General features: G+C 33.6%; 1 long non-coding RNA gene across 1 annotated transcript; it reads left to right on the plus strand.

The window, feature by feature from the left end:
* The first annotated feature begins 21984 nt into the window (after positions 1–21984).
* Positions 21985–51990, plus strand: LOC136035422 (uncharacterized). Its single transcript, XR_010619419.1, has 2 exons — positions 21985–22094; positions 49950–51990. It is a non-coding gene; the product is annotated as an uncharacterized LOC136035422 (long non-coding RNA).
* Positions 51991–72089: the final 20099 nt, after the last annotated feature.

A 72089-nucleotide genomic window follows, 5' to 3' on the forward strand; every position in this document is an offset into this window, starting at 1 on the left:
TAGAATTGAGATTGTCCATTGCCAAGCTGCTACTAAGAATAAGAAGCACAAAGAACTCAGAATAGAAAGCTGTTTTTTTGTAGGCATTGATTATTTAGACCAATAAGATCTGTCATATATTTCACCATCTTTTAGCTGAATTCTTATGTTTTGCATTTGCTCTGCTAAAAGTTGTCTTAAAAAGGGCCAAGTTTAGAGAGTTATGTTAATATTTTTCTTGCTGATCAGAACCATTGTCTTTACAATTCTTTCTGTTAAAAGCACTTCAGAGAGTTTATAAGTGCACCATGGGCATATTGCAGTCTCAAATGAGCTTGTGGAAAACAAATAGGAAATATAATTTTTCTTATTTTGCATTACTTCAAGACTAGAATATCACAAAACTTAACTTTCATATTGCTTATTGTATCTTAAGTAAATACAATTCCTGATGGAGTTTTATTGATACATATCTTAAATTTACTTTGTCTAAATAAAATGCATATTGTTTATGGACAGCAACTATGACTTGAGTTTTTTTTCAATATTTTCTTTTTTCAAACAATAGTTGTTCTGTAGTCACATTTGTGTTCTTTCCTAAGTGGCTGGCTCTCTAGCTTGAGAATCCTTGGCCCCTAGCTTCCTATTGTACTTCCTGGCTAAAAGGACACCTGGTCCTTTACTGGCCTACTGATTTGGCCGTATATGCTTTCTTTTAAACTTATTAAACACAAGTACAAATCAATTTAAAGATTAAAAAACAATCATTTAGAATTCAAACAAGACAAATAAATAAGTAAAAGTATCTCTTTTTAACAATTTAATGAATTGTCACAAATGTAGGTCACTCTTAAGCGCCATGACTAGGTTTAAGAACAAGTTCTGATGGATATGTATTTTTAGAAATATCAATGAAATCCTTACAATTTAAGACCAAAATATCATCTAAATATCTTTTATTATTTGAGAAACCATGTTTTAAATTAATTGGATTATTCTTATCCATCATATATTTATATTCTAGTTGACTTAAAAACAAGTCAGCTATAAATGGGCTGGCATTCCCCCCCATGGGAATTCCCACAATTTGCTTGTACAAATCACCACCAAATCTTATATAAGTATTCCATAAAACAAATTCTAATAACTCAAAAATCATATCCAAGCTGTAACATCTCAAGTTAACAGTAGTATTAAGCAAATTTGTTAAGTTAGGTCAAAAAGTGCTTAAATTCGAAGTAGCAATGTAAGCAATTATTACATTTGTAAAGAACATACAAAAAGGCATCAAGTGGTATATTCACTTTATTTTTAAGTCAAAATATGAACAAAAAAAATTTACTCCCAACCTGCCTAATTTGCACATATATAGCCCAAATTATATATTTTCAATCTATTCTGCCACCTCTTAGTCTACTTGTTTTTCCAGTTCTCGTTTTGCAACAGTTGCTTTAGTTATGAGGTGCCAGGGTTGAGGGATAGATTGCCAGAATCAACAGAAAATATGTAATTTCAGCTTTAGATTTCCATTTTAGGAGGATTTTGGCTAAAATAAAGCAGGGCTGCATGTAGAACTGGTTACCTATATTTTTATGTAAAATATAAAGAGTCACCTTTTTTAACAGGTTTTCTTTTATAGGCCTACAGGTCCTTCGGGGTTTTACCACATCAACAATCGTATACCCAGAGAAGAATAAGTAGTAACAAGCTATATATAGGCTACATAAACATATGTTATATAACAATGACTTCTCTAAAGCTTAACTATAAACCCTTAGTAATATTGACAAGAAATGAGTAACAGAAAAAATAAATTTAGGCTCAATGACAATCAGGAATTGGATGCAGGCTAAAGTAGACAAAAACAGGGCCCCCTTTCACTTTTTATGCAGTGATAAGAAAAATTTATACAGTAATAAAAAATCTGTGTATACAAGTGATTTTTTAGTGAAGTAAACACTTCCCTTGCTAATTTAGGACTTTAAATTGATTAGCCTACTGAAATTTTCCTATCCTATGCAATTGAAATATTTTCCCTCTTCAGAGCATTAAGGCAATATATAAAAATAAAAAAAACTATCCAAAGCATCTTGAATGGAATGACTAAAAGAAGACAAATGAAAATCACAATTTGCAATCTAACAATTAAACTTCTGGCCACACAAATTGTATTAAGATACCCAGCTCTGAAATCATTGCTCAAGGAGCTTAGTAGTAACTTTAACTAATATTGCAATAACTTTATAAGATTTTTCGTAACCATTTTATTATCTACCTATCCCATCCACCCAGTAAAAGAAAAAACCCACCCATCCACACAAGAAAAAAGCCAGTTTCAACTAGGCCAATAACATAGTTTTCAAGTGTATTTTAGTGCAATTTACCCAACAACAAAAAATCAAGCTCAATTACTCACCACACTTGTACACAAAAGTAGTACCTTCATCTTGGATTCATCTGAAGATATACTCCATGATTAGCTATAATTGAAACTTCTACATTCTTTCCGAGTTAACTTGAGACGAACGTACAAAATGTAAAAGTTGTTAAAAGTCAACTTTTCATTAACTTTCAGTCAACTTTTACAAATCGAACGGTAAAAGTTAACTCAGAATCGTAAATAAAACGTCAGAATGCTGAGTTGCGTTTGATTCACTTTTCAAGTTGACTGAAACCAGCATTTTGACGTTTTATTTGGTATTCCGAGTTAACTTTTAGCTTTCGATTTGTAAAAGTTGACTGAAAGTTAATGAAAAGTTGACTTTTAACAACTTTTATATTTTGTACGTTCGTCTCAAGTTAACTCAGAAAGAAGGCAGAAGTTTCAATTATAGTTAATGTGGAGTATATCTTCAGATGGATCCCAGATGAAGGCACCACTTTTGTGTACCAGTGTGGTGAGTTATTGAGCTTGATTTTATGTTGTTGGGTAGGTTGCACTAAAATAGGGTTACAAACTATGTTATTAGCTTAGTTAAAACTGGCGTTTTTCTTGTGTAGGTGGGTGGGCTTTTATTTTTACTGGGTGGGTGGGATAGATAGATTATAAAATGGTAAGAAATATCCTATAAAGTTATTGCATTATTAGTTAAAGTTACTACTAAGCTACTTGAGCAATTATTTTAGAGCTGGTTATCCTAATACAATTTGTGTGGCCAGAAGTTTAATTGTTAGATTGCAGATTGTAATTTTCATATGTCTTCTTTTTGTCATTCCATTAAATATGCTTTGGATATTTTTTTATTGTGATAGATTGTCTTAATGCTCTGAAAAGGGAAAATACTTCAATTGCATAGGATAGGAAAATTTCTGTAGGCTAATCAATTTAAAGTTCTAAATTAGCAAGGGAAGAGTTTACTTCACGAAAAATGACTTGTGTACGGTGATTTTTTAAAATTCACTGTTTTTGGCCCCCTTTATTCTGTATCCAGTTCCTGATTGCCCATTTAGCCTAAATTTCATTTTTTCTGTTACTCATTTCTTGTCAATATTACTAAGGGTTCATAGTTAAGCTCTTGAGAAGTCATTGTTAAACCAAATGTGTTTATGTAGCCTATATATAGCTTGTTGCTATTTATTCTTCTCTGGGTATACAATGCTAATGTGGTAAAAGCCAAGAGAAAGACCTGTAGGCCTATAGAAGAAAACCTGTTAAAAAAGGTGACTCTTTATAATTTACATAATAAGTATAGCTAACATGTTCTATATGCAACCCTGCTCTACTTTAGCCCCAACCCTCCTAATATGGAAATCTAAAGCTGAAATTAAATATTTCCTATTGATTCTGCTAATCTATCCCTCAACCCTAGTACCTGAGAATTGAAGCAACTGTGGCAAAAGAAAAACAAGTATACTAAAAGGTGGCAGAATACATTGAAAATATATAATTTGGGCTATATATTTGCAAATTAGGCAGCTTGGGAGAAATTTTTTTTTGTTTACATTTTGACTTACAAATAAAGTGTGTATACCACTTGATGCCTTTTTGTATGTTCTTTACAAGTATAATAATTGCTTATATTGCTAATTTAAACTTAAGCACGTTTTGACCTAAGCTAACAAATTTTCAAGAGCTCAAAAAGCACTTAAATTTGAACATGCAATTGAAGCACTTGTTATGTTTGTAAAAAACACTTAACAAGGCATCAAGGGGTATGTTCACTTTATAAGTCAAATATATGAACAACAAAAAAATTACCAATTATTAGCATAGAGTTGCATAATTTTCTCCTGGGTATGTAGGCTAAATGGGAGGTCACTTACACCTGATCCTGTCCCTACTGTTTTTACTTGGTTGGAAAAAAAAAATCCAAAGAAAGTTCCTATTGAAAAGAAAAGAGCCCAAAAGTGAGATTGAATTTGTCATAGCTTGGAGGTTTGCCCCTTCAGTCGGTTTAAAGAAAACAGATTCATAACTCAAGCTTTGTTAATTTCAATCTTAAGGGTGACCTACATTTGTCACACTTCATTAAATGGTTGTAAAGGGATACTTTTATTTATTTGTCTTGTTTGTTTTCTACATGATTGTTTTTTTGAATCTTTAAATTGATATTCATTTCTTACAAATTAATTAGTCACACCACAGTTCCATTTGCAAGTTTTGACCTACTTTGTAACCCCTGGTCTCTAAATTGCGTATAAATCTATTGAAGCTAGGAAACATAGAACTCCTGTCTGTTATTCCTAAGGTAATGACGCCTGTCTGTTAACACTAAATTCCTAAGGCAATGGCAATTAAAACAAAACAGTGAAGTTTAACTTTAAAATACTTGATAATACATAAATATAACAATCACAAAGAAAAACCATTTGCAAAATTTTACTTTTGTGCTCAGTTGCCAACCTGAGCAATTGTCTAAAATTTTTAATCCTTGCAAAACATTCACAAGCCATTTCTTATGACCTACACTCTTGTCTATACATCAACAATTCATTGAAAGAGAAGGCCCACCTTACTGGGATTCTTTCCTTTGTACTTATATTTAATGGGATTAAAACAAAGCATCTATGGCTAAGTCAAAAGCCCAGTAAAGAACCAGGTGTTCCTTTAGCCAGGAAGCTAGGGACCAGTAATCCTACGCTTTTGCAAGCCCTTCCTGCTTACTGGCCCTAGATTTCTCTAAATAACCTTTCAAGGTTGGGCCAGTTCTGGCTCAACCTACATAGTCACATCACTGACCTTTGTCCCAAACCAAATAAACTGGTAATGCCAGGAATTAAACCAGTGCCCTTTGGACAAAGTATTCTCAACCTGGAGAGCGAGTCACTTAAGCAGGAACACAAATGTAACCAGAAAAAAAATTATTTGAAAACAGAAAATATTGGAAATAAAACAACTCAAGTCATAGTTCCTACCATTTTTCACTGCTGTCCCATAAACAATATCTATTTTATTTAGACAAATTAATTTTGAGACATGTATCAACAAAACTCCCATCAGGGATTGTATTTACTTAAAATACAAATAGCAATATGAATGCTCAGTTTTGTGATATTCTAGTCTTGAAATAATAAAAAAAAATTATATGTTCTATTTGTTTTCCACCAGCTCACTTGAGCAAAATCATTTTTGACAAAAATATACCCATGGTTGGCTTAGAATCCCTTTAAAATTCTTTAAACAGAAGGAATTTTAAAAACAATTATAATGATCAGCAAGAAGAATATTAAAATAACTCTCTAAACTTGGCACTTTTTAAGACAATTTTTTAGCTGTGCAAATGCAAAACTTTAATAGTGTCCTAATGTATTCTAAAAAAATAATGTTAAGATGTGTCAGTTGTATTTTGATAGAAACTACCACAAAAACTTTCAGTTAAAATATATGAAATGAAGGGCCAGGCATTCCTTTACATTTTATGCAACATGTAAAAAGAAAAACAATTCAATTTTTTTTCACAAAAGAAGGTTGATTTAAAAAAAAAATAAATGTATTTTTAACAGAAAGCAACTGACATGAATGAAATGAATTAAAACAGAAATTCATGGAGAATAAATAATATCAGCCATATATTTAACCTACAATCAGGAGGCATTAAATATTATTTCTAAATTTAGAAAAACCCAGTGTTATTGCTTAAAGTTTTGTTAAATCAACAGAAATTGTCTTTTCAGAACTAAGGCCAGAGAGAAAGAAACTGATAACCAAAACTTGATGTTGCCAAAAATTACAGGACCCTCTAGAGGAGAAAGAAGTGGAGGTAGGTACTTTAAATACTTTCCTGGGACATACTTTGGTTAATTTATAGCAAACAGTATTACTGGCTTTTGCATAAAGTGAATATGCCACTTGATGCTTTTTTTTTGTGCTGTGGTTTGTTTATTATGTGGTTTGTTTTTTTTGTGCAATGGTTAGTTTATATATATAATATATGCTATGCTTTACCCCCCCCCCCCCGTTGTGCAAATATATAGCCTAAATTTGTTTCTAAACAATTAAAGATTTGTAATGACCCCATTTATAGGTCATTTTTAAGAGGTTAAGAGGTGAAAAAGTGCTTTAATCTGATTTTATAATAGAAGCGATTATTATATTTGTAAAGAGCATAAAAACAGGCATCAAGTGGTATATTCACTTTATATGAAAGCCAGTAATACTGTTCGCACCAGTTTTACCCTCATTTCTTGTTAATATTACTAAGGGGTCATAGTTAAGCACTAGAGAAGTCATTGTTAAAGAACATGTGCTTATGTATATATAGTTTTTTGCTACTTATTCTTCTCTGGTTATATAATACTTCATGTGGTATAAGCCAAGAGAAGGACCTGTAGACATATAGAAGAAAACCTGTTAAAAAAAGATGATTCTTTGTAATTTACATAATAATTATAGCTTTCTACATACACATTCTACATGCAGCTCTGCTCTACTTTAACTCTATTTAGAATTGCTCTATTTAGAATTTAACAGTTGCTAAATTTAACAAGTCTGCATAATCCTACGCAGTTAGACTACGTGCATTTAGATAAGTGAAAGGTTACTTAACAAGTCAAGTAACCAGTTATTCTGACCTATGGGTTTTTCTTAAAATCAAAAGAGAAATCCTTGCCATAGGAACAGCTTTTGGATGCCAGACTAGTCACATGATTAAATATTACCAATAGTAGTGGAGGTCAACTTCCGCAGGTCACCAAGCCTGTCCGGCAAGTGTGCGCGTTGGATATATGAGCCCAACACAAGGGCGAATAGTTAGTCTTAAGGAAGGATTCGAATTGTCAAGATCAATTTTGCTCATGTTCACCTTTTCATGCAATAAGTCATTGAAGCTGTTTTGTCAATAGTTGTATATTGTAAGTAAATAAACCTTATTGTATTTAATCATCTTTTGTCTATGTATTAGGGCATCAGGTACAGTTCCTCTAGCTTTCAGGTACTGTCCCAAGGGAATCTATATTTGTTGCAGGAGACCTCGAACAACACTGAGATGTTTCTGTCTCCCAGGTTACCGGGGATTATATACGAAGCCTTTTTATTTTATTAATAATTTAGCTCCCATATCCACATCAAGCTATTAAGACTTAGAAAAGTCCCAAGCAACTCAAACCCCCCATAAGATAAAAATCATCAAAACAAGCCCATTATTCAACAAAACCACCCCGTAACATATGGCGCGGTCGGGAAAAGAAAGCAGCAAAAGGAACTGAAAGTACCTGAGTAATAAATGCCTACTAACATAGACAAGTATGATTACTTACATTTTATTTTTTGATTTTTAAGTGCAGTGCAATTTTACCTAGCTTTTTGAATTTTTAGGTGCAGTGCGATTTTATTTCTATTTTTGCATTTTTTTTTATATAGGTATACCCCATTCAAAAAATATCAAAATCTTTAAGAAATTAAAATAAAACAGTAATAAAATTAAAAAAATTTTTGAGATTATTTTAAACCGCATATTTAAAAAAAAAAGACTACAATAAATATGGACCAGGAACAAGATGAAATATTAAAAGCGCAGCAAATTATTGCAACTTCGGTAGAAATTGCAAAATCATTACCAGAATATGAAGGAGATACGGACGTTGATCAATTCAACATCCATTTAGGACAATTTGTGGAAATGACAAAAATTGACCTAAAAGTATTAAAAAATATGTTACTTTTAAGATTGAAAGGACAGGCGCTAACATTCCTAAAACAAATCGAAAACTCGATAGGTACAGAAGCAACCTCAACAATTAACTCAATAGAATTATTGCAACAGGCCTTCCAGAAAAGATTCATTGACACAAGTTCATTGAATAAACTAAAACATGGCCTAGTTACTTTCGAACAAACCCAAAACGTTCGTGAGTACTTGCATAAGGTTAGAATCGCAACAGAAGCGCGATACGGTCCAGGAGAAGGGGAATTATATGAAAAAATCATACTAAATGCATTTAAACAGGGACTAAACCCAAAGTTATACCGCCTTTTGATAGCTAAAAATATTGATAACCTAGAACTAGCGGTTCAGGAAATAGAAAGAGCCGTAGAAATTGATTCGATTGTCCTGCAGCATCAAAAACTGTCAATAAATACTGTAGAAAACAAAGCCCCTGTAAAGTCGAGAGATTCCTCTCCGCGATTTTTCTCCCGAGAATCATCGCCCAAACCTGTTCGAAATCAAATGCGAACCACCACACCTCCAAGACAAGTACGTTTTACCCCCAATAATCAATTAAGGGCACAAACTAACAATGAACCATTAAGGTGCTACACCTGTAGTCGGTTAGGACATATCGCAAGAAATTGTTTCGCAAACAATAATTATCGCCAAAATATTAGGGGAACGGATAACCGTTTGTCCAGGGGGACAAACTATAGTGGGCACGCCCCAAGAGGTAATCGAGGAAACACCTTTGTAACAAGAAATAATTATCCCACCCAAAATCAAAATTTCCAACGCAATACGTATCAATATCGAGGAGGGTACCGTGGAAGGACAAATCAACCCAATAACAGTTGGAACAGAAGTACAAGAGGAAATTACATCAGCCGACGGCAGCCATATAATAGCTCCATCTCAAGTAATAACCAAGAAACCCAAAACAGAACAAATGAAAATTCTACATCTAACATCTGGGAATCCCAGGGAAACGATATAAGCCCCCAAAATTCGTAGGACCAAAATTTGGTGGCAAGATAATTTATAGGTCCCCTCCAGTAATAATACCATTTTTAAGTGCAAATAATAATAATATGTTACCAGTATTTGAGAATTTCAACGCAGGGAATATTTATTTCTCAGCCCTTATAGATTCAGGAGCAACCGTAAATGTGATAAATTCATCAGTATTTAATAAATTACCAAACTATATTAAACGACGAATGAGCAATATCTGTCCCAATTTATCAAGTGTAACCGGACACGACCTGGATGTGAAAGGCACTGTGTATCTAGCCTTGCGCAAGGATAACAGAAATTTCTATACTCGATTTATAGTTTGTAAAAATTTTCCATACGAAGCGATATTAGGCGCAAATTTTTTAAAATCAAATAAAATATTATTAGATGTAGCAAATTCAAAGTTTATCTACCCAACGGATACCATATCAATGATAAATAACATACAAGTAAACAAAGTAAGGGAAAATATAGGTAACATGAAAGAGTATAGAAACAAACAAATTCAAGAAATTTGTTATTTATGGAAAAAACTTGAAAAAATAGAAATTCCAGAAAAAAACCCAGCGGAGAATCTTCTAAATTCAATAAAAGAAGAAAATAACGAAAAATATTATGGATTTGTAGTGCGTAAAACAAAAATTCCCCCTAAATCAATGCAGAGGGTCCAAATATCACAAATGTTAGAACCAGTTAATGATAAAAATGAAATTTGGGTAGCATCGCCGTCGGAAAATCTCCCGAAATATGTAGTTTGTGAAGAACAAATTATAAATTACGAAAAGGGAGAAGGTTACATTTGGGTAACGAACACCCACGAAAACGACCTAATTACCCTAAGTAAAGGTACATGTTTAGTAGAGATACAAGTAGTATCGGAATCCGACATTAATAATTGGAAAAATTTGGAAAAAAACTTTGTGAATAATATTAATGTTTACATTGACAGAGAATATCCACTGACGCGATCTCAATTCCTTGAGAAATTCGAACTAAGTCACATAACCGACGTGTCATTAAAACAAAAATTATGCGACTTATTATCAATAAAACACCCTCTCGAATTTGTGCCAGTTTTGCAAAATGATTGTTTCTCAAAGTGCATACAAAACAATGGCTGTAATGAGTTAGAAACATAGTTACTAGGCCTTACAATCTTATAATATAATAATTATCCCTACTTTTAAAACTCCAAACTACATTAACCAAACCATAATTAGATCTTACCCAATTAATGCCATAAATCAAAACTTTAACAATAAAATAAGCCTATCCTTCTATTACATCTACTTAATTAGTAATTTAAGCCTCAAGCCGTATCAGACACACAAGTTGTTTCAAACTGTTTCATACATTTATCAGATATGTGTTTTAAGCAAATTTTCCCCTTGGTTAGCAAAATTTTAAACAATTTTGGTTTTTAACTATTTGGAGTTATAAAGAAGTTTAACGGCGATCCTCTCAAAATACAATTGCTATTAATTTTTTATATATCTAAATATTTTTATAACTAAATATAATAACTTTAATATAAACATTGCCAATGTCTAACCATCCCCCCCCCCAATGAGAGTAGAGAACATCTAATAGGTCCTGAGTTAACTCCATCCCAGACCTAAAATAAAATTTACGATTGTATGATTTTCGTTAAAATTCTGTGATTTTTAGGGAGTGTTCCCCCCTATTTTCCAAAAAATCCCTGTTTTTCTCTATTTTAAAATAGCCCCTTTTCTGAAATGGGCGGTGCCAAAGATCTTCCGTAATGACCCTTTAGTCTACTCAGACCCGAGTCTTCATTGGAAGCATCTTCGATATTCTTTAACCCCCCAATTTAAAATTATTGATATTTTTTTAAATTGATTTTTTTAACACTATATCTTAATGACAATAGTGTGTTAGCCCCTTGAATCTATCTTCAAAAACTCCAATAATACTTAATAAATCTCAGCGTCACGCAATCCATTTTTTCTTTCTATCATACTTTTTCAGAAATAATTTATTAAATGTTAATTACAGATAAGAATGATGATCTTAACATTTTTGATGACCATGTGTATAGGTGCCCATACACAAGATGTCGTAAAGCATGGGATAATATTCAAACACGAAAATTCACTTCTAACTAGTAACAACGCTTGGAAAATTTTTATGAAGCTAGACCCTAAACCATTTGAAACATTGTTCCAACAAGTTATAAGACTGGAGAAAAATACATTTGACCTGAAAGAATCAATTTTTCAATTTTTAAAGTCAGACAAGGGACTACAAACAAGCAAAAACAACCATAAAGAGAAGAAAGAAACATCCCCTAACTTTCCCAAAGTCAAAATAAAAAGAATAGTAGATGATTTTGATGCTAAAATAGCCGAAATCGATAAAGCTATAGGATTCGGAAAAACCATTGAAAAAAGAAAAAGGAGGTCAATTAACGAAAACCAAAACTCAGGTATCGATAAAGAGACCCAGGATACAATTGAGCCAATAAAGACCCAACTTAGACAAAGAAAATTTTACGATGGACAATATGCATTATTGAACGAATTGCCCACAGTATGGAATTTCTTCAAAGAACTATGGAATGGACCAAAACAAATTAACAGGGCTGAGAACAAACAAATACAAGAAAAAATAAATTTATCTGAAATAAAACCAACGAAAGTTGAAACAAGAGATATAACCAGTATTTCCCCATACACACGGCAAACCGCTACAATTGAAACCCAAACAACGAGCATTGTATCTGACCTCGTAACGCGAACAAATAAAATACCAGAGATAATAAGAGGCATAGAAAATATTGAAGTGGGATTAAATTCCACGAATGGCACCAGCAAACCGAAATACCAGTTTAAATGCCAATACTTCTGTAGAATAATAAACGTCACTACGGAAGCTACCAAAATCAACATGACCTCCCATGTTCCACGTCTTACTTCTTATACCGAAGATAGCACAAACGAATCGATGGAAACCCCCAAAAGCACCTCAAAAAAATACGAAACGACTACTTTCTGGAAATACGATACTCAGAACGAGGAAACCACAGCAGAAACTGATTTTACTCCAACAACAATCGAAACTGAACATACCCCAATAACAGAAGTAGAAGAAACATTCCCCTCGTCAAACCCCACGACGACTGACCCACAACCAATAGAGTTAGACACCTCAATATCAGAAATTACTACAAGTACTGTCCCTAGTGTACTAGTACCAAGTAGGAATGATAAAATTTTAATAACAGTAAGGCAACCCTATCGGTCAACTAGTTTAATTTGGACGTCAAGCAAAAAAGGCAGAATACAAGTTAGATGGCAAATCCCTTTTGTCTACACCGATTATAGTAGAACAGAATGCGTGGAAGGGGACAAAAAATGCCAAGATGAAAACCACTGGAGAGAATGCTGGACTATAGATGGTAAAAAAACTTGCGCACGTCTAGCTATGGCTGACGAACCAGCGAAGACTGAATTAGAACCCCTCCCGGAATTAACCATGGAAAATGCTCATAAAATATCAACCCATCAGGCCTTCCTCATATTATATAGACAAAGGTTGGAAGCGTTATTTGAACTATTCAATACAGAAATACAAAAACTTAAACAAAGCAAAACGCGTATATTTGAAGTATTTTTCCGAAGAAGTAAATATAAACGATCAACAAGTCTAATCCCGATAGTAGGAGAACTTGCTTCCCGACTATTCGGTTTGTCAACCGAAGAAGATTTAAATATACTAAGAGATAATGTTAAAAGACTCAACACAGCCATGAATACAACACTACATGTCCAAAAAATACAAGCAAGTATCGCCAATTATCAAAAAGACAAAATCGAGGCTATATCCAAAAAAATATCAAGAACAGTCAGCACAATGAACTATTTAAAAAATGAAGTAGACAGAGTAATCTCTGATTCCAGCCTAACAATGGTGTCACTAGACATTGTTATTATGTCTTTGTTGAACTTAGCCACTGATGTCAGTAAATTTGAGTTCGCGTTATTTGAGTTAACAGGAGGTACTCTTTCTTACGACTTAGTGGATCCCTCGGATCTTAAGAACATCCTAAACGAAATAAAGACTCACTTAACATTTGGTCTCCACTTACCAGTAGAACCAGTAGTAGCTAACTTGTTTTTATATTATACCAAACTAAAGGTGCATATTACCGAGATCAATGAGCAACTATTTGCTGTAGTCACAATTCCTTTGATTAATCAACAATCCATATACGACCTATACAAAATATCTACATTTCCAATCAACATTAAGGAGACAAACTCCTTCATGAGCATCATCCCAGAAGCGGAATATATGTTAATAGATCAAGATAGAAGAAAATACGCGTTAGCAAATACCGAAGAATTAAAAGAATGCGTGTCATTTAAAAATTTGGTCTGCCAACTTACATTACCTATATATAACGTAAAGATAGGATCATGCATGCTAGATCTATTCCTAAAGGAATCGCAGCAACAAAATATTCCTGATTCTTGTGAAGCCTTAATAGGAAATACCAAAAGAGAAACTTTCATTAATTTACGGAACGACTTATGGTTATTTACAGTACCTAAAAAGACGGTAGGAACTCTATCCTGCTATAACAATACAGAAAAAATTGACCCCAGCTATCGAACCGAAATATTATTAGAGGATGTTGGAACTATTACAATCAAACAAGGTTGCAGACTTGTAACTAAAGAAACAACCGTCCAAACACCTCTAATCACAACAAGCACTAACGTCATGAGCCCAAAAATAATAAACTTTCAAGGAATAAACTTGTCCTTCACGATTCCGAATATAAATGATGAAGAATCTAAAACATCCATATGGCCAAAAATAGAAAAGATTAAAGGTACCATGCAATTAACAAAAATAAAGGAAGCATTAGATATGCAAATACCCTTATTCACTGACGAAGACCAAAGATTGAAATACGTGGAGAGCCAATACGGTTTGTTCTCACCAAACTCATGGTATAATATTATAATCACAATATTCATGGTATTTCTTATTTCACTAACAATAAGAGCGCTACTAACAATTAACTATGGGAAAATACTGAAGAGAAAAAGGATAAATACTGATGCAATTGAGGCACAAGAGATGCATCAATTGAACCCTACTGCTCCTGATGATATTTAAGCCATTTTAACAGGGAGGATGTAATAATCCGGGGAAATTAAGAGGTCTTTCTCCGTACGTAACATCCTTTCCCTACTGTAGAAATATTGTTGGTGTATAGCAGCTAGAAGGCTATGATACAACATACTGTATTACTTTTTGGCATATACATCAAAAATACTCTTGGCAGAAAATCTTTATGTAAATATAGACCTCTAACAAGCACGAAAAAATTCGTTCCTATCTGTTTATGTGCAAGAGATTTAAGAGGTCATCTCTTGTAATTTTGCTGATCTATTCCAAGACAAAAACATTCCAAGGCGTGATAATTGAAAGGCTATGATGCAAAATGTATTACTTTTTGACTAATCACGCATTGGAGGTTCAAAATTTTTTTTTGGATCAAAATATGATCTAGAACATTAAGACCTCTATATAATCTTACATATATATAACCCTCTTTAGTGCCGTGTTTTTATATTTACATGTAATCATAATAATATAGTAATAGTGTAATACCAATAAAACTATTTTAATTGCTATATGACAAATCATACCTCTCGTTACTTCAAATGTACCTGAAAATTATTAGAATTTAAAACTTCTTTTAAGAAATCGTACATTCGATTTCACTTTGAATGTTTGAAAAAAAAATTATATTACTGTTATGCAATTATGTGCTATTATTATGCAATTTCATATTACAATAATGCTTTATGTTATCGTATCACTAGTACCATTTTCTATATGTTAACAACATGATTCTGCTTGGAAACTTTTATTACAGAATTTGGCATACTACTAACATTGGCCAACAAACGTCATGGTCAAAGACTACAAAACACCTATCATGATTTATCAACCACCGAAGAATGCCCAAAACACGTCTGATTCAACCGGAAAATTATCACCCATCTTTCATTTCTGACTGTACGATGTAGACTAGAGATAACGAAACATCCAGCCAGCGGGTACGACAACATACCCACGCAAAAACACCATTAGTGAACCCAATTCAATATGGAAACCCTCACACACCTAATGAAGTTTTAGAACAGGAGATCCAAGTAAGGTGTTAGATAGTACTCCAGTCTATTGAATTAAATTAAGATAACGCCAAGGACAATTAAGATAACGCTTAAATGCAGAAGAGAGCGGGAGCAGGACAGAAGAACTGTAGTACCGGCCGTACCTTTGTACTTAAACTGCTGGGGATAGGTGATTCTGAGTCCCGCGCTTCCCATTTTGTAAAAGCGTAAAAACAAATAATCTTTACTTTAGCTAAATGGTGATAAATTAGAAAATGACAATATATTTGTTCAATCAGTAAATAGGGCAAGGACACGAAAATTGTGATTGGTGTGAAACTAATATCCAGAACTAATAAGTGATGAACATTCAAAAAAATGCCAAATAGTGAATTATAAATTTAAGTAAATAAAAGTGCCAGTAAAAATCTTTTTATATTACGTCGTGTATTTTTATTTTTATTGTTAAAATACCTGGGATCAATTAAAAATCAGATATAACAGTTAAAACTTCAAGTAAAAATGAACAATTGGAACCAGGTATTCGAGTGTAATAACAATTAATGTCAAGTGTTGTGGTTAAATAATTTTTTTTTAGTGCTAGGTGCAGGACATATATATATATAAGGTGTAGGAAAATATTTCTGAAATTTTAATCATCATTTACAAGGTTATGGAATTATAATAAAAATTTTTATAGACAATAAGGAATAAATACAATATTTAAGGAAAGAGATTAGACTGATTGATGGGGACATCAATCTACAACGGGAAAGGGGATATGTAACATATAGACCAGCCCCCTCCCCTCTATAAAATTCAGGACCAAATCCCTCATTTACATCCCCTTAGGAATCCTCAAATATAGGACCAAATCTCTCATCCATACTCTTCTAGGAACTCTTAAATTCAGGACTAAATTTCTCAGTCACACCCCTTTAGTAAATTTCAATTTGAAAAAGGTTTGAATAAAATCATTTAGAATTTAACAGTTGCTAAATTTAACAAGTCTGCATAATCCTACGCAGTTAGACTACGTGCATTTAGATAAGTGAAAGGTTACTTAACAAGTCAAGTAACCAGTTATTCTGACCTATGGGTTTTTCTTAAAATTAAAAGAGAAATCCTTGCCATAGGAACAGCTTTTGGATGCCAGACTAGTCACATGATTAAATATTACCAATAGTAGTGGAGATCAACTTCCGCAGGTCACCAAGCCTGTCCGGCAAGTGTGCGCGTTGGATATATGAGCCCAACACAAGGGCGAATAGTTAGTCTTAAGGAAGGATTCGAATTGTCAAGATCAATTTTGCTCATGTTCACCTTTTCATGCAATAAGTCATTGAAGCTGTTTTGTCAATAGTTGTATATTGTAAGTAAATAAACCTTATTGTATTTAATCATCTTTTGTCTATGTATTAGGGCATCAGGTACAGTTCCTCTAGCTTTCAGGTACGGTCCCAAGGAAATCTATATTTGTTGCAGGAGACCTCGAACAACACTGAGATGTTTCTGTCTCCCAGGTTACCGGGGATTATATACGAAGCCTTTTTATTTTATTAATAATTTAGCTCCCATATCCACATCAAGCTATTAAGACTTAGAAAAGTCCCAAGCAACTCAAACCCCCTATAAGATAAAAATCATCAAAACAAGCCCATTATTCAACAAAACCACCCCGTAACAGTATCCCTCAATCCTAGTACCTGTTAATTGAGGCAACTGTGGCAAAACAAGAACTGGAAAACAGGTGAAAGATGGCAGAAAACATTGGAAATATATAATTTGGGCTATATATTTGCAAATTAGGCATGTTAGGGGTGAATTTCTTGTTGTTCATATTTTGATTTATAAATAAAGTAAATATACCACTTGATGCCTTTTTTTATGTTCTTTACAAATATAATAATAGCTTATTTTGCTAGTTCAAGTTTAAGCACTTTTTGACCTTACTTAACCTAACAAATTTTGGCAGTGAAAAACAAACATTATTTTATAAAAAATGACCAGAAACACATACCTTTATTGAAAATTTGGCATCAAAGAAAAAGAAATACAGCATAATATTGTAAAATTTATTAATCCAAATTAATTGTGGAAAATCAGTGCTCATAGATTATACAACATGTAAAAAATGGATTAATACTGAAACAGTAAGTTTGAGACCAATGTTTTAAGCTTTTTTATAGCCAAAAACTATTTGAGTATACTTAGGTCATTTTCAAAAGCACAAAAACTTGTAGTTGAAGCACTTATTATGTTTGTAAAAAACATAATAAGGCATCAATGAGTATGTTCACTTTATTTGTAAATCAAACATATGAACAACAAAAAATTTACCAATTATTAGTATAGCTGCACAATTTTCCCCTGGGTATGTAGGCTTAGTGGAAGGTCAGTTATACCTGATCATGTCCCTTACTGTTTTTTCTTGGTTGAAAAAAATCCAAAGAAAGTTCCTATTGAAAAGGAAAGAGATCAAAAGTGAGATTGAATTTGTCATAGCTTGGAGGTTTGCCCTTTCAGTCTGTTTAAAGAAAACAGATTCATAATTGAAGCTTTGTTCATTTCAATCTTAGGGATGATCTACATTTGTTACACTTAATTAAATGGTTGTAAAGGGATACTTTTATTTATTTGTCTTGTTTGTTTTCTTCATAATTTTTTAAATCTTTAAATTGATATACATTTCTTACAAATCAATTAGTCATATCATAGTTCCACTTGCAAGTTTTGACCTACTTCGTAACCCTGGTCTCAAAAATGCATATAAATTTATTGAAGCTAGGAAACATAGAACTCCTCTCTGTTTAAAAGAAAATGGATGGGCATAAGTAGGCTTTAATAAACTAAAGTCCTAGGGCCATGGAAATTAAAACAAAACAATGAAGATTAACTTTAAAATTTTGGACATGACATAAATATAACATTCACAAAGAAAAACCATTCACAAAATTTTACTTTTGTGCTCAGTTGCCAACCTGAGCAATTGCCCTAAATTTTTAAACCTTGCAAAACATTCACCAGCCACCTCTTATGACCTACACTCTTGTCTGTACATCAACAATTCATTAAAAAGGAAGGACCACCTTACTGGCATTTCCTCCTTTGCACTTATGTTTAATGGGTTTAAAAGAAAGCTTCTATGGCTAAGTCAGAAGCCCAGTAAAGGACCAGGTGATCCTTTAGCCAGGAAGTGCAATAGGAAGCTAGAGGCCAGTCATCCTATGCTTTTACATGCCCTTCCTGCTTACTGACCCTAGATTTCTCTAGGTAACCTGTTAAGTCTGGGCCAATTCTGGCTGAACTTACAGAGTTACATCACTGACCTTTGTCTCAAACCAAATAAACTGCTAATGCCAGGAATTAAACCTGTGCCCTTTGGATAAAGGATTCTCAACCTAGAGTGCCAGCCACTTAGGAAGGAACACAAATGTCACCAGAGAACAAAAATTTTTGAAAAAAGAAAATATTAAAAAAAACCAAGTCATATTTGCTGCCATTTTTCACTGCTGTCCCATAAACAATATGCATTGCATTTAGACAAATAAATTTTAAGACAGGTATCAACAAAACTCCATCAGGGATTGCATTTACTTAACACACAATTAGCAATATGAATGCTTAGTTTTGTGATATTCTAGTCTTGAAATAATAAAAATTGTATGTTCTATTTGTTTTCCACCAGCTCATTTGAGCAAAATCATTTGTGACAGCAATATACCCATGGTTGGCTTAGAATCTCTCTAAAATGTTTTAAACAGAAGGAATTTTAAAAGCAATTATACTGATCAGCAAGAAGAATATTAACAGAACTTTTTGAACTTGGCACTTTTGAAGACAATTTTTTTCCCAAGATTTTCGGTTCCCTCAACTCCTCCCCCCCTAATGACTCTGGATTCAGTTGGGATTTAAATTAAGAGATCTGAGTTACAAGGTCCTTCTAAATATAAAATTTCATTAAGATCTGATCACTCCTTCATAAGTTAAAAATACCTCTTTATTTCTAATTTTTCAGAATTAACTATCCCTCCCCCAATATCCTCCAAACAGAGCAGATCCGTTCCGGTTGTTTCAATCACATATCTAGGATTTCTGCTTATTTTTCCCACCAAGTTTCATCCAAATCCCTCCACTCTAAGCGTTTTCCAAGATTTTGGGTCCCCCAACTCCCCCATATGTCACCAGATCCAGAGCGGATTTGTTCTGGTTATGTCAGTTATGTATCTTGGACTTAATTTTATTCTTACCACCAAGTTTCATCCTGATCTCTCTGCTTTAAGTGTTTACCAAGATTTGGGGTTTCCTCAACTCCTCCCCCACCCCTAATGACTCTTGATCCGGTTGGGATTTAAATTAAGAGATCTAAGTTACAAGGTCCTACTAAATATAAAATTTCATAAAGATCCGATTACTCCTTCATAAGTTAAAAATACCTCATTTTTTCTAATTTTTCAGAATTAACTCTCACTCCCCCCAACTCCCCCAGACAGAGCAGATCCGTTCCGTTTGTTTCAATCACATATCTAGGAATTCTGCTTATTTTTCCCACCAAGTTTCATTCCCTCCACTCTAAGCAATTTTCCAAGATTTTAGGTTCCCCCCTCCAACTCCCCCAATGTCACCAGATCTGGTTGGGATTCAAAATAAGAGCTCTGAGACACAAAATTCTTCCAAACATCAAATTTCACTAAGATCCCATCACCCATTTGTAATTTAAAAATACCTCCTTTTTTCTATTTTTTTTTCTGAATTAAGTCTAGTCCCTGATATGCCTGCCAAATTTTATTGTCCTAGCTTACCTGAAAGTGCCTAAAGTAGCAAAACCAGTACCAACAGAATTTGCAATTGCTATATGTCACTTGGTTAATAGCAAGTGCCATAAAAACCATCAAAATGTGTCAGATGTATTTTGATATAAGATGTCTCAAAGACTTTTAGTTAAATCTATGAAATGAAGGGTCAGGCACTCCTTTACATCTTATACAACATGTAAAAAGAAAAATAATTCTAATTTTTCTCAAAAGAAGCTTGATTTTTTAAAATAAATGTATGTTTAACAGAAAGCAACTGACATCATATGAAATTCAATAAAAAAAAATTCATGGAGAATAAATAATATCTGCCAAATATTTAACCTTTAGAAAGGTGGCATAAAAGATTATTTCAAAATTTAGAAAACCCAGTGTTATGGCAACAACAGTATGGCAAATCAACAGGAATTGTCTTTTCAGAACTAAAGCCAGAGAAAAAGAAACTGATAACCCAAAATTTCAGGACCATCTAGAGGGAAAAGAAGTGGAGGTAGGTACTTCAAAATACTTTCCTGGGACATACTTCAGCCTGCAGACACATCCCTGAAAGTTTCATTTTCCTAACCTAACCTCTTTCAAAGATAGTCAAAAGTAGCCAAAGTAAAATTTTGCCCCTACTTTATGTTAAAAATCCAGTTTAAACAGCAATCTCAATGAATACAGACTATATAACTAGGGAAAAGGGTAAAATTGGTGCAAACATATTACTTGCTTTCATATAAAGTGAATATACCACTTGATGCCTGTTTTAATGCTGTTTACATATATAATAATCGCTTCTACTGCAAATTCAGATTTAAACATTTTTTGGTCTCTTAAAAATGACCTAAATATGGGGTATAAAAAATCTGTAATAGTTTAGAAACAAATTTGGGCTATATATTTGCACATCAGGGGGGTAGAGGTAAAGCATAGCATATATTAAATATGTAAACTAACCTTTGCTGTATTTTTCTTATGTGTTTGTGCACCTTGAATTTTAATGAGAAGAGAAATCACCAGTGCAACAGTACAAACACATAAAAAAAAATACACCAATGGTTAGTTTATGTATTTAATATATGCTATGCTTTACCCCCACCCCCTGATGTACAAATATATAGCCCAAATTTGTTTCTAAACTATTACAGATTTGTAATGACCCCATATATAGGTCAATTTTAAGAGGTCAAAAAGTGCTTAAATCTGAATTTGTGGTAGAAGCAATTATTATATTTGTAAAGAGGATAAAAAAGGGCATGGAGTGGTATATTCACTTTATATGAAAGCCAGTAATACTGTTTGCACCAATTTTACTGGGAAAAGAAGCCAATAATTTTTAGTTTTTAACTAACCTATAATATAAAGTTACAAACCAACCTATAATTTTTAGTTTTTTCAACTAAATTTTATAGGTTGGTTTAGAAACTAGGCCTGTTAGATTTGGTAATATTTGAATAACTCACCAATGTGATAGCTGCCTTCCTGAGACTCAACGTTTTTAACAACATAAAAATTTTCTTCTCATTCCTTTTTAAGCTTAGGCTATGCAAGATGGGCCTTGAACACCAACTAAATTTTTTGCCATTGAAGCGTTCGATTCGCAATTCTGTGTTGACTTTCTAGGTCAACTTTTTACTAAATAAAACGGCAGCAGAGAAAAAAGTCAACTTTTAAGTTGACTTTTTCGAGTTGAATCAAACGCAACTCTGAAATAATTGCTGGGTGTGTATTTGCCTGTAAAATTAGAAACGGACCCGAAGTCCCACCCTCTTCCTTGTCAGAACTTCACATAGCATTAAAGCAATAATTAACGTGACCAATCTTTTTATTCTTGCAATTAATCTTACCGTTTTAAGTGACACGTGGTCAGACAAGTATTTGTTGCTGTCTTTTAGGGGGTTAAACCTCGATTAGTAAAAATCCCATTGGACAAGTAAACAAACGCACCCGGTTGAGTTCAAAGGTTCATATGAATCATTAATAGAACCTTGATTTTGGCTGGTTATTTCAAAAAAAAAGCTTTTCAGCTTTTATGTGTCACAGAAAATATTCGACTTGTAGTAAGGGTGTTGAATTTAACTTTAAAACTTATAGATGCTTTGAAGAGTCTTAATTTGAACTTTACTAAAGGGGTAAGAACGAGAAATATGTTCCTCACTGTAAGAGTCTCTAAAGGGGTATGAATGAGAAATTTGGTCCTGTATTTAAGAATTTCTAAGGGGGTATGAATGAGAGATTTGGTCCTAAATTTTATAGAGGGGAGGGGTGCTGGGCTATATGTTACATAAGTGCAAATTAAACTATTTAAGATGTTATAAAGTAAGTTATTTGTTGTAAAAAGTTTTTTTTCCTTTAGTAGGCCATTGTACAAAAACCTGCAAAGTTGGGCTATATATGCAACAATAAAGAGTTTAGGGCACATTTGGTTAATTTTATACTAGATTTTACAAGAGATAAGCAAAAATTAAATACTAAGTTCCTGACCTGTAAAAACATGTTTGTTATAAAAGTGAAACCTTGCACAATAGATCTTCTGTTTGAATGAAGTACAACAAAATTGTTTTCAGATTCACAACTTTGCTACACCCCAATTTACAAGGTTTCAAAGATATGCATGTACATTTCCTAAATTTTGAAAAAAGAACATTGATATGGCTCAGAATTTTAGTTAAATAACAGGAATTGCATTTTCAGAATGTTGCCTGTTTGAGTTTAGCCTATTTGAAAAATCTCACAAGCCAACACCTTTGAGAATTTAAAATAGAAGAAAACTTAATCAAAACTCTGCTAGTACTGCAAAAGTTGCCAATTTAGCATGTTTGAAACATCTCACAGGCCAACACCTTTGAGAATTTAAATTAAGAAGAAAACTTAATAGAAACTCTGCTAGTACTGAGAAACTAGACCTAAGTAGCCAATTTAGCCTGTTTGAAACATCTCACAAGCCAACACTTTATAGAAAACACCTTTGAGAATTTAAGTTAAGAAGAAAACTTAATAGAAACTCTGCTAGTACTGCAAAAGTAGACCTAAGTAGCCAATTTAGTCTGTTTGAAGTATCTCACAAGCCAAAACCTTATAGAAAACACCTTTGAGAATTTAAATTATGAAGAAAACTTAATAGAAACTCTGCTAGTACTGCAAAAGTAGACCTAAGTAGCCAATTTAGCCTGTTTGAAACATCTCAGAAGCCAACACCTTATAGAAAATACCTTTGAGAATTCAAATTGAGAAGAAAACTTAATAGAATTTCTGCTAGTACTGCAAAAGCAGACCTAATTAGCCAATTTAACCTGTTTGAAACATCTCACAAGCCAACACCTTATAGAAAACACCTTTGAGAATTCAAATTAAGAAGAAAACTTAAAAGAAACTCTGCTAGTAGCCTACTACAAAAGTAGACCTAAGTAGCCAATTTAGCCTGCTTGAAACATCTCACAAGCCAACACCTTATAGAAACACGTTTGAGAATTTAAATTAAAAAGAAACTCTTTATGCTGACGACTCCAAGCTATTTGGTACTGCAGACAGCAGTAGCCTACAAGCCAATGTTAACCAAATTCAATCATGGACAGATAAGGGCTCCTGTCCTTTGACATCTCAAAGTGCATAACTCTTCATTTTGGTCATGGTAATCTGCAGTTCCAGTACACTATTTATGACAGCAAAACATCATTGATAGTCTTACTTCCTACTTTTAGTAGTGGCAGAGACCTAGGAGTCCCATTGGATGACAGTTTAAAATTCCATGAACACACTGACCAAGGGGTTTTGAAAGCAATCACAGATCTAGGACTCCTGAAAAGAACCATGAGCAGTCAATCCTCCACAGTTTTTCTGAAACTATAAAGCTCTGGTCAGGCCAATCCTGGATTTTAGAACATGTCTTGCTGGTCCTTTCTACAAGAGCAACATCTAGATCATTGACGGTGTACAAATGAGAGCCACAATATGCATCAACAGCTAATGGAGTCAGCCCTATTGCAGTAAATTACAATCTGCTAACCAGCCAATACTTGTCTTTTAGCTAAAGCATAATGAAATGATACTCATCTACAGGTATCTCTAGCAAGCAGATCAGAAGCTGTTCAACTTCTCTCCCCACAAAAGACAAACATGAGGACTTTCCAGAAAGCTGTTCAAATCCACCATTAATACCGAAAGGTCCAACTAGATTTTTTTAGCCAATGACTGGTGATCAATTAGAGCTAACTAAGCCAAGGGACAATATCTGCAATCTCACCTGAGAAAATCAAAAAGGCTTGACAAGGAATGGGAGGCCAAAACATGGAGATATCCATGAGAAAATCCCTCCAAGCCATCACTACCATAACATTCTTAGAGAAAATAGAGAGAAAGCTTAGAGAATGATGTGGCTTGTCATTCCCAACCACCTTGCAAACTCAATCTGAAGTTGATGTTGTGTGGTGGTGCCAGCTCTAAATTGCTGGAGAATGGCTCTTGAACCACACCTACCATGCGATCGGCATTACTGAGTGGGCTTAAATTGTATCCCTCCAGTCCTGATGTTTTGTTGCTTAACCTTAACACAACAACAAGATCTAATGCTATGATCAACTAAAGAGCATCACAGTTCTTGCCACTAATTTACCCTGAAGTGTGAATTAAGGTAATTAAGGTGCTTTGAACTAAATCAAAAGAATGAGCAATAAAAAAATTCAAAGCACTTCTACCCTGTTTTCTTTTTATTCTGTTACGCGGCTTAAAAGCTGCTGTTTTAACTATGTATTGAAAAATATCAGCCCACAAAAGAAACATGGCAGATGAAAAAATGGAGGAATTGTGTTGAATTTTTTATCTTACTTGTGACACATCAATGCTAATAGATTATATAACTTTGAAAAAATGGATCTTATAACAAAATATTGTGTTTGGATCTGATGTTTTAACCCTTTTTATATAAACAAAAAATTGCAAAAAAACTATCAATTTCACTGGTCAAAAAAAATGCTTAAAACTGAATTTGTAATTAAAGCAATTATTATATTCAGATAGAACATAAGAAATAGTACAAAAGTGGTATGTTTACCACTGAATAGTAAAAATGTGGTATGTCTACTTTATGTGCTGGTTAATGATATGAACTGCTCAATATTTAACAAAAATTGAAATTCTTGACAAGTTATAAAGAAGGATGTTGTGTTTAGTGCTTTTATGCTTATGCTTGCTGCTTATTATCTTATGATTGCTGTTTGCTTATGTAGTTTTGTTGCAGGTCGGTTGGCTTAATAGATTATTCAACTGGTAACAATACAATATTGTTATCAATGTAAAAAAAATAAAAATTTATGATAAAAAAAAACACTACCAATTTAAATGTCCATTATCTTCCTTGGCTAAACCACTCTACCAGTTCTTGTTACATAGGGTCGTGAATAATCCTCTCCGTTTCTGCTTTCACTGTTTGCTGCTGGAAGGGGTGTTGGAGTTCTTGGGGTTCTGTAAGGGCTGTCTTGGAAGATTTCTCCAATACTACAATTATCTAGAGTCTTTGGAACCTTACAGAACCCCAAGAACTCCAACAACCCTTCCAGCAGCAAACAGTGAAAGCAGAAACGGAGGGGATTATTCACGACCCTATGTAACAAGAACTGGTAGAGTGGTTAAGCCAAGCAAGATAATGGACATTTAAATTGGTAGTGTTTCTTTCTTGTCGACGAGTTCTTGCTTCGAGGAATTTTGTCTTTGGAACAGTATTTGGCTCCAGTTGCTTTCGAGTACATGGAAGGATGGATCTTAAACTTTTACACATAAGAAGCTGGGCAGGTGATGCCTCACCATCTACTGGAGTATTCCGATATTCTAAAAGACCAAGGTAGGGGTCTGTATTGGACTCTATAGCTTTTAGCATGATCCTACTCGCTATATCCACGGCCTTCTCAGCATGGCCATTAGACTGCAGGAAATTCGGACTTGAAGTCAGATGCTGGATGTCCCATTTCTGCAAAAAGGACTGGAATTCATAAGATATAAACTGTGGTCCATTGTTAGACCGAATTTTTTCAGGAATACCATATCTAGAAAAATGGGCCTTGAGCTTCTTTATTACTTCTTTAGAGGTTGCCGGTTCGACTCGGTCATTCTCTATGAAACGACTATAGTAGTCACTGGTTACTATATAGTGTCTTCCGTAGATCTTGCAAAGGTCAATACCCAGGTATTCCCAAGGATACTGTGGGATTGGTGTCGATATCAGTGGTTCTTTCTGATTATTTCTGGAAAATTTCCCACAAGCTTCACAGTTCCGGATCAGATCTTCTATAGCTGAATTTATATTTGGCGAGTAAACGGAGCTTCTGGCTCTTTGCTTGCTTTTCTCCATCCCTAGGTGTGATACGTGCAATTGCCGTAGAATGTCCCTTCGTAATGCTCTTGGAATGACAACTCTATTTCCTTTTAAAATGATGCCATCAATGCTGGACAACTCGTCCCTAACATTCCAGTAAGGTTGCATGCTAGCAGAACACTGGTGTCAGTAGTTCGGCCATCCTTTTTGTATGACCGAGGTAAGTTCTATCATAATTGGGTCTCTCTTATTTTCGTCTAATATGATCCCTATCTTCTTATCACTGGCTGGGATACTTTTCATAACAGAGTGATCATGGAATTCAATCTCCAGGGAGCATTCTTCATCAAAGTGGGGTGGATGCAGTCTTGACAGTGTGTCTGCAACTGGTAAATCCTTTCCTCTAACATATTGAACCGTAATATCGTATGGCTGTAGCTGAATCATCATTCTTTGGAGTAACAATACAAAGGAGGCTTTGAATAGAAACAAAGTGTAAATAGCTGGTTTGGTCTCAAGAGGCTTGGTGTTGTAGTGAGTTGCTAGTGATAGTAGTAAAAGAATTAGAACTGTATCTGACAATAAAAGAATTTCAGATCTACTGGACTTTGAATAGCCTATTAGTTAAAAATGAATTATGAGTAACAATAATAAGAAAAGCAAAAATGATAATGTGATTCATAAAAACATAACGTGAATTTTAACTAAGATCTAAACACAAGGACAAAACAGATCCAAAATTGGACCTTATTTTGTTCTTAAGTGCAAATTAAACTATTTAAGATATTATAAAGTAAGTTATTTGTTGTTAAAAGTTTTTTTCCTTAAGTAGGCCATTGTACAAAACCTACATAGTTGGGCTATATATGCAACAATGAGGAGTGTAGGGCACATTTGGTTAATTTTATACTAGATTTTACAAAAGAGATAAGGAAAAATACTACTTTAATTAAATACAAAGTTCCTGACCTGTAAAAATATGTGTTATAAAAGTGAAACCTTCCAAAATAGATCTTCTGCATGAATGAAGTACAACAAAATTGTATTCAGATTCATAACTTTGCTACACCTCAATTTACAAGGTTTTAAAGATATGCAAGTACATTTCCTAAATTTTGAAAAAAGAACATTGAGATGGCTCAGAATTCTAGTCAAATAACAAGAATTGCATTTTCAGAACTAAAGGCAGAGAAAAAGCAACTGGTAACTGAAGAATAAGGTAAAATGTTGGTTTGTCAAAATCTCAATAGGTATAGACCTGTCAGGTAGACAAATTTCAGGGCCCTCTAGAGGGAGAAGAAATGGAGGTGGGTACTTTAAAATACCTTCCCAGAATATACTTTAGCCTGTAGAACCATCCCCAAAAGTTTCATTTTCCTAGCCTAACCCCTTTCCAAGATAGCAAGAAGTCACTAAACTAGAATTTTACCCCAGTTGCTTTTTCTCTGGCCTTAGATCTGAAAATGCAATTGCTGTTATTTGAGTAGAGTTTTGAGCCATATCAGTGTTGTTTTTTTTCAAAATTTAAGAAATGTATTTGCATATCTTGAAAACCTTATAAAATGGAATTGAGCAGAGTTATGAAGCTGAAAACAATTTTATTGTAGTTTGATTAAGCAGAGGATCTATTTTGCAAGGTTTCATTTTTATAATACAAATATTTTTATAGGAAATCAAAGGTCAGGGCCTCTTAGGGAGAAGGAGGGGAGATAGTTGCTTCTAAATACCTTCCCATTCTGTAGATTCATCCCTGAAAATTTTGTTTTCCTAACCTAAACCCTTTCTGAGATATCAAGAAGTCAATTAACTAGAATTTTATCACAACTGGTAACTGAAAATTAAGATAAAATGTTGTTTGGTCAAAATTTCAATAGGTATATTGTAGGCAAATTTCAGGGCCCTAAGAGAAAGGAATGGATGGGGGTACTTTAAATACCTTCCTGTGACATACTTTAGCCTGTAGACCCATCCCTGAAAGTTTTATTTTCCTAACCTAAACACTTTCTAAGATTACAAGAAGTCAATTAACTAGAATTTTATCTGAAATATTTAATTAGAGCTGTATATAGAGCCCTCAGGAGGGAAGTTGCATATGCATGTGATTTGAATAGCGTATTTGAAAAGTGCATTAGAAAAAGTAATCAGGGTGTGTTCACCTTGTCTTAATGACAGTTAGGATGAAATCTTGTAAATATTTAGGCTTTCTGTATTTGTAAGTGAAACAATTACCATATTTACAAAGAGCATAAAAAAACTGAGTAGTTTAGTCACTTTGTCCCTATATAAGCAATGGAATTATTTATAGCCTAGTTCAATTACCCTGCTGTGCAGTTAGAACTATTTCAAGGCAGTTTGAAGAAGTTTTGAAGTTTTCCTTCAAAGATGTCCCTTTTGTAACCTTTACCATCAATTTATTTTCAAAATAATAAGGAAATATTTTCCAGATTTTCTTGGCCTATGCCTAGAATGGATTGTTCAAAATCAAAAACCTAAGCGTATTGTCACTGGACAGGTAGTTCAAAGTTTTAACAGCCTCATTTTTCATTGACTCTGGTAAAGCACAAGGAGGACCAAGTTTATTTCCTTTGTCATCATGGTTTTCATTTTCAGGCTGACTTCCATCTTCTATCTGGATTTTTATTCATTTAATTCGACATCTTCCATATAATATTTGTGCGATACAAGAAATATTAGGAAGGTGATATGTGTCATATTGACGTATCAGTAATCTTTGTTAATCTCTGAATTTATTGAATTTTGTTTTGTTTATAATAGTTATTTTACTGTTGCTAGATGAGTCTTTTTCAACATTTAAGAATTCTGTAAGAATTTAAGCCTAACTCAGATTGAATCTTTCGACTAGTTTAACTGATAAGGGTTATTTCATAATTTTAAGTAGATCTTTCGGGGGCAGTGAGTTGCTTAGTAGCACAAAAAGTAAAAAGAAGAGGAAATCTCCCTTCTAAGATCTAACCAGTGAATCATCGGATGATTTTTTCCCAACCACGCATGAAATTACCGACTATAGTGAAAAATACAAAGATCGGCTCTTAAGCTAAGCAGACGATGGTTCATCATACAGAAAAGTATTTTTAAATTTATGTAAGCTATAAAGTTTTTACGGCCACCTATCTGTCTAAGCTTTACTTACTTGACTTGAAGCTCCTGCTTTGGGTCCAGTGTAGATAAAGGTTTGACTTATGACCTTTTTTTTTCCGGGTTTTGCTCATCTACTATATCAAGGAAAAAAATAAAAATCAAATAACACATTGAAACGTATAGGAATCTCTTTAAGGAAAAAGGTAATATAATTTCCTCTACTTTAAGCTTTTGCTCCATCCACCTTAATTTTATCAAAACTGTAAAATTATAACTAAGTATGAACTTAGGGGTATATAATTCTGTCGTTTGGGAAGTTATCAGATAAGCTTTCCAATTTTTTCTTTTATTTTTGGCCCATTCTACAAACAGATCACGATCATTCTGCTTTTAAAACTTTTTTTTACTGTTTTTTTGCTATTAATTTTAAAAACTAATTCTAGAAAATAAGGTTTCAAAAAACAGTAAAGAGTTCTATTTCGCCGAAAATAAGCAAAAATAGTCAACAATTTTTCCAAGCATGAAAATATCATAAACCAGCTTCAATAAATGAATGAAACCCGAATCGAACAGAAATTTATACTAGAAACCGACTCAAATTCAAAGCAAGATAAAATAAACATAAATAGGATTGACAGCCCCATGCCTTCTCAAGACCAGAATATAATTTGCACTTTACTGAAAAACAGGATAAAAATTGTTATTTATTCCATAAAGTCTGCATGTTTCTTATTTTATTAAAGATAAAAAAGATAAATGTCTAGAACGTATTTGTTTTCAGTTAAGTGCAAATTATATTCTGTTCTTAAAAAAGTATAATGTTGTCATTCCTACTTATGTTAATTTCTAATTGATGGCGATTTTTGGTAGTTTCACGCTTGGAGGATCATTTGACTTTATTTCTGCTCAGTTCTAATTCGAGCTCTTTATTGTTTTTGAAAAACTTATTTTTAGAAAAACAGTCGCCTTAATTCTTTTAGTTTTAGGAGTAGTAGTAGTATTAAAAGCAATAAAATTAATGGCTCAAGCCTTAGCTTTAGTGGTAGCTTTTGTAATATCAGCAGTAATAATAGTAGCTGCAGTATGAGTAAAAACAGTAACAATTGGATGCGAATATTGTCTTTTGGTTCATCCGACTTCCCCACATTAATCATTTAAGTTACAACTGCGCACACCAAACAGTTCTTAACATATTTGGGATAAGCGCTTTTGATACTCTTGCATACTGATGGTTTGTTCTGATTTATTTTAACCTCCCCACTCCAAATTCCCTGAAACCTTTACCATTATAGTCTCGAATATATATATATATATATATATATATATATATATATATATATATATATATATATATATATATATATATATATATATAAGTTGTCTGTGTGTGTGTGTGTCGAGTGATGTCATGTTTGTTTGTCGACTGACGTCATGTTTTGACTGACGAAATTACAGACCGGGACATCGAGACACGAATGACGACCGGGACACCGGCACATAGGGAATATAAATGACGACCGGGACACTCAAAGAGAAATCGACCGGGACACACGGAATGTTCGAATATTAATCACCATCAGCAAAGCACCAGGTCACAAATGACGACCGGGACACAGGGAGTATAAATGACGACCAGGACAAGAGAAAAAAAAACTAAAAAACTAAAAAAAGGTAAAAACTACAAAAAAAAACCTAAAAACTAATAAAAAAATAAAAAAGCTAAATAACTAGAAAAACAAAACTAAAAAAACTAAAAATAAAAAAAAATAAAAAGAAAAAAGAAAAAAACTAAAAAAAGTAAAAACCAAAAAAAATACTAAAAAGAAAAAAAAGGGGAAAAACACAAAAACAACCAATTGACCAATTCAAAAACGAATGTATATACAGACTGGGACACCGGGACACAAATGACGACCGAGACACAAGGAATATAAATGACGCCCAGGACACTCAAAGAGAAATCACAGACTGGGACACTGGGACACAAATGATGACCGGGACACAGGGAATATAAATGACGACCGGGACATAGGGACACAACTACAACGGGGACGTCGTGGGGTACAGGGGGATACATAAATGACAACGGCGACACAGGGAATGGTCGATTAGCAATCACCATCAACAAAGCTCAAAAGCAATCATTAGAATCATGAGGTATAGATCTGAATACGGATTGTTTTCCCATGGACCATTATATGTTGCATGTTCAAGAGTCGGTAAACCTGAAAATCTATTTATATGCACAGACAATGGGACAACAAAGAATGTTGTATATTCACAAGTTTTACGTAGTTAAAAACATATATATATATATATATATATATATATATATATATATATATATATATATATATATATATATATATATATATATATATATATATATATATATATATATATATATATCACAGCGGTGTTCATGAAAAAAGCACTAATACTAGAAGCAGCAGTAGTTTTAAAATATTAGAATTTGATCAATTGAACGTCCCTCTCATGAAGTACTGGAAGTTTGAAGTTAATAAAATTAGCTGTTGTTAAGACATTACTCATACGTCCTTTCGACAACCTGTATAATAATTTACATCCTGTAATTTTCCTCTAAAGACTCATAGCCTTACAAATAGTTTTGGCATTAATAGTAACGTGCACATACTGCCTTTGGGTTAAATGATCTTCCCCTTTAAGTATTCTCTAATAGCTCCTACTTATTAACCAAATTATTAACCTTTTTGACAAACCACATGCACACAGTGTATTTTGATTTTATTAAAATATTTTTTTTTAATTCTCTAAAATTTTTACCTTCTTACACCCTGATTTAATAATACTAGCATCACAGTAGTAGTAGTTGTAGTAGGGGAAGTAATAGCATTAGCAGTGGTATTCTTGCATTAGTACTATCATAAGGTTGAGTAATATTTATAATAGATTTAGCTTGAACATGTTGGGTTTTGTTCAGTCGAATATATTCCTCATGATACCCCAAAAGTTTTATCCTGATACAGTAAGCCGTCCTAAGAGTATTACTGATGTGCCCTTTTGACACCCTTTTCATCGTTCTGCTCTTAGCTTTACAAGTAGTCACAATTGAAGTAGTAGTTTAGTTGTAGCAGAAATGGTAGTAGTAGCAATAGCAATAGAAGTAGTATTAATAATAGTGCTAGTAGCGGTAGTAGTAATAGGCTAGTACTAGAACTAGGATACATATATTGTGTTTTGATCAATTGATCTTCCCGTACAAGTATATTCTGAAAGTTCCAACTTAAGACCAAAATTTATTTTTGAGATAACCCCTTTCAGTAATATGCTCGCACATAGTAAGTTTTAATTTAACCGAAATTCCCCGTCAGTATTCTGTCAAATTCTCTGACTCATACGTATAGCCTTAATAGGAAAATTATCTTAGTATTAGTTGTACTAGTAGGGATAGAACAGCAGTACTTTTTCTGTATTAGTAGTATTAGTAATAGTAATAGCAGTAACACTAATAGCAGCAATAGTAGATACATGTTGCTTTAGGGTCAATGGAAAGTTGCCCTCATTACACCTCAGAAATTTCATCTGAAAGGGTAACCCTTTTCCTGGGTCCTTCTGAAGGAGATTATGGCATCCCTCAGGGATATATTATCGGCCCCATTTTACTTTTGATTTACGTTAATAGTCTGTTTTCGGTAGTCAAGAAAACCAGGCCTCTGGTATACTGGAAGCTGTGCCCTCCAGATGTTTCCTCGTGGTCATATTCGACTTCTAATGATGGTTATCTTGTTGCTTTTGCAGGTGAAACCACACTTGGAACCTATTGGAAGACGAAACGTGATATTAGGTCTGACTTTGCGAACACATCTGAGAAATTTTTTTATAGTTCGATGCGAATCACTTGGCCTTGAATGTTCCCAAGTCACATATTCTTATGTTTTCTTGAACTAGCATAGATTTTCCACACATTAGGGGTCGAAATACTCCTTGCGCATACCAAATAATTGGATGGCCCGTTTTTTTCTGTCTTCCTTGAAGAGACCCTTCAGCCATGATAAAGGTTAAGGTCTCATCGAGTTAGGTTATCATTTGGAAACTCGGACACACAAGTACAACGTTTTTCTATAGTCAGCTTCAAAAGAAATCCAACTGACAAAACCCTTTCCTAAAATTCTGTCAAATTTATACACATATCAGTTCAAATTCAAACACATTAGGGGTCGAATTACTCCTTGCACATACCAAATAATTGGATGGCCCGTGTTTTTTCTATCTTCCTTGAAGAGACCCTTCATCCATGATAAAGGTTAGGGTCTCATCGAGTTAGGTTATCATTTGAAAACTCGGACACAGGAGTACAACGTTTTTCTATGGTCACCTTCAAAAGAAATTCAAATTACAAAACCCTTTGCTAAAATCTCGTCAAATTTATAAACATATCAGTTCAAATTGCCTGTGTTAATTTTATCACCAGTACGCCATATTTAATCATAATAAACTACTGCTAATAATCCAAATAAATTTTACTGCAAGGCAAGCAAATTGCAAGAAAAATCATTTATTTATATTCTTAAAATTTACCAATTTAACTACTTGTTGTCCTATGGTCACCTTCAAAAAATAAAAAGCCGACAAAACCTTTGACTACAGAATGGTTTCTCTGGGTATATTACTAGATTCAAACTTCTTTCTGCATGTAACCTAGAGCATGTCCTGAAATCAAGCCAAATAAAAGGTAAATCCTTGATTTGAATCTGCAATTTTGATCGATTTAACGGCTTATTGTCCTATGATCACCTTCTAAAGACATATAATGAGCACCACTTGCCAATTAAGGTTTCTCCGAATATATTCCTTGATTCAAGCTTCTTTCTGAAATATAATACAAAGCATTTCCTTAAAATAAGGCAATTATAAGAGACATACTTGATTTAAGTGTGCAATTCATACAAATTTAGCAGCCTGTTATACGGTGGCCCCCGTCAAAAGCCGTACAACTGACAAAACCTTTTACCAAAGGTAGATTTTTCATGGCAGTTTCCTGATTCAATTTTTATTCTACCATGTCAAATAACATTTTCTTAAGACAAGCCAATGGGGAGAAAAGTCATCGATTTAAGTCTTCAGTGTTTACCAGTTTAATAACTTATTGCTATACAATCGCCTGCAAAATGTTAACAGCTGAAAAACCTTTGGCTAAAATAAGGTTTCTCGGCGTGTATTCCTTGATTAAAATTTCTTTCTTATATGAAACATCAAACAATTCTTTAGAACAAGTTAATTGCAAGATACATTCTTAATTTATGTTCGCAATTTCTACAATTTAACATCAAATTTCCATGTATCTGCCTCTGAATCTCGATAATTCCCACTTCATATGTCTCTAATTCTAAATAAAAATCCGGCTTGCGTTTTTCTAAAGTGGAAAAATTCTCTTTCTCAGGCTCTGTTAAAATGTCATTCATATGTCCGACTTTTGATTAAAAATTCGATTAAATACTTTTGATTAAAGCTTTTGAGTTGCTAGCATACTTAAAAAAAACAATCAAACCAAAGCAAATTAATGCAATCAGGCGTTTTTATTGAAATAATGATAAGTTCAAAATCCTTATAGCAAAAATTTGAATGTTTTGAATTCGTTCCATAAAATGATTCATCATATTTTTTCGTAAAGTGGCACTTATTTACATTTTGGGATGATATACTACTTTTAATATGGTTTCAGCTACAGCTTCAATGTGAGGTTTGTCATTGGTATTATTGACTAAAGAGTTCATTAACTGAATCTGTTGGTACACTGTCAATGGTACTATAGCTTTTGCTTCCGTTTGTTTTCATCGATTCATCTTTCAATTCCTTGGTGATATTATCTATCAGTATTTTACCTGCAAAAACGTCTGTTACCACGTTATTCTTACACAGGTATCAGTTTCGACACTTGCACAAGATATGGTTTATGATAATGGTAAAAGAGCTGGTCTGTCTTCTTTTTACCTTCTGGTGAATGCTTAAACCCAAAAGCTGGTGACATAATTATCACCGGGTAATGTATTACCAAAATAAATCGCAATGAATTGCCCCCCGTCATCAACTTTTACTTTAATGTTTGCATTCTCTTTGAGTAATATCATCTTTGGGGATTTCACTCTGACATATCTACCATCATAATAGTTGAATTTTTTCTGTACTCAAAATATATTTAATCTGCGTCTGTCAATACAGTGCACGCTAACGCTTTCAATAGTTCCACTACTAGTACTTGTTTAGTAGTTCAAATATTTGTCTTTTTCAACATTGAATTCTACAAAAACGCTATCATATACAAAAAACTCCCTTGAAATATTTCATATTTACTTTTTCAAAATAAGATGTAAGTGTTTATCTCTTCAGTGCACATTTAATACTAATCAGCAACAAATAACAAATTAACTACTGTCGATGACAAACCACAGACTACTATGGGGGCAGTAGAATAAAAAATCCAAACAACCATGTTTACCTAGGGGTATGTAATAATGTTTGTCAAATGTGTATATACATTGTCCAGACGATTTCACTACATATTAGTTTAGTGGTTTTCATACACTACTATTTTTCGTCTTCTGATGTCGTGGCTACACTTATAATGATTCTTAAACATTTACGTAGACAACCAGTGCCTGAATGACTGTATAGCGGAAAAAATACTTTCATACCCATGTAAAACAGATTTCAGTGCTCCATGAATAAACCATTCAAATAATGTTTGTAGGTTTTTATCAATGAAACTGTTTACAATAACGATTTTTGTCTTCATCCTTTAGAATTCTGCTTTTACGTGTGTTATTGTGTAACGTCACTTTTATTCTATCTCTTTGTAAAGTTAATGATACTAATTTAGTTCATACCGTAAAATTTCCATGTTTAATTTCTACATGCGAAGGTTCACTCAACATGGGTAGTCCAGTTTGCTGTCTATGACAAGCCCCAGACTACCATAGGGGCAGTTGTATGAACAAAACAACTTCTTTACTCAAAGATTTTATGACAATAACCTAGAATTATCGACCTGTAATAGCAATTCTTTAATAACCTAAAAATTAGTCCATTCACCTCAAAAGCTCGAATATACAGATGGCAATGAACCGAGCCATTCGCTATAGATTTTAAAGTTGCATCATCAAAATAAGTAAATGATCATAAATTCAAAAATGTGGAAGGCCAATTCAGAATCAAAGTCGTTATTTTTGTTTTCATATCTCGGAGATTTATCGATTGAAATCATTTATAACTGTAGTTGTCCCCTATGTTGTTGATGGACCTGGTAAAGTGCATTAGTAAACATTTTCAATGCTTATGGCTAATTAACTGGGAGAAACACTATGATAGAGACTATCCAGAACCCTCAGGAATCTACCTGTTTACAGGAATCTTTAAAGGAAACTTGTTGCCACACTTAATATTATGGCACTTGGTATTAACCAAAGGACATATAGCGATCGCAAATTCTGTGGGTCTGTCCATCTGTGTGTCATGGTTTTGCTTCTTTCGGCACTTCCAGGTAAGCTAGGACGATGAAATTTTGCATGCGTATCAGGAACCACACGGGTTAAATTAGAAATTCTCCTTTCCCTGTTTCAACTATCTGGGGGGGGGGAGTGGGGGGACGGTTTAATCAGAAAAATTATAAAAAAGGAGGTTTTTCAACTCACGAATGGGTGATCGGACGTTAATGGAATCTGATATTGGGAAGGATATAGTGTCTCAGAGCTCTTATTTCAAATTCCGACTGGATCTGGTGACATTGGGGGGAGTTGGGGGGGGAACCTAAAATTCTGGAAAACACTTGGAGTGGAGGGATCGGGATGAAACTTGGTGGGAAAAGTAATTACAAGTTCTAGATACGTGATTGACATAGCCGGAACAGATCCGCTCTATTTGGGGGACTGGGAGAGGGAGGGTTAATTTTGAAAAATTAGCAAAAAATGAGGTTTTTAACTTACGAAGGAGTAATAAGATCTAAATGAAATTTGATATTGGAAAAATCGTGTCTCAGAGCTCTTATTTTAAATCCCAACCTGATCGCTTGACATTTGGGAGAGTTGGAGGGCAACCTAAAATTTTTTTTGGGGGGGTAAACTCTTAGACATTTAAAAAATGAGGTATTTTTAACTTACGAAGAAATGATAAGATCCTTATGAAATTTCATTTTAGAAAGACCTTATAACTCACATCTTCTATTTTAAATCCTGACTGGATTCAGGATCCGACTAGATGCTTCGCAAAGAAAGCTTATCCGCTTTCTTTGGCGGAGTTTCAGGGGGGGGGAGAGTAATTTGGAAATATTAGAAAAAACAAGGTATTTGTAACTTACCAACAGGTGATCAGATCTGAATGAAATTTGATATTTAGATGAATCTTGTGCTTTAGAGCCATTATTTTCAATCCCGAGCAGATCAAGTGAAATGTGGGGGAGTTAAAGGGGGAAACCAGAAATACAGAATCCAGAAACTGGATATCTCGGAAATCACTTAGAGTGGAGAGATTGGCATGAAACCTGATGGGGAGAAGAGGCACAAGTTATAGATAGCCTACTTGATTGACATAATTGTAACGTTCTCTTTGGGTGAGCTGTGGGTTGTTAATTTGGAAAAATTTGAAAAAGTGAGGGATATTTTACTTAAGAACAGGTGACCGGATCTTAATGAAATTTGATAGTTAGAAGGAACGTATGTCTCATAGCTCTTATGTCAAATCCCGACCAGATCTTTGGAGATTGTAAGAATGGAGGGGGAAACAGGAAATATTCGAAAACGCTTATAAATGTTGTAGATTTGCGATTGCCGTAACCAGACTGGATCCACCCTCTTTGGGAGAGTTAAGGGGTAAGATTCCGCGTTTTGGTGATTTTGGTGCTTCCGGACGTGCTAGGACGATGAAAATTAGTAGGCGTGTCAGGGAGCTGCACAAATTGACTTGATAAAGTCGTTTTCCCTGATTCGACTATCTGGGGGGCTGAAGGGAGAGGAAAAATTAGAAAAAATGAAGTGTTTTTAACTTACGAGTGGGCGATTGGATCATAATGGATTTTGAAATTTAGAAGGACCTCATGACACAGAGCCCTTATTTTTAATCACAACCGGCTTTAAGTTTCTGATCTTCATTTTAAAGCAATCTGTTGATTCTTAAACTTTCCTAGAACTCATACCATATGAGTTAAACCCTAGGTTTAGTTAAACAAAGTCCTGATGCAAGATAATTTTTTTCCAAACCATATTTGACCATTGCTCTTATAAATGTTAGTTTCGAATTGCTTTGACGGAAATAATTTATGTATTTTCTGTAGTTTTTTCAGTGTCATGGTGGCAATTAATGACCTTTTTTACTGTTCAATGGAAAATATGCGGTAGTTATATCGTCAAAAATATCTGTGACTAAATGCCAATCTTCAGGTATAATTCGGTATAATTCAGGTATACTTCCCTCTCAGTCCTAGTACTACAATGTCCAAGAATAAAAAATTGGAATATTAGATGTTTTCTATCATTTATAATGAATATACAACATTTTAATTAATAGTTGTAAAACATATCACATTAATTACTTACAAACCCTTAAAAGAGGGTCCGTACGTCCCCCACCAGAGGACTCAGTAGCCATTGCAACTGCCGGAGACCATATTCCTCAGATGATGTTTTGACTTTAATTTAGTATAAAATCTATAAAAAAAACTCGTAAGGAAGCCATGCCCAGTGATTCACAAATTCAACTGACGGCATTATACCCTTTTATGTTTGCACACCCTTCTGAAGTTATGTACCATAATGTAAGATGGTAAAACCAATCCTTAAAAATTCATTAGACCACTAAAAAATATCTATTCCTTTAATTTTTACTGGATATTGACCATTAAAAAAAATTAAAAGTACTTCGGAAAAATCTACCCCCTCCCCATCCTATTAAATGTCAATTTTTCCAAATATGTCTTACTGACATCCCTAATCATGGGGTTGTGGGCTGCTATAAGGGATTTGTATCTAAAGAACTGTAGACGTGTACCGAAACAAATTTGTTGTGCGCCATTATATCTTTTTAATTCTGAATTATATTTAAAAATTTTAGACTTCCTCCCCCGCCTCTTAAAATAAAATGTTTGTTAAGTTTAAACACATTTATATATATACATTTTCAATAATTAAAACCACTTACCTAATCCCCCTTTCATTATGATTATATAATTCTGTCAAATTACTATCAACCCAATCCAAAAAATATACCCTCAAAATTATGTAATTGCAGGTGAAGTGTTTACATTTTAGTTTGCATATATTGAAAATAGACATCATCTGACTTTCGTTTGAATAAAACAATTTTTGTACGATAGGTGGCTTAACGCCATCCTCCCTACCCAATTCCTTAATCTGTGATTCAAGTGGGGCTCGAATCTTGCCCAACTAGGAGTCTGATGTGTCTTTCGGATCCGTTATAATATAACCTGCCATAAGGGTGTTAAAGGAATCCCCAATTTCGGTTTTTAAATATAAAAACTGTGGAAGGCAAACAACAGCCTTGTGATGCAGAGGGCGCTAAGGGATTTTCCTATGCTCTACCACCACTACCACTTAGTCCTACAAAACCATCATTGTGTAAGAGGGGTGGATTGATATGTCAAATCTTCCAGCTCACTGAATATTTTTCGAGTGCATCTAGGACAGTGAGGTCAAACCAACCAGAAGCGTTCAATGATACACTTAGCTGTTCAAAGGCACTTGGTTGAGCAAAACTAACATCCAAACCATTCATTCAAATATTGAGAGAAGTTATATTGTTAAAGCTCGCTTATCTAGACCAATCTTTCAATAGCTTATCAATGAAGTCTTCTGGCTCATTGTTATGGGACGGCGAGTTGATATGGATATTATCGTTAATTTGTGTTGGTGATTTCCATATAGGTATCTCCATAACGTCAAAGAGGTTGTATATCCCCTGAGTTTGAGGTGACAATCGAGCTAGGATAACCTAAAATAAAAGTCTATTATTATCTGTCATATAACAATTTACATCATAGTAATCTTCTATTACTAATATTACTGCTTCTATTGCTAAAATTACTACTATTCGGCTACTACTACAACTTCTACATCTGCTTCTACAATTGAGATAAATCAAAAAAGTATAAGTGTGCTCTGGTTGTAGAAGAGCATGGATGGAATTTTTTGGAACATTAGGTTAAGTATTTTTTATATTAAAATTTGGTTAATTATAGTTAATAAATACTATTTGTGTCAAAATTAAATATTATTGGAAAGTTTCTCAAACATACAAATAGTAGCAAAACTATGGTTTCCTGTAGAAAAATGTAAGTATATAAAACATTTTTTCATGAAGAAGTCTATTAAATTTATTTAAAAAAGATTTCCTACAAAACAAGTTTTTCAGATAAAAGAAAAAAGATCCATTAGACAAAAAATAACTTGAAAAAAAGATAAATAATCTTCCAAGTGCGAAACTACCAAAAATTACCATCAATAAATGAGTGACACCCAAAATGATAAGAAATTACAATAAATGACCAAGTAAAAGTCAAAACGAGCAAGTTCTAACATGAGTAGGACAAACAACCGACAAGTTTCCTCAGACCAGTACATAATTTGCACTTTAATGAAAAAAACAAGTGGCCATGAATTGTCAGTTCCCATGGATATTTTTTCTTTAAAGTTTTAATAATTTTTCGTTTATTCGTATATAATAGTCAATGTTATTTTAAAATATTTTCGTTCTTCGTTGAGAGGGATACCAAACCCAATCAAAACACACCTTATACTGACCGACTGTCAAGAAAGAATACTAGCAATAGCTAAGGAATTGTTGAGAGCATCAATTGAAACTTTTAAAATAGAGCAGAGGAACTAACAGTTCGAAAGTTTTTGCTGAAAAACCACCTTTTCCGCCCCAGAAGGCTTAATTTAAAGACTTTTGGTTCGAAAAAGATTTCAGTATGTAAAAAAAATCTTCAAATCTGACTGTTTAATTACAAATGTGATGTTTTTTTTCAGAAAAAGGATACAAAAGTCCGATTTTCTTAAAATTGAGCGTTCTCACCTACAAATTCAACAGATCAAAAAAGTTACCTGTTTTCGAAGTAAGTCGGAACCCAATTCGACACGTATAAAAATACTTGGGGAATACTTTAGGGTTGATCCTGGTGCGTTTCACACTCCTAGTCTGCATACTTTATTTCTTTCTTTCTCTTCAACTTTTTTAAATATATAAACGCATAAAATGCTATTGAGATAGTGGAAGCAAAAAATTAAAACATTACCCGGGGTATGTGGACAAAATCGGATATCTATATGGAATTTGACCGTGTGACCTAGGTCTGTATAGAATAATGTGTGATATTATAGAGTGATAAAAGTCTCTTTATAAACGCCAACAGGAATGGGCCACTTTCTCTCAGCTCTAACGGTCCAGCGAAGGTTTCTTTGTGGTTCAAAGTTAAGGTTTGGTCAACATTTGGTCATTTCAAAGTTGATCCACCAGTTTCATCCAATTTAAAATTTTTAGTTTGGACAATTCTTTGTCTGGAAACAACAGAATTCTTTAAATATGCATGTCCTACTTAAGATTTTACGGAGTTTGTAAAATCGAAGAATTTAACATATCTCATTAGCGTTTTGGCTGTGGTTGGGTGGGATAAGAGTTGAAGCTGATTAGGAAAGAGTTCAGAGAAAATATTTTGTGTCTTACAGCTTTGGATCTATTTGAAATAAAATTTGTATAAAGTTTATTAAGAGAGCTTGTACTTCAAATTTATTTAGTGATAAATGAATTTGGGTGTTGTGATTAGAAAAGTTGATGCTTTAATATATGAACATGGAATGAGGCCAAGTGCAGTACCTTAGATGACGGAAAAACAAGCTTCTAGAATTAAATCAGTAAAATGAGCTAATTTTTCTTTCATGCAAAATATTGCTTCATTTAATAATGATCAAAATCTCTCGTTTTCGAGAAAGTACCCATAAATTCGGCAACAATATTTTCGTCAGAGGACCCTTGAATTTCGAAACCAATTGTGTCCCGTTTGTTTTACAAGTTCAATGAAGTTTTGACAGAGTCACCTATATTTTGACAGGGTTTGTTGTTGTCGCTCGAAAATATCTACAAGCTTACAAGATATTTAACGGTTCGCGGTAACGAGCTGTAGTATAGAGAGACCCAGCTCAATAGTTATCAAAACTTTAAAAAACGAAATTTTGATATCAATATATACATCAAAAGAACTAGATTCTAACTTTGATTTTAAATATTTCTGATTATTCAGTATATAAAAGGGGCTGTCGCCCTCTTCGACACCCCGCTCTTTACACCAAAGTTTGACTCTTTCTCACAACTCTACGTTTTAAAATAACAAATACTTTAGCGCAAAAAGTGGTTGAGGAGGGGATTCCCTCTTTCATATAAAAAATAATTTCTGGTCGTTTTAAGTTGTAATGTCACTCTTTAATTTCAGTTAAAAAAAACTTGTGTCTTTTTGTTTTATTTCTCAAAACAAATGAATCAAAACAGTTCGCGGTAACAAACTATAGCGAGAAGAGACCCAGTTCAATAGTAACTGACACTCTAAAAAGGAGTTCTGATGCTAAGAGATACATCAAAATAATCAGTATTTTTATGCTGATTTTTAATCTACAAGCTTCATGAAGTTTTGTCATATCCATCCAACATTGCTAAGAGCCTGAAAAAATTACCTTTTTTCAAATAAGGAGGAAATACCCACTAAAAAGCTTGATGAAAACCCCACAATCAGATCCAGCGTACTAGAGAACCCTAGTGCAGAGATTTCAAGCTCCTATCTGCAAAAATGTGGAATACCGTATTTTTGCCAGATGAAAGATCATTGACGCGTGTTTATTATTTATTTTCTTAGGGGCGGTCACATCGACCCAGTAGTCCTAAAATGTCAATGGCTCATTTCAAAGAAAATTAAAAGTTCTTTTGCCCTTTTTAAGTGACCGCAAAAGTTCTTAGCGTAAACAGTTTAGTATTGACTAGGGAGAGAACTCCCTCATATAAGTGATAAGAACATACGAATATAGAAATTTGTTACGTAAGTTAATTCAAAAGCTAAGCATATTTATTACCAATCAGTCTATCCACCAATCTTTATCCTGATTCATCCACTCTAAATTTTTCCAAGATTTTCCCCTCTAACTCCCCGCAATGTCAAAGGTCTGGTCGGGATTTCAAATAAGAGCTCTGAGACATGAATTCCTTCTAGATATCAAATTTCATTAAGATCTGATAACCTATTCGTAAGATAAAAATACCCCAATTTTCCTGTTTTCCAAGAATTCGATTTCCCCCTCTAACTCCCCCAAATGTCACAGAATCTTTTCAGAATTTAAAATTAGAGCTTTCAAGTACAAAATCCTTCTAAATATCAAATTTCATTAAAAATTGGTCACCCTTTCCTAAGGTACAAATACCTCAATTTTCGAAATTACCTCCCCCCCCAAACTCGATCAAAGAGTCCAGATGTGGTCCTGTTATGTCAGTCACGCATCTTAGACAGGTTATTTTTCCCATCCATTTTCATCCTGATCTCACCGCTTTAAGTATTTTCTAAGATTTCCGGTCCCCGAAACTGCCCCTCCCCCCAATTATGCTGGATCCTGTTGAGATTAAAAATAAGAAATCTGAGATACGAGGTTCTTCTAAAGAGGAAGTTTCATGAAGATCCGATTAGTTCTTCGTAAGTTAAAAATACGTCATTTTTTCTAATTTTTCAGAATTAACCCCCACCCTAATAGAGCAGATGCTTCTAACGCTTACATTTCACTGAGGTTCGATCACCCGTTCATAAGTTAGAAATACCTCAATTTTTCAGACACTCCCCCCCCCCCAACTACGCCAAAGAAAGCAGATCCGTTCCGGTTATGTCTATTATGTATCTTGGACTTGTTCTTATTTTCCCCACCAAGTTTTATCCCGATCCCTCCACTCTAAGTGTTTTCTAAGTTTTAGGTTTCCCCCTCCCGACTCCCCCAATGTCACCAGATCCGCTCGGGATTTAAACTAAGAGCTCTGAGACACAATATCTTTCTAAATGTCAAATTTTATTGTGATCCAATAACCTATTCGTAAGTTGAAAATATCTCATTTTTTCTAATTTTTCGGAATTAACCCCCCTCCAACTATCCAAAACAGAAGTTATCCGTTCTGATTATCTCAATCATGTATCTAGGACTTGTGCTTATTTCTCCATTAAGTTTCATCCCGATCCCTCCACTCTAGGTGTTTTCCAAGTTTCAAGTTTTCCCCGTCCCAACTCCCCCTCCACAGATGTCACAATATTCAGGCGGAATTTGAAATAACAGCTATTAGACACAATATCCTTCCAAACATCAAGTTTCATTAAGATCCCATCACCCGTTCGTAAGTTAAAAATACTTCATTTTTTCCGAATTAACCGACCCCCACGCCCTCCAGATGGTCAAATCGGAAAAAAAACTATTTTTGATTTAATCTGGTTTGGTCCCTGATACGCCTGCCAAATTTCCTCTTTCTAGCTTACCTGGAAGTGCCTAAAGTAGCAAAACCGGGACCGACAGGCCGACAGACAGACCGACAGAATTTGCGATTGCTATATGAAACTTGGTTAATACCAAGTGCCATAAAAAACCATTTTTTAAAGCTGTTTTCCAGCTTTGCTATAAATATATCCATATTGGATATATTTGCTATAAATATATCCAGCTTGCTATAAATATAATGCTATAAAACACTTCATTTTGGTGTTTTAATTTTCACCAAAGTTAATATGTGAGTAGTTTTTAAGTTACTAATTACAAATATGAACCTGGAATTTTGTCCCTGCTTGAGCGTCGTCAGATAAAACACCCTGCTTGAGCGTCGTCAGATAAAACACCCTGCAAAAGTCATGTCTCATAAATGTCTTACCTGACCTCTTTAATTATCAATCTAGGCTTAACATTGCAGTGGTACTAGATTTTCCTCTAAGTCTGTTTTATTATGTTTTCAGACCAGTTTTCTGACTTTAGTAATTAATATATACAAGTACTTGAATGAAGCCATACCCCTACTCATCCACCCAATTACATAGGTCAAACAGCATAGCCATACAACTTCAACCACAATGAATAACCTGTAGACTGGCACTTGTGTCGTAATTAAGTAAAAGTAGTCATATACCAAATAATTACAACTATAAATCAAACAAATAATTCAAAGGTGATCATCTAACACAAGGGCTCATCACAAGAATACAAACATGCCTATTGGGTTTTGGCACTTTAAATTCACTACCTAGGCAAAATATGCGTGCCTAAAATAAGCTCCCTATGGTATGCTCATGCTTGTTATCACCGACAAAATATATGAATACTTATAAACAAATAAAAAAACAACCAGATATCTCCTGAACTAACCGGTCCTACCGTGGTTTTGGCCCTCGTGTATTTGTGTTAAACTGATTGATCCTACATCTATACCTTTTATATTTATACTGAACGTTTGTTAAGAATCAAAATCAAACAATCTAAATCGAAAGTCACCATTGCCCTTTCTGTTCAACTCTCATGAACATTTCAAAACCGTTACTTTGTTCAAACTAGTCAAAAGTTCTAATACCTATGCCTTCAAGGATACTATGCCCCCTTCCCAGTCCCAGGGTAAAAATTGTAAATTACGATATTTGCCCGTTCTTCACATGCAGAAATTCGACATTAGCAAAAAAAAAAGAATTTGGAAATTCTAATAGTATTAATGTGAAACTGTGGAGAATTTTGAGGGTTATGTTAAACTAAATCAAAAGCAGCCAAGCAACCGTTGTCCCTTTACTCAACTCTCATGGACATTTCAAAATTACCATTTTCTTCAAACTAGTACAAATACTTAATGACTATGCCTCCAAGAAAACTATGCCCCGACCCCTACCCACCCCTCTAGCCCAGGGTAAGAATAGTAAATTATCCTACTTGCTTGTTGTTCACATGCAGAACTTTGTCACTAGGAAAAAGAGATTTGTTTCCTTTTACGTGTAATCGTAAATGCTAAAGGTATTAAGATAAAACTATGGAGAACGTTGAGGGTTATGTTAGAATACTTTATAAGGCGCTATATGCATTCAGTTAATGTTTAGTTTACGTAATAGTTTGCATAGATATGCATTGTTTGATAAACTATATGTATAATTTATGAAAAAGCAGGACTTACAATATCTTCTAGAACTGCTGAGTGTATTAAGTTGAAACTTTCTGGGCATATTGAGGGGATTATTGGAGAGTGATAGAAGGAGAATCAGCCCCCTCCTCTTTTTATATTCCCCTTCCCTCCATACGATTGAAATTTGAAAAAGGCAATTTTGTTCAATGTAGTTAAGAGGTACAGGAACTATGCCACAGGGAAACCCATACCTCTTTTGCCGAACAGCTCTGGGACAAGGATTGTAAATTATACAATTTGTCTATTCTTCACAGGCAGAATTTATCATTAGATAGGGGAGTATATCTGGTTCTTGGTGCGTTTGATAAAGCTTAAGGTACTAAGGTGAAAGTTTGAGGAATGTTGAGGGATATATTAGACTAAATCAAAAGCCACTATTGCCCCTTTACTCAACTCTAATGGAAATTTCCAAATTGTCATTTTGTTACAACAAGTAGAAAGGTCAAGTGGCTAAGCCACCATAGATACCATGCCCAGCCTCAGGGTAAAAAATTGTAAATTATGAAATTCGCCTGCTGTTCAAATTCAGAAATTTGTCATTAAGAAAAAGAAAACTGTTTGTTTTTTAATGCATTCGAAAATACTAAAGATATTAAGGTGAAACTTTGGAAAATGTTGAGGGATATATTAGACTAAATCAAAAGCCACTATTGCCCCTTTACTCAACTCTAATGGAAATTTCCAAATTGTCATTTTGTTACAACAAGTAGAAAGGTCAAGTGGCTAAGCCACCAATGATACCATGCCCAGCCCCAGGGTAAAAAATTGTAAATGATGAAATTTGCCTGTTGTTCAAATTCAGAAATTTGTCATTAAAAAAAAGAAAATTGTTTGTTTTTTAATACATTCGAAAATACTAAAGATATTAAGGTGTAACTTTGGAAAATGTTGAGGAGTATGTAGAAACTAAATTAAAAGGTATTATATGCATCCAGCTTGTCAAGATCTGCATTATCTTAGGAATATCTGAGCGTATTAAGGGGGAACTTTCAGGAAATATTGAGGGGAGTGTTGAAGAGTGATAAACGGGAAGTCAGGCCCTCCCCTTTTACATATTCCTTTCTGTCAACACCATCAAAATTTGCAAAGGTGATTGTGTTCAATATAGTCAAAAGATCTAGGAACTATACATCAGGGGAAGCCATATTCTCTTGCCACCTAGCTTTGGGTTATGAGTTACAAACTGTGTAATTTGCACATTCTTTATATGCAGGATTAATCATTGAAAAAAGGATGGATGTGTGACTCTAGGTTTGTTCAAAAATGCCTATGGTACTAATGTGTAACTTTGTGGAATGTTGAGGGTTATATTAAACAAAATCAAAGCCACTACATGCATCAATTTTATTATCACCAAAAAATAAGGGCTAGATTACAGTGAAATTTGAGCGAGTATGATTCTCTATATGGAAACGCAATAAAACACCACCCCTTTCCCTCTTAAAAAACCACATCGCTGATAAATTAATCAGATTCTCTCGTATCAATAATGCGTTTATTGTGAAATTCATGTTCCCTATTAAAGTGCTTTGAAGCTTACTCTGACTTGGACTTGGAATCCAAGTCTTGGAGCACTATTAGCGCTGTCAGATATTTGTGTAAGCTTTAATGATACTTTCCGTCTGGTAAAGGGTTACTTTTAAGCAAACAGCTGAATGGAGCGAGTGCTAGTTAATTGAAAAAAGGCTCGCTTCTAATAACTGCCTTATACAGTGAATTATCAATTGTCTATTTAAACCAAATTGCTTCTTCACGTTAAATGGTTACATAATTGTAATTAATCTACTGGTTCAATAAAGGTGCAGGTGATATTTTTCTACAGTAAATAAAACTTAGATAAAACCAGGAACATTTGATTAAAATTATAGATTGTTATGTGACGCCCCTCCCTTGTAAATAAGGTCAGATTTAACCCCATTTTACCGACTGAAATTTTGTTGATTGTGTTGCTTTTTCTTCTAGGGTGGTCTATTTATTGTGCCTATTTCTCATAGAAAACTGGTTTGTATAAGCGAATGCCTAGGATTGTTGCCTAAATAAGCAAAACTTCGTAAAATTCTAGTTTAGCTACTTTTTTGCTCTCTTGAAAAAGGGTTCGGCTGGGTAAATGAGACCGGGTTTAAAGAGTAAACAATGTCCATAGAGGGTATTTTGACGCACCAAGCAGGCCTATATTATCTACCTTAAGGAAAATAAGTGTGAATAAGGGTACTTGGGTGCGAACAAAACTCTGTACTCTCAATCCACAGCCGTATTTTGTCTGGATTTCGAATTCTTGTCTTAGAATTGAGGCACTTTGGCCTCAGTAAAATTCTCTGGGAGTGGAATGATTGAAAATACCTAAAATAACCGTTGAAACCTATTTTCTTTGTTTTGTTTTTTTAAAGATTGCTTTTCTTTTTTAATTTTTTCTGCGTGAACCGTGATAGCTACTTCGAAAGCTAAAAATTTAAGCTGGAGAAGGAAAAGGTTATAACATTGATATAAAGGGGGCGGGGTGCAATAGGAGCGAGTCAAATTTAATCGGGCTCAAGTTTAAATTAGGCTCAAGTCAGTTGGAAAAAAAAACCATTTAGTTTTATTACAAGAATTTTGATGATGCGCTTGGGGGTATGGACTACTAGAAGTAGAACTAATAGGAAACTATGATTTTCACCCATTTACGTCATGAAAAACAAAAAATTGTTTTTTATTTACGGATGATTATGACAATCATATCTACATCATACATGATGTACATCATTCTACAATCATATCTAGTGCCCAAGATGCAGACCCATCGAGACTTGCAGACGTGAATGCTGCACCTATGCATGGCGAAATTGCCGGCCCTTCCATGGCCCCACAACGAAGCGGTAAGAATGCCGTCCCTTCGACTCTCATACAAGATGAGAATGCAGGGCCTACAAGACTTTTGCCACCTCCGCAAGGCTCATCAATATTGCCAGCCGTCACGTAGGTAAATTATTAACGGTTTTCGTAAAGCTTAATTTTTTGGCAGTAAACATCTTAAAGTTTTTTGGCATGCTGAAACAACAAAGATGTCGAGGATTTTTGTGTGCTATCTCTGAAGGGACGGTTTAATGCTATGGCCCATCCTAAAAAAACATTTCATTTCAGCTAAATAAAAGAACCCTCTCGATAGTTTTGAAGGGGCTTTGAGGGCTTTAATTTCCCCAAAGAAATAGATAAAATAAGAGATTCTTTTAGGCTTAATCAAGGGAAAATAGTTAGGATCATTCTGCTACAAAAATAATGAATTACAATAGACAACTGTACTTAAGAACTATTTTATCTTTTTAAGGTTTATCATACTACTGGTGCTGGTGAAACAAGGAGCATCCATGGCAATAGCCCCTGTAAAAATAGCACCTATAGTGGTACACAATCGAACTGAGAGTCGTTATTGCAACTTTATTGAGATCGAAGATAACCTCCCGTAATTAAAATGCAAATATAGAGTTCCTACAGATACGTATTTGGATAATACAAATATTTTATCAATATCAGATGGGAAACTTGGGAAGTAGACTTCAGATAAAAATATATCTAGTATACAGCTGACTAAGCTGAGATTGTCAAAGTGTGACATCACTTATATTCAGGAATAACCATTTTTAACCACTCCAAATATTGATACGCTGTATTTGTCTGGAAATAACTTAAAAGCCATCTCCGAGTTTACTTTTCAATCTTTACAAAGGCTTAAATTGCTCATGGTGCGCGACAATGCTATTTCAATTATTGTAGAAAATGCTTTTGCTTCAAACCAAGTGCTAGCATATCAAGATGTTTCTAATAATTTACCTTATAAAATACCTAAAAACTTACCCACTAGTATCCTACAGCTATACCTACACAATAACAGTATTAGTAGAAGTGATGACACAGGGTCATTATCACAGCTTACAGAGCTTGACTTTTGTTTTAATGATATACAGTCCATAGAGGTTGCATTGACATATCCCTCATTCGAAGAATTTTTCATGTCCTCTAGATATCTAGAATATCCCTGCAAACTTATTGAAAACAGCATTCTTGGAAACACTTCTGACTTCACGATTCAAGGTTTTGGCTTCAATATATCTCTATCGTCGATCTGTTACGTGTTTATTGAATTGCTGTGTGAAAGATAGTGAAAGTTAGCAATAAAAGATTACAACCTTCAGGATCTAAATGTACCTCCTGAATTAGTAGATTTATTATTGCTAAGAGTTTCGATTGATCTATGGACCATCGGTTTGAAGCCCTATGGAAGATTAAGCTCTATAGTCCTCACAGGAAGTAGATCGATTGCTTTTTGTATTGAAACAAATTCTAACGAACGAGCAGATGTGAAGACACTGATCTTACGGGATTGTGATATTAGAAATTTGACTTGGTTAAAGAATAGTCGAAAAGAGAACTTTCTTGCTCGTGATAATGGTGAAAATTAACTAAGTTGTGATTTTGGGATTCTGCTATTATTTATAATTCTTCAAAAAAGAAAAGAAAATTTTGCGATGGCCAACAGTTTATTTACATTTATGATGATAGCAAGTAATTAAATACCAACTTTCAAGAAAAAGAAAAGAAATATTGGATGACGGCCAGCATTTTCTTTTTACTAGAATTCTGAATTTAGTAATTTTTTTCATCCCTAATAACTTTAAATACTTACGCAAAAACTAACTGCTTGTCTATGTGGGTGTAAGCGGTCCATGGTGGGGGTATATGGGTCAGCCGATGCCTCAGTCCTCTGAAGTCACATTTATGTATTTGACAACCCCAAGGAGAATGAGAAGGGAGTAAACATAAACGTCAACGAGTAAACCACCTATCAACGTTACAATTATTGACTGAACTAACCGAAAACAAAGAAACTGGTCACTTTTTTCCTTTTTTTTACCAGATACACTCAGCATTAAAATATGATGTTTTATTTATTTCATCATTAGCAGCCTTTTTATTTCAAATTACATTTAAAAATAATTATTATCAAAGCCAATTATAAGGATAAGTGTAATATAATGGAAATTCTCAGGCCTTAAAAATTCTGACAACTCGGACAACAGTCTTACTGCAAATCGGGCATTTATTCCATTTGCCAGCACATTCAACAAATGATATCACGTGTCCATATTCCAGGATAAAACAATTCATGGGGCGTTGTCACATAGTATAAGGAGTTCTTCTTTGGCTGTATCATCTGAATCTATGTGGACAGAAAAAAAAAATTAACTATCTTCTAGACCCCCTCATTCACGAGTAGATATTACAAGATGAATTTAAGAGACTCAGTTAAAAAAAACAAAAAAAAAAACAGAGTAACATTGAGAATTAGAAACAAAACAAAAAGAGTTAAATGCTTTTAAAAGCATAAGAAAAATCCGACAAGGTTGGGCAATGGGGATATTCTTTCACTTAGGGTGTACTTTCGTACGACTAAGGGTAGCCAAGCTTGTGATTAATGAGTATAAAAATAATAGCATTTTCCAACTTATTAAAATAGAAGCAAACTACAATAAAAATAAACTAAATGTTATAGAAAAACAACTAGTTCCTTCGAACGGGCCAAAAGAGATGGTACCAGCTTGTTTTTATCTAGATTTTCACGCAAAGTTTGATTGATCAAAATCAGGGCTATTTTCCACTCTATCTTTTTAAGAGCTAGTTAAAAAAAAACAAATTTCCACAAATATGTTTCTCAGAAAAAAGGAAAGAGCTCCATTAAGCCAAAAGTTTTTTGAAACAAAGTCAAATTTTCAAGCGTAAAATTACCACAAATCACTATCAATAAATAAATGAAACTGAAAGCGAACAGGAACGTATTTTGTTTCGAGTAAAGTGCAAAATATGTTTTGATATTGAGAATGCATGGAGGGGCCTATACATCAGCCCTACATATTTTAATGCCTTGTTCGTAGTTTGGGTTGCCATTTGTATGTAGGAGAAACTTTTTGAACAATTTTTAATCCTGACACAAACAGTATTTTTGAATTTAATTTAATAACTCCGTAAGTTGAACCCCCCCCCCCCCCAAAAAAAAAGGTTAATATCATTCCATATAAATTCATCTTCGACAACCCGTGTTACGTAGACTCCTTATTTACTTAGATTGTAAAAGGAGAAGTAGGAAGAGCAGTAGCCCTAGGAGCTTCAACTTAATACTCCCAATCGTTCTTGATACGTTGCTGAGGCGTCTTATTAGAAACCATAAAGACAATACCTTTTGATTTAGTTTAAAGCTACAAGTCGCTTTAAAGAATAATGGGCCAAGTGCTGAGTTGTGGGGAGTTGAAATACCCAATATCCCTAATGATTTAGTTGCTGGACCGTTCTACTATGCTGAACAGAATGGCTGTCTCAAAAATTTGACTGGATATGTTTTGAAAATGAATGTGCTTGAGAAAAATGCTTTCAAAGCTCTTCAAAACCTCACGTGACCGCTCCTTCAATAAAAACCTTATATGTCCCTGGGGTATAACTTACAACCCTTATCTCTCGACTCTGGGGGATTCTGTCAACCCCAAAGACCTTGTTATATGATCTTTGGAGCATTTATGAGCAAGTGGCTATCTCCAAATTTCTATTTTATGCATTTGGGGACAATGCTACGTAGGAAGGAGGGGGGTTCTGGCTACCAAATATCACTTTGACGCTTAAATAGGCCACTAGAATATCTGACATTCAATCCATTGATCCTCTTACAGAGTTTATGCCCCCACCCTTCCCTTAAAAGCCGGATATGTAATCGTGGAATAACTTACAGTCCCTGCACTGAGGGCTTCGGAAGGGGGGGTCATCCTCTTAGACATAATTTCCAGACCTTTCAACTGCAGTGAAGAAAATTACTATTTCAAAATTTTGATTAGACGTCTTTTGAGAATTGATGTGCTTGGGGGGGGGGGTCTTGTTGCCCTCCAATAACTTTTGATCACTGAGAAGAAAAGTCTTTTTCGAAGTTTCTACGACAACAAAAGATCATCTCAAAATTTATATCAGATGGATCTTAGGAAATACGAGTTGTGAGGGGGGGATATCCATCCTCTGATAACTTTGAATATTAAAGAGGAAGTAGAATTTCTGGTTATCAATTCAAGATGAGCCCCCTCTAAAGTTTTTATGACCAATCTTTTTACAAAAACCGTGCATGTCCCCAGGGAAAAACTTAGAGCCCTTGCCCCGAGGGTTCTTTGTTTAAGGGAGGGGGGAATCATCCTCAAAGATGTAATGTCCAGACCTTTTAACTACATTGAACAAAATAGATAACTTCGAAGACCACACTGCCTTTCCATGACGAAAGTAAAACAGTTCAAAATAGGGATGAAGCCTTTTTATTGACAGTGAATAGATATAAAATTATTTAACTGGAAATTTCGAACACATATACAGTGTTCATCATCAGCAGTAAAACTGAAAGACATGAATGAAAATAAACACAATTTATACCTAATAAACTAATTACATATAGTTTATTGCTCTTATTTATTTCCAATGCAACAGCAAAGGCAAATCTCTTTGACCTTTTCGGTTCCGGTTCATTAATATCTGACATATTACGTGGACAGAGGTCAGAGCTCTTTGGTGTGGTGATATTTACTTTATTTGACCTCAGTAAATTATCATAAATTGAGTTGAATCCAAATTCACTCGTATCTCTGTCTATGGAATTGTTATTGAAATAATATTTTAATGTCCATTGTTTCCCTGAAAATTTGCTTTAAACCTTGGTCCCTAGGTATGCAAGATTCATTCTCAAACAAAATAAAATAATTTGGGAAATTGAAAATATGTTCCGAGAGTAACGAAGTGAAATCTTCAGGTTTTGTATTTTGCTCTAAAGACCATGAAATAGAATTATGATGTTGTAGCAATCTCATTTTTAAATTCTGGTTAGTACATCCCACATAAGAGCTTCCACAAGTACATGGGATTTTATAAGCCCCACTCTTGCTCTTTGGAAGTCCGATCCTTTCTGATATTTATGAAAAACTAGCCAAAGTATTACTACCTCTTAAAGCTACCTTTAAGCTATTATTCTGTGAAATTCTTTTAAGTTCTTCACTCAAACCTGGAACATATGGTAGAGAACCAAAAATATCGTTCTTTTCTGTTGTTTTCAGAATATCGTCAGAAAACTCGAGAAATATTTTCCTTCTTTTCGAAAAAGTCTGATCAATTAACCAATCCAGATAATGGTTACTTATTAAAATCTCTTTTAACAACAATAATTCCTCCTCAACGAATTTTGGAGAACAAATTCTAAGAATGCGGTCAGTTAAGGATATGACTAAACCAATTTGTACTTGGCGAGCATGACCGGAGAAAAACGACAAAAATCTGTTATTGTTAGTAGGTTTTCTGCAAATCTTAAAATCCAGACTATTTTCATTTTTTAAAAGAAGGACATCCAGAAAAGGAAGTTTATTATACTTTTCTAATTCTATTGTAAATTTTAAATCCTCTCCCCCAAAATTAAGATTTTCTAAGAAAACTTTTTAAATTCCTCCAACCCATAATTCCATACTGAAATTATGTCATCCATATATCTCCCCCAAAATTTTTGTTTTCAAAAGTATGAATCTAACGGTATTGTTTCAATATTTTTTACAAAATAATTTGCTAATAAAGGAATTAAAGGGGCCCCCATGGGTAAACCATTTACTTGTTTGAAAAAAATTCCTCTGAATTTAAAAAAATAAGAGAACATGTTGCACAACCTAACTAAATTCATAACTGCACCATCTTCTAAAACTGTTTTACCACTAATTAAGTCCAAATTTCTTTGTATCTTTCTTTCAAGAAGAATTTCTGCGGCTTTTACATCAATACTCGTATACATTGAAACTATGTCGAAACTTGAAATTATAGAATTTGAAGAAATCAGGTGTTTGAAGAAATCAGGGTTTAAAAAGCAGGTGTAAAAAGAAGCATTCATGTTGATTGGGGTGAACAGTGTAGAGTCTTCCTATCGTGGTATCTTTGAAGATGGTAGGTGGGTCGTCGACTGACTTACCCTGTTTTGGACGTTCACATACTTCTTTTTTAGTATTCCCCGTGTAATACGAAGGGACTTCAGTATACAGCAGTTTTTTGCAAAAGAATTATTTTTGCATAGCGAAAAGAAAGCAGTTAACTTTGTATCCGGTGGATTCAGGGCTCTTTGTTGCACGTTGGATTCCGAAAAATAAACACGTTGACCATTCTGTAAATGTACCGTTAAGTGAACAACAGCTGGACTACGTTCATGTATCGGAAATGAAAGCATTCGCCAAACAACTTCATTACTGCATATTTATCTTCCAGCCTGATATTGTACGATTTCGTCGATATTTTTGATTTTGGACTGAGAGCCAAAAACTGCCATGTCACTGCCTTTGTTGACGTATTAACATATGTATTTGATTGCCATTACGAAGTTACAGTATTCAACGTTTATGTGTGCATTAAATGTTTTTGATAAAAATGGGGAATATAGAACAATCCAGTGATTATCTACTTCAATGATGGAACCGTTACGCTTCTTTATTATTGCTGTTTTACCGCCATCTTCAGTAGATCTTCTTCTATATTATGGGTAACCATCATTGCCAGTAATTGTTTTGGGTACTAAAAGTCAAGGATATTGCTTTGTCGACCATAAGGATTGCCATTTCGTCGATAGTTGGAACATTGTATCTATGCACATGTTGGCAAGGAGGCATTTTGTCAGCGGAAATAACAATTTTATGCGTATCGGTAGGCATCAAATCGATGGCTGTTGCCATTGTAGGTTCTTCAGTCATTTTACAATTAAACATTTTTCTGTCCACGATCTTCTTACAATTAAAAATCTGTCTTTGAACGAATTTCTTAAATACCTTTAATGACGTTATCGTCATAACAGACATGACGACAACTAACTTCATGACGACATGATGTCACTCAACAGACATAACACAAATACAACTTATTTATATATATATATATATATATATATATACTAGCTGTTGGGGTGCGCCACCCCAACACCTAGTTAATGGGGGCCCTTCACGCCCCCCAAGCCCCCCCCGCGCGCTTAAGTCGTTACGTGCCATATTAGTTACGCGCCATTGAAGTTGTGTCCCTGTGTCACACCTGTGAATATATATATATATATATATATATATATATATATATATATATATATATATATATATATATATATATATATATATATATATATATATATATATATATATATATATATATATATATATATATATATATATATATATATATATATATATATATATATATATATATATATATATATATATATATATATATATATATATATATATATATATATATATATATATATATATATGTGTGTTTGTGTGTGTGTATTTTTAACTAGGTAAAACTTGGGAATATACAACATTCTTTGTTGTCCCATTGTCTGTGCATATAAATAGATTGTCAGGTTTACCGACTCTTGAACATGCAACTTATAATGGTCCATGGGAAAACAATCCGTATTCTGATCTATACCTCTTGATTCTAATGATTGCCCTTGAGCTTTGTTGATGGTGAATGCTAATCGACAATTCCCTGTGTCGCCGTCGTCATTTAAGTATCCCTCTGTGACCCCCGGCATCCCCGTTGTAGTTGTGTCCCTGTGTCCCGGTCATCATTTATATTCCCTGTGTTCCGGTCGTCATTTGTGTCCCGGTGTCCCAGTCTGTGATTTCTCTTTGAGTGTCCCGGGCGTCATTTATATTCCTTGTCATTTGTGTCCCGGTATCCCGGTCTGTATATACATTCGTTTTTGAATTGGTCTTTTTTTAGTTTTTAATTTTTTACCTTTTTTAGTTTTTTTAGTTATACCTCATGATTCTAACCCTGTGTCCCGGTCGTCATTTATATTCCCTGTGTCCCGGTCGTCATTTGTATCCCGGTGTCCCGGTCTGTATATACATTTGTTGTTGAAAGTGTATATGATGAAATAATTTTTTTTATTTTTCCGCTTTTTTTGTTTTTATTTATTTTTTTTTAGTTTTGTTTTTTTTTAGTTTTTGTTGTTTTTACCTTTTTTTTATTTTTTATAGTTTTTTTTTACTTATGTCCTGGTCGTCATTTATACTCCCTGTTTCCCGGTCTTCATTTGTGTCCTGGTGCTTTGTTGATGGTGATTGCTAATTGAACATTCCTTGTGTCCCGGTCGCTTTCTCTTTGAGTGTCCCGGTCGTCATTTATATTCCCTATGTGCCGGTGTCCCGGTCGTCATTTGTGTCCCGATGTCCCGGTCCGTAATTTCGTCAGTCGACAACATGACGTTAGTCAACACACAAACATGACGTCACCCGACAGACAGACCCACACATCCACAGACAAATTATTTATATATATATATAAATATATATATATATATATATATATATATATATATATATATATATATATATATATATATATATATATATATATATATAGATAGATAGATTGTTTGTGTGTTGTGTGTCAACTGACATCATGCATGTTTGTCGACAGACGTCATTATAAGGATTGAGCATTATGCCGTCATGAAGTTGTTTGTCGACTCACGTCATGTTTGTCGACTGACGAAATTACAGACCGGGACACCGGGACAGAAATGACGACTGGGGCACCGGGACACAGGAAATTGAAATGACGACCAGGAAACTCAAAGAGAAATCACAGACTGGGACACCGGGACACAAATAAAGACCGTGACTCAAGGTATATAAATGGCGACCAGGACACAGGGATTGTTCAATTAGCAATCACCATCAACAAAGCTCAAAGGGCAATCATTAGAATAATGAGGTATAGATCTAAATACGGATTGTTTTTCCCATGACGACTGGCCCATAAGGAATATAAGTGACGACCGAGACACTCAAAGTGAAATTACAGACTGGGACAACGGGACACAAATGACAACGGTACACAGGGATCATTAATGACGATCGGGACACAACTACAACGGGGAAGTCAGAGACACAGTGGGGATACATAAATGACGAAGGGGACACAGGGAATGCTTGATTAGCAATCACCATCAACAAAGCTCAAGGGCAATCATTAGAATAATGATTGTGTAACTAATTAGGAGCGTAACTAATATTGCGCTTAACAACTTACGCGTGCGGGGGGGATTCTGGGGTTGGGGCGAAGTGCCACCCCAACAATTAGTTTATATATATGTATATATAGATATAAAAATATAGTGTATGTCCGTCTGTTACATTACTGTTATTACCACTATACGAGTTGTCTGTCTGTCTGTTACACTATCTTTAAAAAAAAAGAAGAAAAGACTAAAAACTGAGAGGAAAATCTTTAATAAATTAAAAGAAATAAGAAAAAAATGAAAAAAGCATAAAAAGGTACAAAACTAAAAAAGAAAAAACTAAAAAAGGAACAAAATAAATAAAGAAAACACTAAAAGAAGAAAACAAAAAAAGAAAAATCTAAAAAATATAAAAAATATTAAAAAGGAAAACTAACAAAGGAGAAAAAACTACAAAATAAAGAAGAAAAAGAAAACTAAAAAAGTAGAAAAAAACTAAAAAAGGTAAAATATAGTGTATTTCCGTCTGTTACATTACCGTTATTACCAATACACGAGCCGTCTGTCTATCTGTCCGTCTTTTACACTGTCTTTCAAAAGAAGGAAAAAACTGAAAACTGGAAGGAAAACCTTTAATAAATTAAAAGGAAAACTTAAAAAAGGAAAAAAGTAAAACAAAAGATATTAAAATAAGAAATAAAACTAAAAAAAAAAAAAGTATAAAAACTTTAACAAAAATATAAAATTAAAAATAGAACAAAATTAAAAAAAAAAAAAAAAAATAAAAATTATCAAGGAAAACTAATAAAGGAGAAAAAAATAAAAATAAAGTATAAAAAGAAAACTAAAAATTAAAAAAAAATAAAAAACTAAAAAAGGTAAACAACTAAAAAAACTGAAAAGAAAAAAAGATAAAATAAAAAAAGTAAAAACTAAAAAAGGAACTAAAAAGGAAAAAAATAGAAAATAAAGAAGAAAATGAAAACTTTAAAAAAGGAGAAAAACTAAAAAAATATAAAAACTAAAAAAAATAAAAAGATAAAACGAAAAAACTGAAAAAAACTAAAAAAGATAAAAACTAAAAACAAGAAAAAGACTAAAAAAGAAGAACAACAAAAAAGGAAAAAAACTGCAAAAGAAAAAACGAAAAACTAAAAAAGAAAGCTAAATAAGAAAAGAGAAAAACTAACAAATAAAGATAAAAACTAAAAAAAGAAGAAAAGACTAAATAAGGTGGAAAACTAAAAATAGAATAACAAAAAACTAAATGACCAAAAAAAATAAAAAAGAAGACCAAAAAAGTAAAACTAAAAATTATTAAAACAGGAAAAAAAAGAAAACAAAAAGGAGAAAAAAAGAAGATAAAAACTCAAAAGAAAAAAAAAGAAAAACTAGACCATTGGGCAAAAGTTTTACTAATTTGAACGAAAAGAAAAACTAGACCAATGGGCAAAAGTTTTACCAATTTGAACGAAAAAAAAAAAATTCAATGATCTTAAAATGCTTTATTTTTCACTAATTTTGGTTCGTTTTGAGTTTTAATCGGCTATTTATTGTATTTTTTTTGTTAGGTTTTATTTGGTTGTTGCTGGTCATTCGTGGAAATTTTACGCTTGATAGAATTATTCAATTTTGATTTTGCTTTGAAAAAACAAATTTTTAAAGCGGCTCCTATATTAAAAACACTCTTATATTGTTATGTGTTATCAGTAAAGTTGAATTTTTCTATGATCCTACAAAAAAGAGGACGTATACAAAGGGACATATTAACACCGTGTTTGTTGGAAAGTTTCGTGAGGGGAAGAAATTTCCCATGGCGAAGGAACCACATTTTCCGAAAGTATTTAAAAACAGAAAGAAATTAAACAAAAAGATATTTTCTTAACTGAAAATAAGGAGCAATATGAAAACAGAAAACTACGAGAAAATTTTTCTCATATAAGGGGTGTTTCCCCCTCTTCAATGCTTTAGTTTTTACTCTATTATTTTTAGAACGTTTAATAAAGGTTATTTTTCTAATTAAACGGTTTTTGCGTTTCAAAAGTCTTTCTTAAGGAATTCGACAGAAACTCGAACTTTCGCGCAAAGAGCAAGTTTTTTAGGAGTGGGCTAAATCCATCATACACGTAATAATCTATGCTCGTTTGAATTTTTAGTGTTACTCTTTTACAAACCTTTAAAAAACTTGTTGTTTTTTAAACATGCTAGAGAAACTGTTTAAAATATTCTCTTTTTAAGTGAAGAAATAATAATCCTATGACTGTTAAAAGATTTAAAGGAGGCGATTAGCATCAAAACCTCCCTCTATATGTTTTAATTCCTCTTTGGTTTAAGTATAACTTGGTCATCTATTTTTACTGTCGTTTATTTTATAATTCAAATATATATTAATTCCAATGTGGGCTGTATCTATGTTTCAGAAGACTATTCTTTTTCATCTCTTTTTGTTTCTGGTTTCCTAAATTGATACATGAAACATTAAAGGTATTATGCATTAAAAGTATTCCATGACCTTTTTTTTTCTTTTGAAAGTGGCTCCTTAGTTCTCTTTTATTTTTGATATTGACTAAATTCAATTCTAGAATATTCACTATCCTATTGGTGGTCAAATGCATAAGTTGGGAGCCTCAAACCTTGTAGTTTAATTGAGAATATATAATGTATAAAATGCATAATAAGAGCAGAAAAAGAAACTTAGTGTCAGTCCAAGTATAAGGCAAGTTCCCTCTACGGCAATTAGTGTAGAGGGTGCCACCCCTCTCATTTGTTCTATTTCTTCGTTTTTTATTTTAACTTTATTGTTCATTATATTTTCTTTTCATTTCAAATATAATTTATTCATAATTAGTAATTCTTACTTTTTATATTTAATTTATAGGATAATTTTGTTTCTGGTCAGTTTTGGTTCTTTAATATAGCTCTTTTCTTTTCTGTGCAAACTTATTTTTTGAAACTGTTTTTCAAAACTGATTTGTTCCGAATGTAAAAGATCTTTGATATCTTTATTAATGTATGATTATTACCTTGGTTTGAAATCAGCAGCAATTTTAAGTACTTTATTAGGGCCTGACTGTCTGCCATCAATAGCGCTTTCAAATGCCATCCTCATTTTTCTTCAATTTCCTGGATCTTCAAGTGTTGTAATTACTATAGTAAATTGAAAAGTGGTTGGAGTAAAAGCGTGTGTAACCTCAAAAACGTCTGTTGGAATAAAAGAATCACAAAGTGATGTTGCAATCACCTTGGTTTTATTAGTTCCAACATATGTAAGGATATGCCACACTTCTTCAGGATGACTATTCATAGATGAGTCTAGATGAATCTGCTCTTGTGCCAACAGCTGCAACAGCAGTGAAAAATATGAGTGGCTTCATTTATAAGAATATTATGCAGGAAAGACAAATTCGGGAATAAAAGTCTAATATAAATACAAATATAATATAACACAAATATATAAATAAACATATAATATAATACAAATATGTGAATATAATATCTATATATATAAAAATAAGTTTTCTGTGTGTGGATCTGTGGATCAGGTGACGTCATGTTTGTCCGCATATGACGTCTGAATTATTTCACACTAATACAAAAGAAGAAAAAAACTAAAAAAGGTAAAAACTACAAAAAAAACTAAAAAGAAAAAAAAACTAAAAAAGCTAAAAAACTAAAAAAAACTAAAAAAAGGTAAAAATCTAATAACTAAAAAAAAACTGAAAAAAATAAAAAAAAGCAAAAACTACAAAAAAAATAAAAACTAATAAAAAAACTAAAAAAGCTAAAAAACTAAAAAAACTAAAAAAAAACTAAAAAAAGGTAAAAAACTAAAAAAAAACTAAAAACTAAAAAAGAAAAAAACTAAAAAAAAGGAAAAAACTGAAAAATAAAAGAGAAAAAGAAAACTAAAAAAATATGAATAAATATATATAAAAATAAGTTGTTTGTGGGTTATGTCTGTCTGTCTGTCTGTCGAGTGACGTCGTGTTTGTCCGCATATGACGTCTGAATTATTTCACACTAATACAAAAGAAGAAAAAAAACTAAAAAAGGTAAAAACTACAAAAAAAACTAAAAAGAAAAAAAACTAAAAAAGCAAAAAAACTAAAAAAAAACTAAAAAAAGGTAAAAAACTAAAAACTAAAAAAAAACTGAAAAAACTAAAAAAAGGCAAAAACTAAAAAAAAAATAAAAACTAATAAAAAAACTAAAAAAGCTAAAAAACTAAAAAAACTAAAAAAACTAAAAAAAGGTAAAAAACAAAAAAAAACTAAAAACTAAAAAAGAAAAAACTAAAAAAAAGGAAAAAACTGAAAAATAAGAGAAAAAGAAAACTAAAAAAATATTAATAAATATAAAAAATATAAATATAATATAAATTAGCAATCAACAAAGCACCGAGACACAAATGACGACCGGGACACAGGGAGTATAAATGACGACCAGGACATAAGTAAAAAAAAAAAAACTAAAAAAACTAAAAAAATGGTAAAACTACAAAAAAACTAAAAACTAATAAAAAAACTAAAAAATCTAAAAATCTAAATAAACTAAAAAAGAAAAAAAAGAAAAAAGAAAAAAAATAAAGGAGAAAAACAAAACTAAAAAACGATTGTATATACAGACCGGGACACCGGGATACAAATGACGACCAGGACACAGGGAATATAAATGACGACCGGGACACAGGGACACAACTACAATGGGGACGCCGGGGGGCACAGGGGGATATAAATGACGACCGGGACACCGGGACACAAGGAATATAAATGACGCCCGGGACACTCAAAGAGAAATCACAGACTGGAACACCGGGACACAAATGACGACCGGGACACAGGGAATATAAATGACGACCGGGACACAGGGACATAACTACAAAGGGGACGCCGGGGTGCACAGGGGGATATATAAATATAAATGACGCCCGGGACACTCAAAGAGAAATCACAGACTGGAACACCGGGACACAAATGACGACCGGGACACAGGGAATATAAATGACGACCGGGACACAGGGACATAACTACAAAGGGGACGCCGGGGTGCACAGGGGGATATATAAATGACGATGGCGACTCAGGGAATGGTCGATTAGCAATCACCATCAACAAAGCTCAAGGGCAATCATTAGAATCATGAGGTATAGATCTGAATACGGATTGTTTTCCCATGGACCATTATATGTTGCATGTTCAAGAGTCGGTAAACCTGACAATCTATTTATATGCACAGACAATGGGACAGCAAAGAATGTTGTATATTCGCAAGTTTTACGTAGTTAAAAACATATATATATATACCTATCTATATTCACAGGTGGGATATAGGGACACAACTACAATGGCGCGTAACTAATATGGCGCGTAACGACTTACGCGCGCGGGGGGGCTTGGGGGGGCGCGAAGCGCCCCCACCAACTAGGTGTTGGGGTGGCGCGAAGCGCCACCCCAACAGCTAGTAATATATAAATATCAACAGTCTTATACAAATTTTTGTACAAAACAGTCTCTAAAACATCAGTATTCCAAGAAGAAGGCAAAATTTATTCTTTATTGCATCGTATTTCTAATGTATTTTTATTGCATTGTATGCTAAATTTTGGGGAGTGAAAGACGACTCTAATCATAACCTAACGTTTCTAAAATAGCAATATTGCAATTTTAAGGCAATTTCTTTTTACTATATTTGTTTTGACCAAGTCATAGCCACCATTATCTGTAAACTTCGTCAGGTGAAAAATTTAATTTTTCTGAAGAAATTTCAGTTTATATTTATTGTTTTACTGATTAAAATTTCCATTGGATCTATACCTATCCTTAATTAATGAGACAAACATATTGAAGTCAATCCCAAATTAACCTAAAATTTAAAACTTCTTGTGGAAATAGCTGTCGAGCGAAAAAAAATTATTGAATTTCGGACTTATCTTTGAATGGTAATAATGATTTTAATCAATCTGATATGTATAGGTTCATTCCAAAAGAATTAAATTGCAATTTAAGTTGCTCAAGTCAAAAACCCCGTGACAAAACTTGAGGCCCCCACTCAGATTTGTCCCTTTTCAAAATGAAATACTGCAACAAATATTGTTGTAATTACCAGTGTTTTGCTCTTTACGCAATATAATGTCTTTTAATGATGAATAATTTTTGAAGATATTTGATTATGGAATCAAGTTGGATGTACAAAAATAATTATATACACATATTTATATAGGCCTATGTATGTAAGAAGGTTTGCCCCCTTGTCAATATCTCGCTCTTTACGATATTGTTCAAATTTTGTTCTAAATCTATAAGAATGACCTCGGAATCAAAAGGACCGTTTAATTTGAATAAATAGCTCCATAGAAATTACTAAAAACACTTTGGCGTAAAGTGCGAGGTATTAAGGAGGAGACAAACACCCTCACATACGTAATAATTTCTGTTGGCCTTATCTTTTAGCATTCTTCCTTACTTTCAAAATGTAAAACTTGTTTTTTTATTTAATTTCTGAACGTTTTTGAATTGATCAAGGTTTTGATATTGGCTCAAGAGCATGAATAATCAAAACGAAATTTGCATACTAATTTTGATTTTTTTTTGGCTAAATGGCATTTTCAAAGTTTTGATGGAATGATCTTGAGAAAGAAGGGTCGAGGAATGGGAACTAGTTGCCCTCCAAGTTTTTTGGTTACTTAAAAAGTTCACTAGAACTTTTAGTTTTATTCACAAAGCTTTTTATTAGTAATAAATATAAGTAACTTACAAATTACCTTACGTAACGAACTTTTATACCCGTATATTTTCATTACGTATATCAGGGGCATTGCCTCCTCGTCAATATCTCGCTCTTTACACTACTGTTTGAATTTCGTGCCAATGCTATAAGAATGACCCCTGAATCACAATGGCCATTTAATTACAACAAATACCTCTTTTGAAATTACTAAAAATACTTTAGCGCAAAGAGCGAGGTATTGAGGAAGGGACAAACCGTCTCATATATGTAATAATTTCTGTTCGTTTTAATGTAAAAACATTAGCACTGGTCCTTACTTTAAATTAAAAAAAACTTGCTTTTTTATTTAACTTTTGGTTGTTTTTATCAATAACGTTGGAAAATCCAGCAACCCCTTCACGGAAATTCTCTTCCCCCATGATAAATTACTGCATGAAAAGTTCCTATCACTTACCCCCCCCCCTTACCCGCTACTACCAGAAGAAATTCCACAGGAAAACGTTAGTATACATACAAATAACCACTACTATTTGTAAACAATGGACCAAGATTATAACTTGCAGCTCTTCCTCTGGTTGTTGTACGCTAGGGTTTTCCGGGTTAATGAGATTCTAAATAGATGCAAGCGTCATTTTCCTTTTAGTTTCTTGGATATTTTATCCTTTTCTGGGAATATCTTGTGGGTTCCGTTTGGGTATAATGTTAGTTTGGGTATATATAGATTATGGGAGTGATTTAATCAGTGCAGTTCAATGTCAAGTTCAGTTGAGTAAACCTAAGTTGAGTCTATTTTGATATATTTATGTTTCTAGTTTAGTTATATAAAATAAAATATAGTAGTAGCCAAGCTCTCGCTTCCGTTCAGGTGTAGGATTGAGGACCAGGCAAAGGTACTAGATTACCAATAAGATAATAATACATATAATAATGGTAAGCTTTGGTCTGCCTGAAAGGGGAGAGATATTTACTAGTGCTATCAAATGTATAATATGTGGCTTTAGATTAGAATTGGTAGCGGTTGATTGAAAGTGCTGCGACGTTTGGGTTTGGACATCTTTTTTTCTTTTATTTTTGTCAGCGTATGTCTTCGCAGAATGGTAGCTCAGGATATACTAAAATTGGTAGAGTCACCAGCGGTGTATGATGGGAAGTCTGACGTTAGTGAATTCATTAAAAAGACCGATACTATTTCAAAAATCATTAAATGGCAAAGTTTGAAAGTTTATTTGGGCTTAAAACTATCAACAGATGCATTTCAGTTCTGGATTTCAGCTCTTTTTGAGATCAAAGAAGATTTCAAATTTGCATTTTTGTTAAGGTTTGCAACAACCACTAAATTTGGAAAAACATATTTTACTTCATCTTTCTAAATTTTATTGAATTGACAGCAATAGACAACTGTACTTAAGAACTATTTTATCTTTTTAAGCTTTATCATACTACTGGTGCTGGTGAAACAAGCAGCATCCATGGCAATAGCCCCTGCAAAAATAGCAGCTATAGTGGTACACAATTGAACTGAGAGTGGTTATTGCAACTTTATTGAGATTGAAGATAACCTCCCGTAATTAGAATGCAAATATAGGTTTCCTACAGATACATATTTGGATAATACAAATATTTTATCAATAGCAGATGGGAAACTTGGGGATAAACTTGGGGAAACTTTCAGATAGATATATATCCAGTATAAAGCTGACCAAGCTGAGATTATCAAAGTGTGACATCACTTATATTCAGGATTAACTATTTTTAACCACCCCAAATAGTGATACGCTGTATTTGTCTGGAAATAACTTAAAAGCCATCACCGAGTTTACTTTTCAATATTTAAAAGGGCTTAAATTGCTCATGGTGCGCAACAATGCTATTTCACTTATTGTAGAAAATGCTTTTGCTTCAAACCAAGTGCTAGCCTACCAAGATGTTTCTATTAATTTACTTAATAAAATACCTAAAACTTACCCACTAGTATGCTACAATTATACCTAAAAAATACCAGTATTAGTAGAAGTGATAACACAGGGTCATTATCACAGCTTACAGGGCTTGACATTTGTTTTAATGATATACAGTCCATAGAGGTTGCATTGATATGACCCTCATTCGAAAAATTTTTCATGTCCTCTAGAAGTCTAGAATATACCCGCAAACTTATTGAGAACAGCATTCTTGGAAACACTTCTGACTTGACGATTCAAGGTTTTGGCTTCAATATATCTCCATCGTCGAGCTGTTACATGCTTATGAAATTGCTGTGTGAAAGATAGTGAAAGTTAGCAATAAAAGATTATAATCTTCAGGATCTAAGTATACCTCCTGAATTAGTAGATTTAGTATTTGTCAAACGTCAGTGTAAATTAAATGTAAAAGTTAGTTGAGAAGAAATAGTAATAAGTATTGTTCTTGGTTTTAACTTTACAGTTTTTTGACCGATATTAAAAACAAACTTTCAAAAAAAAGAAAAGAAAATATTGTGATGGCCAACAGTTTATTCACATTTATGATGATAGCAAGTAATTAAATACCAACTTTCAAGAAAAAGAAAAGAAATATTGGATGACGGCCAGCATCTTCTTTTTACTAGCATTCTGAATGTGGTATTTTTTTTATCTCTAATAACTTTAAACGCTTAAGCAAAAACTAACTGCTTGTCTATGTGGGTGTAAGCGGTCCATGGTGGGTGTATATGTTTCAGCCGATGCATCAGTACTCTGAAGTCACATTTATGTATTTGACAACCCCAAGGAGAATGAGAAGGGAGTAAACATAAACGTCAACGAGTAAACCACCTATCAACGTAACAATTATTGACTGAACTAAGCAAAAACAAAGATACTGGTCACTTTTTTCCTTTTTTTACCAGATACACGCAGCATTAAAAAATAATTTTTTATTTATTTCATCACTAGCAGCCTTTTTATTCCAAATTACATTTAAAAACAATTATTCTCAAAGCCAATGGTATAGAAAATGATAAGGATAAGTGTAATATAATGGATATTCTCAGGCCTTAAAGATTCTGACAACTCAGACAACAGTCTTACTGCAAATTGGGCATTTAAACAATTTGCCAGCACATTCAATACAGACATCACGTTTTCATATTCCAGGATAAAACAATTCATGGGTTGTTGTCACATAGTATACGGAGTTCTTCTTTGGGTGTATCATCTGAATCTATGTGGACAGAAAAAAAAAATTAATAAACTATCTTCATAAACCCCCTCATTCACGAGTAGATATTACAAGATGAATTTAAGAGACTCAGTTAAAAAAAAACAAAAAAAAAACGAAGTAACATTAAGAATTAGAAACAAAACAAAAAGGGTGTTTGACCTCTCTTTCAATAAAAACCTTATTATGTCCCCGGGATGTAACTTACAACCCTTATCTCTAGACTCTCGGGGATTCTGTCAACCCCAAAGATCTTGTTATATGATCTTTGGAGCATTTATCAGCAAGTGGCTATCTCCAAATTTCTATTTTATGCATTTGTGGACAATGCTACGTAGGAAGGAGGGGGGTTCTGGCTACCAAATATCACTTTGACGCTTAAATAGGCCACTAGAATAACTGACATTCAATCCATTGATCGTCTTACAGAGTTTATGCCCCCACCCTTCCCTGAAAAACCGGATATCCACTCGTGGAATAACTTACAATCCCTGCACTGAGGGCTTCGGAAGGGGGGGGGGGTCATCCTCTTAGACATAATTTTCAGACCTTTCAACTGCTGTGAACAAAATTACTATTTCAAAATTTCGATTATACGTCTTTTGAGAATTGATATGCGTGGGGGGGGGGTCTTATTGCCCTCCAGTAACTTTCTATCACTGAGAAGAAAAGTCTTTTTCGAAGTTTCTACGAAAACAAAGGGTCATCTCAAAATTTATATCAGATGGATTTAAGGAAATACGAGTTTTGAGGGGGATATCCATCCTCTGATAACTTTGAATATTAAAAAGGAAGTAGAATTTCTGGTTACCAATTCAAGATGAGCCCCCTCTAAAGTTTTTATTACCAATCATTTTACAAGAACCCTGCATGCGCCCAGGGAAAAACTTAGAGCCCTTGCCCCAAGGGCTCTGGGTAAAGGGAGGGGGGAATCATCCTCAAAGATGTAATGTCCGGACATTTTAACTACATTGAACAAAATAGATAAGTTCAAAGACCAAACTGCCTTTCAATGACAAAAGTAAAGTAAAACAGTTCAAAATAGGGATTACAGTGACTTTTTATTGACAGTGAATAGATATAAAATTATTTAACTGGAAATTTCGAACACATATACAGTGTTCATCATCAGCAGTAAAACTGAAAGACATGAATGAAAATAAACACAATTTATACCTAATAAACTAATTACATATAGTTTATTGCTCTTATTTATTTGCAATGCAACAGCGAAGGCAGTGGTGTGGTGATATTTACTTTATTTGACCTTAGTAAATTATCATAAATTGAGTTGAATCCCAATTCACCCGTATATCTATCTATGGAAATATTATTGAATTAATATTTTAATGTCCATTGTTTCCCTGAAAATTTGGTTTAAAACTCGGTCCCTAGGTATCCAAGATTCATTCTCAAACAAAATAAAATTTAAAATATGTTCCGAGAGGGCCGACGTGATATCTTCAGGTTTTTTATTTTGCTTTAAAGACGATGAAATAGAATTATGATGTTTTAGCAATATCATTTTTAAATTCTGGTTAGTAAATCCCACATAAGAGCTTCCACAAGTGCATTGGATTTTATAAGCCCCACTCTTGCTCTACGGAAGTCCGATCCTTTCCGGAATTCATAAAAAACTAGCCGAAGTATTACTACCTCTTAAAGCTACTTTTAAGCTATTATTCTGTGAAATTCTTTTAAGTTTTTCACTCAAACCTGGAACATATGGTAGAGAAACAAAAATATCTTTCGTTTCTGTTGTTTTCAGAATATCCTCAGAAAACTCGAGAAATATTTTCCTTCTTTTCGAAAAAGTCTGGTCAATTAAACAATCCAGATAACGGTTACTTATTAAAATCTTTTTTAACAACAATAATTCTTGCTTCAATGAATTTTTGAGAACAAATTTTAAGAATGCGGTCAGTTCAGCATATTACTAAACCAATTTGTACTTGGCGAGCATGACCGGAGAAAAACGACAAAATTCTGTTATTGTTAGTAGGTTTTCTGTAAATCTTAAAATCCAGACAATTTTCATTTTTTAAAAGAAGAACATCCAGAAAAGGAAGTTTATTATACTCTTCTAATTCTATTTTAAATTTTAAATCACCTCCCCAAAAATTAAGATTTTCTAAAAAACCTTTTAAATTCCTCCAGCCCATACTTCCATACTGAAGTAATGTCATGCATATATCTCCTCCAAAATTTTTGTTTTCAAAAGTAGGAATCTAACACTATTGTTTCAATATTTTTTACAAAATAATTTGCTAATAAGGGACTTAAAGGGGCCCCCATGGGTAAACCATTTACTTGTTTGAAAAAAAATCCTCTGAATATACAAAAAATAAGAGAACAGATTGCACAACCTAACTAAATTCATAACCGCACCATCTTCTAAAACTTTTTCACCACTAATTAAGTCCAGATCTCTTTGTATCTTTCTTTCAAGAAGAATTTCTGCATCTTTTACATCAATAATCCAACATCTTGAAACTATGTCAAAACTTGTAATTATAGAATTTGAAGAAATCTCCACTTCTTTTTGTTTATTTTACAAGTTCTGAATACTTCTTAATGTAATAAATTTGTGTAGACTGGAGTGGTTTACACAATGACACTAGCACTTACTCAGAGCACTTGTTGGTGACTTTGTACTTGGCATGGCATGCCAAGTACAAGTTGAGTTTGGCAAGCACTACAGTAATGGTCATGTATAGTGCCGTTTACAGTTCTCAAATACTCAAAGGTCGTCGGACCGGGTTCATTCACCAAAACCAGGTGTAGAAAGAAGTATTCATGTTGATTGGGGTGAACGGTGTAGAGTCTTCCTATCGTGGTATCTTTGAAGATGGTATGTTGGCCTTCAACTGACTTACCCTGATTTGGACGTTCACATATTTTATTTTTAGTATTCCACATGTAATACAAAGGCATTTTAGTATACAGCAGGTTTTTGCAAAAGAATTATTTTTGCATAGCGAAAAGAAAGCAGTTAACTTTGTATCCGGTGGATTCAGAGCTCTTTGTTGCACGTTGGATTCTGAAAAATAAACACGTTGACCATTTTGTAAAGGTACCGCTGAGTGATCAACAGCTGGACTAAGTTCATGTATCGGAAATGAAAGAATTCACCAAACAACTTCATTACTGCTGATGTATCTTCCAGCCTGATATTGTACGATTTCGTCGATATCTTTGATTTCGGACTGCAAGCCAAAAACTGCCATGCCAATGCCTTTGTTGACGTATTTACAAATGTATTCGATTGCCATTACGGAGTTACAGTATACAACGGTTATATGTGCATTAAATGTTTTTGATAATAATGGGGAATATAGAACAACCCACTGGTTATCTATTTCGATGGTGGTACTGTTACACTTCTTTATTATTGCTGTTTTACCGCCATCTTCAGCAGATCTTCTTCTATATTATGGGTAACCATCATTGCCAGTAGTTATTTTGGGTACTAAAAGTCGAGGATATTGCTTTGTCGACCATAAG

The sequence above is a fragment of the Artemia franciscana genome, chromosome 14 (assembly GCF_032884065.1).
Source record: "Artemia franciscana chromosome 14, ASM3288406v1, whole genome shotgun sequence".
NCBI lineage: Eukaryota > Metazoa > Arthropoda > Branchiopoda > Anostraca > Artemiidae > Artemia > Artemia franciscana.